At 35.9% G+C, this 72,089-nt stretch overlaps 1 protein-coding gene across 1 annotated transcript; it reads right to left on the bottom strand.

The window, feature by feature from the left end:
• Nucleotides 1-15,875: 15,875 nt before the first annotated feature.
• On the bottom strand, nucleotides 15,876-64,149 carry SMC2 (structural maintenance of chromosomes 2). Its single transcript, XM_090274516.1, has 25 exons — nucleotides 64,090-64,149; nucleotides 62,593-62,818; nucleotides 61,797-61,946; nucleotides 59,787-59,909; nucleotides 58,053-58,091; nucleotides 55,392-55,502; nucleotides 55,177-55,221; nucleotides 53,564-53,797; nucleotides 53,225-53,374; nucleotides 50,713-50,946; nucleotides 49,205-49,364; nucleotides 48,605-48,722; nucleotides 47,862-48,000; nucleotides 47,360-47,479; nucleotides 44,064-44,268; nucleotides 42,002-42,137; nucleotides 39,298-39,422; nucleotides 37,172-37,365; nucleotides 36,079-36,222; nucleotides 32,328-32,522; nucleotides 27,264-27,464; nucleotides 25,106-25,222; nucleotides 21,820-21,980; nucleotides 17,583-17,730; nucleotides 15,876-16,547 (listed from the first exon to the last, which is right to left on the bottom strand). The coding sequence occupies exons 1-25, from the start codon at nucleotides 64,113-64,115 to the stop codon at nucleotides 16,389-16,391; spliced, it is 3,660 nt and encodes a 1,219-aa protein (XP_090130642.1). The 5' UTR covers nucleotides 64,116-64,149; the 3' UTR covers nucleotides 15,876-16,388.
• Between the last annotated feature and the right edge of the window lie 7,940 nt (nucleotides 64,150-72,089).

Here is a 72,089-nt window from a genome sequence, read left to right as displayed (position 1 = left end):
TTAGGGGTCTCTTACTATAGATCCCTCCTCTCTCTGCAATTCCCTCCCCACCGCCACACACACACACTCTCTCTCTCATTAGAACATTCTTTTTTCGCTGATCCTCTGGCCATTAAGCTGAAGTCTTTGTGTGCTGTGCTGTCATTCACTTCCTATAAGAGGAAAATAACCTGAATTGTCCCCACACCCTCCTTGGACCACAAGGACTTCTTTTCTGAGTCCTTCTGGTCAGAAGAAGGACGTGCTCTCCTAGTGCTGAGTTCCTGAGAGGCCGCGACTGCTATCCTTGCTATTCCAGCGCAGCTTCATGACTGGGGCTTGTGGAAGGCTGCATTGCTTTTATTAAACCTGGAATTTCCTCTAAAACTATTCCTCATCCTCTGGCCAGGAACAGATCTTGCAGTTTTTTCTGTCCCTAACTGCAGATTTAGGGTGCCCTGAAACCTATGGTGGGAGTCATGGAAGGAAAACAAAACAGAGATGCGGGGCTGCATTGGTTAATAGTCAGGATTTTATTTCCTTCCTAAATCGGCTTGCTATTGCATTACTTAGTTTTCAGAGTTCTCAGTTAGCGCCTTTATGTATTTTGCCCAGGGTTTTTAGTTTTAGTAAGTGGGAGAGATAGGGTAGAATGCGTTTATTACATTTTACTTGTAATTTGAACCCCAAAATTGATGTTTAATAAATAAATTATTGCAAATCTCACAAAAGAACGTTATTTGTCCTGGTTGGTGTGGCTCAGTGGATTGGGCCTGAGAACCATAGGGTGTCTGGTTCGATTCCCCATCAGGGCACATGCCTGGGTTGTGAGCCAGGTTCCCAGTTTGGGGTGTGCAAGAGGCAGCCGCACATTGATGTTTCTCTCCTTCTTCCCCTCCCTTTCCCTTTCTCTAAAAATAAGTAAATAAGTTGGAGTCATGACATTTAAGATACTTGAAAAAATAAAAAATACTAGGAAACATTCAATAGTACTGAGTTGGCCAAAAAGATCATTTAGTTTTTTTCTGTACACGGCTCTGGTAGTGCTTAGTTGTCTTTAATTTCATTCAAAACAATTTTGTTAGATTGTATTGTGACAGCTGTCATATCAGTATGTGTTTTAAAAAACCTGTCAAAATTGGTGAATTTTTGCGCAGCCATTTTAACATTGAATATGGGAGAAGATATGTGACATTTTTGACATATTATCCTTTATTATTTCAAGAAAGGTAAAAATGCAACTGAAACAAAAATGATTTGTGCTGTGTATGGAGAAAGTGCTGTGACTGATCAAATGTGTCAAAAGTGGTTTATGAAGTTTCTTGGTACTATTAACATTTTGGCCAAATAATTCTTTGCTGTGGGGCTGTCTTTTGCATGGGAAGATGTTAAGCAACAGCCCTTGGCCTCTACCCACTAGAAGCCAATAATGGGAGACAGCCGACATACTCAAAGTATCCAAATCAATAAAGTTACTGAATACAAAAAAATGTGTCTTTTATTTTACAGAAAAAAACTTTTGGATGTTTTGGCCAACCCAATATTTCTTATTGGAACATGTCTACTTAGTTGGTTGGTTTTGAATGATCCTATAGTTTCTTTTTTTTTTTTTCCCATGCATTAAACGATTTCACCACTCTTTGACAGAATAAGAACTTGAAGCGTTTTGTTTCACAAATGGCTCACTTAGCCCATTTATGAGTAAACGTGTTTGACATGTCTACTGAAAAGAGTAAAGATCTCTTAATTTTCCTGCATTATTTTTCTTCCTAAGTGAAATGACTCCTTAAATGTTAAAGATTTTAGTCATTTTTGAGAATTGCTTTGTAGCAAAAATGGTTTAAAATCTATATATCACAATAAATTATAAAATAGTACTTACATGCCCTATTCACAACTTAAAAATTTTCAATGTATTATAACAAGCAAGAACATTGACCTAATACATTCTGTTGATGATGCACTAAATTGTCTTCATAATAAAAAGGAACAATTTAACCTAAAATTGCCATGCCTCCTATGAATTTCTACTTTTTCAAATTCCCAACTATTTTAGTCTTGATAAAGAAATTTACATAAAAAAAAAAAACCTTTCTCTGCCTTGTACTAGCAATCATTGTAAGCAAGTTATTTCATCTGTTGGTTCTGCAGCTCCTCTGCTATAAAATTGGAATATACCCACCATTTTACATTTCTGTTGCCAGGATTAATGGAAGATAAGGTGTCTAAAATTGACAGGCATAGCAATTTGTAGTTTTTAATGGTTATAATGTGTTATTGTTTCTCCATACCACCACCATAATGTGTCATTATCAAAGTCACTCACTGTCAATAGATGACATTTGTGCTTCACTCTCTCGTGCCCCATTTCCTAGGACTGCATTTGTTTGTTATTTACCGTTCCTGTTCTGCTTTCCTAGGAATGAAGCTATGCAAATGCAGGTTCAAGTTACATCCTCAAAAGTACCTCCCTTCCCAATACTCCCCTCCTAACACTTCCTATGCGGGCGTTCTGGGGCCAACACAGACCCCGGCCACTTGGGTAGGTGTAGTACTCTAATCTATACGCTTATGAGTTGTGCACTTTTCTTTACAATATTATATTTAAAATGATATAAGTAAAAAATATAAACAAACACAAAACAAGACAGCTAGGTCAAAAAGAACCCTGGATTTGGAAAAAGTGGTTATGTATCATACAGGCAACCAAATTTGGGAGGAGAAAGTCTACATGGTTGAGGACTGATAAGAGCTGCTCAGAGTGGTTGGATAAATTGTTCATTGGAGTCAGGGGATGTAAGTGTAAAAAGAAGGCAAACAGCTGGAGAAGTCCTCGTCAGTGATAAATCTTGGCTTTTAGTTAAAACCAGTAATGATTTTTATAAAATGCTACCCAGTACTTGACGATGAGGCGCTTCCATATTGCCCTTGCCACTAACTCCAGGTGCTCCACGGTGTCCGGGTTTCTCCTGCCGTGTCCATAACTGCCTACTTCGCTCCTCCAGGTGGCAGGCTGAGGACTGTTGCACCACAGACCCATCTCCAGAATCATCTTGTTCCAGGGTCAGTTTTCCTGTGCTCTATCCCACTTCCTGTGCCCTCCTGAACACTGGTCTTATGTTGCCCATGATTAGGTCTAAATCAGCAGCCTTTTACGGCCATGTCAAATATTTTGGCACGTAATGTCAATGTGTTCTGCTCTCTCATGTTGAGGCAGGCCGTACAATATGCTCACCAATGTTATTTAAGGTTCGTCTTGACCTGACTTCCTGGGGTGAGAAAATTCAGAGCCTGCAAAGTTGCTAATAATTTTCATGGATCAGGAAAGCTCATTTAAGTGATAAATCTAGAGAACAAGAGTAAAAATGGTCTCTATACAAGTTATGTAATGACAAGACAACGCACTAAATAACCCTACTCTACATAAACTGTGCTGCTCTGGATAGTTTTCTTTCTTTTTCTTTCAGGGCATTCTGAGGTTACTCAAGCCATATTTCTCAACTATTGTGAAGTTTGTTTGTTCATTTGTTTGTAGACTTATCTTTCATTCACACAAACAGTAATGCAGAGCTTGAGCAAAGACAAAGTGACACAATGTTATAGAGGTTGCATGTTGAATTCATTTTGCTTGAAAATCAGAAATTAGTTATGGTGTCCTGTTTTCCTCTTCAAAACAAAATGGACTCTGTAAGCACCAAATTCTTGTGACCACCAGTTCTACTCTTTAAATAATGATAGTATTTGATTATTCAATATTAGGTTCTAAAAAATGGTGAGAACTGTGTGAAGCACTGTAATTACTTCTTTATTCTAAACCCATACCAAAGAAAATTCGCTAATTGTCATTAAGGTGCTAGGAAAACATAGATGAAAATACTGTCCTCGAACTGAAGTAACTGATGGTCTAATTTGGGATACACAGATAAAAATTACAGTTGAAAATCATAAGGGCTATCATAGAAGAATGTTCAAAAGCCTAGGCACATGAAGAAATGCACGACACAAAGTCATGCTTAAGTTGGGCTTGAAAGAGGGTGAGCTCATCAGGAAGAGGAGTTGCTGGGTAGGTGGTGGGGAGAGGCAGAAACGAGCCTGTATTCACGCTATGTCTGGAGTAAAGTACGGGGAGTGAAGGGGGGGTGTGATGGAGACTGAGCCTGGAAGTATGGGCTACCGTTAAATGAACTATTCTTATTTATTTAGTTTGTGGACAATAGAGAATAAATAGAGTTTTAAAAGAATGACATGATCAGATCTGTATTTCAGGATACTGGAAGTAGTGTGAGCAATGGAAAGAGACAAAAGACAGACAGTTAACAAGGCATAGCAAAAACCCATGTAATAAAATTTACTCTAACAGATTTTCAGTATTGGAAAGGTCTTATCAAAGGCAGAATTATATGTGTGCAATTAAATTTATAAATGCTTTGAAAGTTATTCATTTAACAAGCACTTATTAGATACCTATCACATAACAGGTATTGAAAAACAAATATATAAATATGTGTGCAATGATTTCATTATGGTGATTTTCACTGCAAAGTTACTTAAAGCTAAAAAATCTGGAAATAATAAAAAGACAATTTTCATATTGAAAATATTAATTTTTCTATTTTATATATACATTATACATATATGATTTGTATATATGCTATTTCTCTTTTAAAACGCTTTTCATACATTATTTTTCCTTTTACAAATCATTATGATTTCCATAAACATCATTCAAATGTTAATGCATTCCATTGTATTTATAGCCTATATGTATACATATAACACATGTATATGAAATGTTCTATGTAACATATATGTAATGACTGGTGAAGTGTAGTTTAAATTATTTGTATAAATTTATAAGTATATATTTTCAAGAAATATATTTTAAATTATAGGTATAATTTAAAATTATGAAGTAAAACATTTAAATATATGCAAATTGTTTATACATTAAAAAATAATGTAAAAATTGTATATTCCAAACGTACTCTTCCAAACTTTTGATTTTCCTTTAAAGAAAGAAAAAAAAATTGAGTCAAATTGCTTGTTAAAATATTGTCTTGGACTATTGTGCTAGAAACTAAGTCTGGATCTGGGAGTGAGCTAGGATCAAGGCTTTGGGGAAAAAAAGTTTTGCATAAATATTGGCAAGGAACATACAAGAGCACACCAGTGATTAAAGAACAAAAGGAGGCCAGGATCAGGTTTCTCAGTAAGGCTTGCCAGAAGGTTCAGGAAGGAAGAATGATGGAAGCGGAGCACCTGAAGCATGGGTACAAAATGGCAGGTGCCTTAAAGCGACTTGTTGATTCTGATACTTTGTGACCTGGGCTTGCTCTAAAGGTTAAGCTCCTAGACCTAACTTTAGTCCCACCTTGGGTTCTTTCTGTTGTTGTGTCTGAGTTTAGAGAAAAAAGGAGGTACCAAAAAATGTGGTAGATTTTCGTAGTGTGCCTGCAGTTGAAAAATTAATGGATTGACAATATTCACACCATGATTTTGAGCTTGAATATATCAAAATTCCAATTTAGTTACAGATAGTGCTTTTTTAACAAAAAGCAAATTGGAAGTCTCCTTTTCTATCAATTTTGCCTAGAATTCAGGAACATCTTTTACCTGCTTTTGCAGTATTTTCCTCCCCATTCAGGAACACTTTGTTTCTGGTTATTGCTCTTCTTATAATTGTGCTAAATTTTCAAGATTGGGTGATGGGTCCACATTCACATTTTAATAATTTTTGTTGCATTGGTTTTCTGCTGTTTGATCGTTTTCACTTTATATTTTAGGAGTGAGTTTCAATTTTATTTTCCTGATTTCTGCTATGATTTTCTAGCATCTGTTATTCATTCAAGTCAGATTTAAGAGGACAGTTTTTCTCAATCCAGTCCTAAACTCTTTTTTTAAAAAAAGGTGCCCTGGCTGCTGTGGCTCAGTGGATTGAGCGTCGGTCTGTGAGCCGAGTGTTACTGGTTCGATTCCCAGTCAGGGCACATGACTAGGTTGCATGTCAGGTCCCCAGTTGGGGACGCGAGTGAGAGGCGACCACACAGTGATGTTTCTCTCCCTTTCTTTCTCCTTTACCCTCTCTCTAAAAATAAAGTAAATAAACAAATAAATAAATAAGTTTTTAAAAAAGCTATAGTTGACATAATACTGTATTAGTTTCAAGTGTACAACATAATTTGATATTTGTATGTATGAAATTAACAAAATAGGTCTAATTAATATCCATTACCATAGTTACAGCGTTTTTCCTGATGAAAACTTTTAATATTTCTCAACAATTTGCAAATATGTAATACAGTATTAACTATAGTCACCGTACTGTACATTACATCCTCGTGACTTATTTATAACTGCAAGTTTGTACCTTTGACCCCATTCACTCAACCCCCATCCCTCATCTCTGGCACCCACTAATCTGTTTTCTATGAGCTCAGGGTTCTGTTTACCTATTTTAGATTGCACATATAAGATAATAAAGTATATGTTTTTCTCTATTTCATTAGTATGATGCTCTCAGCAACCTCCCATGTTGTCACAAATAGCAAGATTTTCTTTAACAGCTGAAAAATATTCTATTGGATATATACACCACATTTTCTTGATCCAGTTGTTTATTGGTGGACACTGAGGTTGTTTTCCTACCTTGATCGTTGTAAATAATGCTGCATTGAACATGGGGGTGCATATAAGTGTTTTCATTTTCTTCAGATAAGTACTCAGAAGTGGAACTGCTGGATCAAGTGGTATTAATAGTCCCATTTTTAATTTTTTGAGGAACATCCAAACTATGTTTTCCATAGTGGCTGCACCAATTTCAATCCCAACAACAGTGTACAAGGTTCCCTTTTCTACACATCTTCCAACTTTATGGATTGGTTCCATTTACCTACCTATCTATCCCAAGCATATAGAAATATTTTCAGTGCCCCAACATTCAGTGTTCTTTCATGTTTTCTTCATGCTCTTTGCATGCTCTTCCCTCCTCTCTGGAATGGCATTGCCTTTTGCTTCCAGTAAAGGTTCATGCCCTTCCTACTCTTAAGTAGAAGTAATGAGAGCGTTCATGCATTTAGCTGTTTTACAAATAAACCATTTGTGGTTTGGTTACAGGAAGCATAATGAATGTCCTGCAAAAACATCTGCAATTAATAGGTTACATTATATTTGACATTCTTTTAGGACTTTAGAAATTAAAAATTAGCCCTGTCCAGGTAGCTCAGTTGGCTGGAACATTGTCCCAATACACCAAGTTTGTAGGTTCAAACTCCTTGGAGAAGTGTCTATTCAGGTCCTGGTGTTGTCATGAGTTCTTTATATATTTTGGAGATCAAACCCTTGTCTGAGGTATCATTAGCAAAAATGTTTTCCCATATGGTTGGATCCCTTTTCATTTTGCTGATGTTTTCTTTAGCTGTGCAGGTTTTTAATCTGATGTAGTCTCATTTATTTATTTTTCCCTTTATCTCCCTTGCCCTATGAGATATATCGGCAAAAATATTGCTGTGTGGGATATCTGAAATTTTCCTGCCTGTTTTCCTCTAGGACTTATGTGGTGTCAGGACGTTTAAATCTTTTATCCATCTTGAGTTTATTTTGGTGTATGGTGTAAGTTGGTGGTCTAGTTTCAATTTTTTGCATGTACCTGTCTAGATCTCCCAACGCCATTTATTGAAGAGGTTATTTTTACTCCATTGTATGCCCTGCCCCTTTTGTCAACTATTAATTGACCATAGAGACCTGGGTTTATTTCTGGGCTCTATTTTGTTCCATTGATCTGTATTTTTGTTCTTATGCCAGTACCAAACTGTTCTGATTACTCTAGCCTTATAATGTAGTTTGATGTCAGGTATTGTGATTACCCCTACTTTGCTCTTCTTTCTCAAGATTGATGAGGCTATTTGGGGTCGTTTTTTGTTCCATATAAATTTTTGAAATATTTTCCCTAGATCTGTGAAATATGCCAACGGATTGGGCTGAATCTATAGATTGCTTTGGGTAGTATGGGCATTTTAATGATATTAATTCTTCCAATCCATGAACATGGTATATGCTTCCATTTATTTGTATCTTCCTTAGTTTCTGTCTTCAGTGTTCTGTAGTCCTCCAAGTACAGGTCTTTTACCCCCTTGGTTAAGTTTATTCCTAGGTACAAGAGGTGTTATTAATATATACACGGTGTGTTCCTAGTAGCTGAAGACCAAAGGACATTATACCCTGCTGTACAAAGTTTGAGAGCGGTGTGCAGTGAGGAATGAGGCTGCCAGTGAGTCATTACATGGTTCACATGAACATGCTCTGCATCACATGTCATAGTCTCACTTCAATTTATTCCATCTGCTATTGGCATAATTAGATAAATGTTAAGGGAAGTATGTATTCTGTGGTTGGTTGTTCTTGTTTTGTATTTTCTATTTTATAGTTTTATGAGTGTAAGGCAAAAGGAGTTCATTTCAAAGATTATGTTCATACATATTAAATTGTGTGGAAAGCATATTGTGTGGAAAACATTTCTTTAGTCTTTATTTTATTAGATAATGTTTTGGAAATAACTGAAGTTGAAAGATTGGTGACCTTGGAATTAGACTATTCAAATTCTGATTCTGTTGCACCTTAACTGAGGAAGTAAATTCTATTCTCTGAGCCTATGTTTTCTCATCTATGGGAATGATAATAGCAACTTTGTTGTTAAAATCAGGAAACAGATAAAACTGTGCAGGCAATGTATGCTTTGTTTTCTTCCTTTCTTTTCTCTCTTTATCTTCAGTCCACATTTTGCCATCTATTCTTCTCACTAGAACCCACCAGGGAACAGCAAGGGCCACAGATTAGCAGCACAGCGCATCTTTGGTCCATTTAGCCCTGACGGAAAATATGTGAGAGGAAGTGGAAGACATGGTTTACAGTGCTGGAATTATTTATAAAAGCAAATTACTCATGCTCTTTCTGGTAACCAGAGTGTGCTTAACACCCGCTTCCCCATACTGAGCTGAAACAATCTTAGGATAAAAAAAAATTCAGATCTGTTTTATCTTCAAATGGACATCTCCCTTGAATTTTTAGCCCCAAGAAATTAGCAATAAAGCCAACTTGTATACCTAAATTACTAAGGGATTTAAATTTTTGTTTTTTCTCCAGTTGTAGCTTACTTTAATTTTATTTTGTATTGGTTTTAGGTGTATGGTAAAGCATAGTGGTTAGACCGGTGGTCCCCAACCTTTTGGGCGCCAGGGACCAGTCTCCTCGGACGGGGCTGGGGGAATAGTTCCAGGATGATTCAATCGCATTACATTGAAGGTCACCTCCTGCTGTGCGGCCCAGTTCCTAACAGGCCTGGACCGTAGTACCCACAGGCACCATGCATAGTCATCTCAATACTCTTGACAATATTTCCTTTGTTGTACTTTACGTCCTGCCATTATTTTGTAACTGCCAGTTTATATTTCTTAATCCCTTCACCTCTTTCATGCAGTCCCCCAACTCTTTTCCCCTCTGGCCATCACCAGTCCACTCTGTGTCTATGAGTCTGTTTCAAATTTGTTCCCTTATTTTGTTCTTTTGATTCCACATATAAGTGAAATTATATGGTATTTGTCTTAGTTCATTGAGCATTAAGACCCTCTAGGTCCATGCATTCTGTCTTAAATGCTAAGATATCACTTTTTTATGGCCAAATATTTTGTTGTATATATGTACTTCTTTTTTATCTACTTATATGTTGGTGGGCACTTGGGTTTTCTCCATGTCTTGGCTATTGTAAATAATGCTGCAATGAACAAAGGGGTGCATATATATTTTTCAAATTAGTGTTTTGGGTTTCTTCAGATACATTCCCATAAGTGGGATCGCTGGGTCATGGGGCAATTCCATTTCTATTTTTTTTAAAGAACCTCCATAGTATTTTCCATAGTAGTTGCACTAATCTGCATTCCCAACAGTGCATAATGGTTCCCTTTTCTCCACATCCTCTTTAATATTTGTTTATTGATTTATTGATGATTGCCATTTTGACAGGTGTGAAGTGATGTCTCATTGTGGTTTTAATTTTAATTTCTTTGCTAATTAGTGACATAGAGCATCAACGGAAAAAAGAAAACCTAGAAATAAATTTAACCAAGTAAATAAAACACCTGTACTCAGAAAATTATAAGATACTAAATAAAGAAATTGAAGATACAAATAAGTGGAAGCATATACCATGTTCAGGGATAGAAAGAATTAACATCATTGAAACATCCATACTACCCAAAGCGATTTATAGATTCAACATGATTCCTATCAAAATACCAACGGCTCAGAACTAGAACAAATAATCCAAAAATTTTATGGAACCACAAAATAACACAGATAGTCTCAGCAATCTTGAGAAAGAACAAAGTTGAAAGAAAACACACTACCTGGTATCAAACTAGATAGGGCTGTATATCAAAACAGCATGGTACTGGCATAAAAAGACAAAGATCAATAGAACAATTGAGAGCCCCCAAATAAACCCACATTTATGTCAATTAATATTTGACAAAGGAGGAAAGAACATACAATTGGTAAAATTTTGTCTTTGATTAAAGTCAAAAGATGTGAAATAAAAACCTTTCATCTTTGGAACACAAGTTTAGACAATTTAATTTTCATGCCAACAAAAATAAAATAGGAAGTATTAAAATATACAATAGGACTGATACTTAATTTTTTGGAGGAAAACTCTCCAGCATGGAATCATTGCTCTTAAAATTTTACTGACTTTATTATAAGCATGGCTATGTGACAAAATCCTAACAGTAACTTTTCAGAGTAAATAGGGTCAAACAATGTCCTAGTCAGTTTGCTAATCCATATAGCATGATACATGAGCTAATATGGTCTGTTCTACCTTTTTTATAATTTTGCTTATTAAGCAAATAATCTTTGCGATCAAGGCACTTAACAGGCTATGAGCTCTAAAAAGATGCACTCGGCAGTTTATAGCCTATTAGAAACAAAACACATGTTCGTTACTACCATTGTGGAATACTTGGTGCCTTATGAAAGGTGGGAACAGAGGATCCGGGGGTGGTAACCTTTTCACCTCGAGTGCAGAGACAAAGAAGAAAGCTGTGCTCAGGAGTGGCCACTGGTGAAGACGGGGTGGAATATAAGCTTCCCAACTCCACAAGGTGGGCAGACAGAGGGGCTTTGAGTGCCAAACTGTTTAAACAGCTAGGAATGTGCACTAGGACCAACAATATACAGAATGGAGCAAGACTGAGCTTCAAGTTTAAGAGCTTTAGAAAATGCTTAATGACCTTCAAGTAACAAAGCTCATCTTATAAACCACACAAAGGATATGTAAAGCCTCAACCCGATGAAGACACCTCTTGTCCTTAACTAGAGGCAAGAAAAGGGACAGCTTATGCCTACCATTCCGTCATACATTTAGGGATTAGTCACTATACCATCTCACTAGCTCAGTATATCCCCAAACTGCATCCTTTTTCTCTACAGTGTGTTTCAACCTCTCTCCTTGCTCTGGTGCATGCATGATTAGGGTCTATGCACAGCACACCCTGAATGGAATCTCAGCTCCAGGAACAAACCTAGGAGTGCACTTTACTCATAATTAGTATTATAATGGCTAAGAATGTGGGCTCTTCAGCTAGACAGTCCAAGTTTAAATCACACCCAACCCCTATCTTCCATGGACACTTACTAGCTGTGTAAATGGGCAAATTATTCTAGTTTCCCATCTAGAATTAAGAGTGGAACCTCGGTTTGCGAACTTAATCTGTTCCACGAAACTGTTTGAGAAATGATTTGTTCAAAAACCAAATCTCCTTTGTTGCCTGAGACACATGACTTCTCATACAGGGATTAGCACGAAAGGGTTGTTGGGTAGACTTGAGACCCAAAGTTTTGTTAGATAACCAAGACATTTTTTCTGTGATGAATCAAATTGTTTAAGAACCAAGACGTTCAAGAACTGAGACTTGACTAGATTAATGTAATATTCTTCCTCGGTGCTACAAAATGAGAATAGTTTCTTAAAAGTGAGTTCCAATGTGGAATTTGAAACCATATTAATTAAGTTCTCATACCCTGTTAACATTAAAATCCATTGGTCTTGACTGTACTTACAATGGCTATTTTACCCATGCAGGATTCTGTAACGGCTATTTTACCCATGCAGGATTCTGTAACATTTCAGATGCGACACTGGAAAATACCATTCACCGAGTCAGGCAGATCTTCAAGATGCTAACACATTTCATAATACAGTAGTTAACAACCCTATTAGTTAATATTACCTGTTATTAGAAAAGTCTTTAGGTATTGAGATGTCAAGTTCAAAATAATGAATACAAGTTCCCCAAAATTCTAATTTTCATTTTAAAGCTACAATTTTATTCTTTGCAACAAATATGTCAGGTTCTTATGACAGGCTCACTTTATTCATTTCTGAGAAATGACTACCAATACCACAGACTTAATAACCATATTTGTCTTAGTCTTATGTTCAAGTAAAAATGATACTCCATGGAAAAAAAAGCAGTTACTTCAGACCCCAACTGAAATAACTGCATTTCTGCAAAATACCCATCTGGTTTTGGTATGCAGATGTACTTTATACAGAATTTCCATTTTATCATTCCAATTATTAAAGACATATGCGCAGCAGGTGGACACAAAAATAATTTTTACAGCTTCATTAAAGACACTCAAGTGAAAGTGCCTTAACAAAAAATTCAGATGCATGGCAGCTGAAACTGCAGGCCGTGCTACTGTAGTGCAGTGTATTGCTTTGATTTGTATACGCGCGAAGGGCCAGTGTTTATCTATGTAAACACCTAGCTGTCAGTACCATCTGTTGAAAACAACTTGAAAATGGCTTAGCTTTTGTAGATGTTGTTTGAGTCAATTTGCTAATAATTTCGTGATTTCTGTTTGAGGATTACAGTCCTCTCATTTTCTTATTTTGTAATGTCTGTCAAGTTTTAGTATTAGAACAACACTGGCTTCATAAAACATGTTGGGAGTACTTCCTGCTAATCTATTTTCTGAAAGACTTTGTGTTAAGACTGATGTTATTTCTTCCTTGACTGGTGACATGTGGAAGTGAAACCATATAAAACTGGAGTTTTCTTTGTGGGAGGATGTTTAATAACAATCTCAGCTGCATTAATTGATGTGAGGCTATTCAGGTTTTACATATCCTTGTCAGTTTTGGTGAGTTTTATTTTTCTAATAGTTTTTCCATGTTGTCTAAGTTGTTGAATTTATTGGCATAAAAGAGCCATAATTTTGTATTGTTTTTACTTTAGGTAAGAATCCATAGCGACAACTCTTATTTTGTTCCTATACTAGTGATTTATAATTTCTCTGGTTTACTTGATTGGCTTAATTAGAAATATTCCAATTTTGTTGCTCTTCTGCAAATGAGATGTTGGTTTCATTGATTTTTCTCCATTGTTTTTCTGTCTTACATCTGGTGATTTCTATCCTTTATTTTTTCCATATATTTAATTTGGATTTACTTTGTTCTTATTTATTTAGCCTATAGCTTACAGTAGTAGAACCTTAGACCATTGAATCTATATCTTTGTTTTCTAATAGAAGCACTTAAACCTATCATTTTCTAACAATTAAAATTAAAATGATACAGAGTATGATCCCTGACCATAACAGGATTAAACTAAAAATCAGTTAAAAATAGAAAACATTTCCCAATTCATTTCATAAAGGTAGTATTACCCTGAAACCAAACGAAAGCTGTAGCAAAAAAAGAAAAAACCTACAGGCCAATGATCCTCATGAAAACACATATAAAAGTCATGACCAAATTAGCAAATAGAACCCACCAATACACAAAAATTATGTAACATAAGCAAGTAGGGTTTATTCAAGGGACTCAAGGCTGGTTTAATATTCAAAAATTAAGCAATGTAACTCATAATACTAAGGCTAAAGAACTTACATGATCAAATTAATGTAGAAAGAGTATTTGATAAAATTCAATACTCATCCATGATAAAACCATGATCAAACCAGGAATAGAAGGGAACTTCTGTAAGTTGATAAAGAACATCTACTAAAAGCCTATATACCTAACATTATATTTCATGGTGACACATTGAATGCTTTAATTTGGGGAAAAAGGCAAATATGCCAGTTCTCATTATTTATACAAGGTAAGAAAAGGAAATAAAGGCATATAGGTAAAATAAAATAAAACTGCCCTGACTGAAGATGACTTGATTGTGGGAATGCTAGCCTGTGAGATTACCATATTGGAAGAATTCTTAAATCTGTGCGTTTGCATCTGTTAGTATACTTGAAATGCTGGGGAAACAAAAACAATTACAAAAACAAAGAAAACATACCCACAAGGTATCTTCTCTTCATATGTTTGAGGTTCTTTTTCCATGTTGTGCACACTGCTCATTTTGTATCTCTTAATTATGTACAATACAAATTTTCAAGCTGTCAGAGAGGTAGCATATCACAGGTTCTGGAGACCAGATGCCAACATTTGTATCTTGGCTCTGTCACTAAACTGTATTATCACTGTGGGCAAGTTTCTAAACTTCTCTGCTCAATTTCCTCAATTATATAGTGCCAACAACAGTACTCACTCCACTGGGTCATTAATGGAGTAAATGTGAAAATATGTGCACATGAGATTAGTGTTTGATGTAAAGAAAGCTCAATAAATGTTAGTCATATTATTGCAGACGTGTGGAATAAATTATTCCACCCCACTGTTTTCCCTGTAATCAAAGAATAATAACAATATTACTCACAGAACTTTAATGTTTGAGAATTCTCATCAAAGAACAAATTATATAGAAGACAAAAATTATGAAAGCAGACATAGAAAATATGAAGCAAAGAAAATTAGTAAACATGGCAAAATAGTCACCCCACAAGTTATACAATGGTAGTTAAAACAGCAATGAAGTACCATTTTATAATTAGCACAGCTGTTAATTTTAATACTTATAATTGACTAAGTTGTGGTCAACAAGTATGCTATATTGGTGACAGTGTAAACTGATATAGGTGTCTTTGCAAACAATTTACAATGCATTTGAAAGAAAGAACTTCTTAGGCCTGTTCTGTGTGATGTTGGGCTTCCTGTAACTCAGCACTTACGGCTTTGTCTCCCTAGCCTCCCACAGTAATTCCAGTGCAGTCCTTTCCAATGTAGCCAATAATATCAGTTTCCTGGGGGTTATCTGGCATCCTCACATATGTATGAGGATGAAAAGTAAGAAACATTAAACCCAGGGCCAAGAAGGATGAGCATATCTTAGGGAAAGGATAACACAAAAAACTGAAACCAAAGTACGAAGAAGGGGTGTGGGATCAAACGAACATACCCAAGATGAGACTGGCGCATGTCGGAGCTTTCACGATTCAGAGTTTGGAGACAGTGGTGATTTACCTACAGACGCTAACAACTGTTCCTAGGGTGTTTGTTTATACAGTCTTCTGAGGTCTTAAAGAAACATCATCCCTTTGAACCAGAAAGCCAGACACAAAGAAACACAATAATCATCAAATTTTGAGTCCTACTGGTAGAACATATGGATTTAATTTACTTACATACATATCAGACTAAAGAAAAAATATGTTGTCTCCTACATTCTCATTCACTGGTAGATTGTTACTGACTGGATTATGAAAACGCTGACAAAGTCTCTGAAAATACGGGGAAACATCAGATAAGCCTGCACCAGAGAGCAGCATGCAACCCACCTTCTCTTAAGCGTCTACTGAAATAGTTTGTTTTTTAAATGTATAAATGCACAGATCAACTACTAAACATATAGAAACATGATATTCAAACATCATAAAATGGGAAATAGATCTTGAAAGATTCTGTCATTTGAGGCTAAATCAGGGATCTAACATTGTGTCCTCAGAGAACTAACCACAAATTGCTCAGAACATGTGTTAATACCTTTCTGTGTTCCCTTTGTTGGTCCAGTTACTTCCTTTATAAATCTTCCTTACCTGAATGACTTTATTAGCAATAGAAGACACATTAATATTATCTTAGGAATTAAACTGAAAGCTGATTATCAGTTATATTTATCCTATAATCTAATTTCACCTGTTTCTTTGTATTTTTGCTTTTACAAAAAATTTCCCACTAACAAGGTATCTGAGGCTTATCCCTAATATAATGTATAAAAGACTTGTGTAAGAGAAATAACTAATGACATGCATAAAATCACAATCACAGTAATTGGGCCACAGTTACACTAAGTTTAAAAAGAGGAATCATGTTCATTTAAAAGTGATAGAGAAATATGGATTAAGTAACAAAATAACATTAAATCTTTTAAATATATCCCAAGTTCTTAAAAAATTTGCGTAAAAAACAGGTCAAGGTGAAGGAGTAAATTCAAACTTTCCACTTCCACATGGGATCATTTGGGTCCTTTAGCCTTGGATTTGGTTTCCTTCGGGACCTTCCCATTCTGACACTGAGTAAATCGGGCTACTGTAGAAACACCATCCACGAACTTGGTTTTGAAGAGGACGTTTGCGTTGTTGAACATACCTTCCTTTAGGGACACCACAATGAACTTAAGGGAAAAGGGGAAAAAATAAGCATAAAAATGATTTTTATAATATCCTTGAAGAAGTTTACTTTAAAAAGAGGTGGAGGGGTGGTTAAAGAATTGTTTGGCGATATTTTGATTTTTGTTATTTCTTTAAATGCCTGGTTCCAAGCAAACATACATCCTCAAAGGTAGGCAACAACCAATTATAATACTAGACACCTAAGTTTATTCTAGCTTTCCATATTTGGTTTTAGGAGTCTCTTAATCTTACGTTGAGAGCTTCACTACCCGAGTTTACTATTTCCTGTTGGTTGACTGCTTGTTGCTTTCTTGTATAGCTGGCAACTATTCTAGCTCTAAATGCCCCAATGAAATATTTTCCTCTGTGATAGTTTAATACGAAGGCTGCAAGTTCCTATGGCATTACCATTAGCTCAAACGGAACATTTGTATTTGTGTAATTAAAAGCAGGTACCACTTCACTATTGCTAAAATAAAACTGCCGTAATACATACATAGTCTATGATGACTATGATAAACGAAGCCCCTCAGAGTTGTATAATGCATTATCTATAAACTGTATTTGGCGGTCCCAGTTCAATAAAACAAACTGTTCTTAGCTTAAAGGGGCCTTCTCTTCTTTCTAGCAGGCAGAAATGACGAGTACCCCACCAAGTGCCACATGATGCTCTGACACACAGGTGTATCGCGAAACATTCTTGTTTTGACAGTGTCTCTGGCAGCTAGCTAGAAAAGTAATTACATTTAACCCTAAATTACATCCAAATTATGAAAATATTAGGTTCTCCTCACACTACAGTCACCAATTGTAATGTCTGACTTTTTCTATAAAAGGAGACCAAACCCTCTTTCATTCTAAACCAATTTGAATACTAATATATATTTAAAGAAATACACAATGCTTTAGTACTCCTCAATCTTAAATATCTTATTAATAATGACCAGTATAAAGAACAGTTTTAGAAAGAAAATATTATTACTAATACTGAGACATTTTTAAAATTAAAAAATAAAAATATTTTTTCTGGTTCTTACCTGAGAATGTGTGAAATGAGTACGCAGCATCTGTCCAATATTCTGGGTATGAGAAAGATCCAAGGCTGCGTCCACCTCATCCAGAATATAAATTGGAGCAGGTTTGAAGAGGAGCATGGACAGTATTAATGACAAAGCCACTAAAGACCTAAGAAAAGAAGGTCAGAAGAAAGCCGTCAAAACTTGGTTTTACCACTTCTTACCAAAACACTGAAGCAAACGTGCTGTCCTGTTATTATTATGAAAAGTACAGATTTAGCTAGGAGATAGTCATAGAAAAAGAAATCTGAAGTTTCAAACTTCAACACTTGGGGGAGGGATATGATTGCGGGAGAGGGGGTGGGCTGGGTGGGGGAGAGAAATTGGGGGAAAAGGGAACAACTGTAATTGAAAAACCAAAATAAAAACAAACAAACAAAAAAAACAAAAAAAACTTCAACACTTGTACTAAAATGTCTTATTTTTGCCTTTCATCTTTCCTTTTCAACGAGTTTTTGAGTAGACAGGTTTCTCTTCTTCTCTCTAAATAATTGGGATAATCGGGATATTATATTTGGCATCTGTCCTTAAAAAAATTCCTGTTAATAGTTAAAAAAACATATTCCTGTTAATAGTTTCTTTCCTTCTGCAACTGTGTTAGATGCTAGTGTCTTGGTAACAGTATGACTGGTTGAGGTGGCTTCCTTCAAACTTCTACTATGTATCCATTGTTGTGAACACACTATCCATTTTTTTTTATTGGCACCATTACAGGAGTCCCTCTCTATATCGCGAGATTTTTAGAAAATATTATATTTAATTATTTATTGCATATTTTTCACTACATCGTAGGATTTTGCAGTACCGTATACATTATGTTGTTAAAGTTATGTAGGTTTAAGAGTGTAGAATAAATGTAAGGTTCCTACTTTGCAGGAGGGTGGGGTGGGTGATGTGTGTGTGTGTGTGTCTAGAACGTAATACCCACGATAAGTGAGGGAATACTGTACTCTATATATTTCTCACTGCCAAGTTTAAGCAATCCTTTTGTGATGGTTAATTCTGTGTCAATTTGATTAAATCATAGGGTGCCCGATGTCTGGCTAAACATTATTACTGGATGTGTCTGTGAGGGTACATTACATATAGATGAATGCAGCAGTTCCACTGTAACTCCGTGAGGCAGTGTGCCCACCCCAATGTAGTGGACAGTCTGCTGAGGGCCTGAAGAGTTTTTCCCTTCCTGTCTGCTTACTTGAGGTGGGACATGAATATTTTGTTCTCAGTGCTCCTGGTTCTCAGGTCTTCACCATCAGTCTGCATTATACCACTTGCTTTCCTGGGTCTTGAGTTTGTACAGAGAAAATTCTGGGGCTTCTTAGCCTCCACAATAAAATAAGCCAATTCCTTGTAATAAATCTCTTCATATATACGTATATAAAAACTCCTATAGGTTCTTTGTCTCTGGAGAACCCTAATATACCTTATTTAAAATTTGTTATGCCCACTCTTAGATCTACAACTCATTTAAAGTTCTCTTCTTAGCTAACCATTTCCCTTAACTGGTTCTGGTATAAAGAATAATTTTTATAACATTATTTTTAAAACATATTTTATAAGAAAGCCTCATTTAACACAAAATACTTATTCAACATTGGGATAAAAACTGTGAACATTTGTAATACATTCTGTAACACCCGCATGCAGCACTAGAATGAACTGTCACCCCAGTGCTTACTGCACTCCAATAGGGTATTTATTAAGAAACATATAAGTGGGGAAAAACAAAAACCTGCCATAAGTAGAGGGAGTCTAGGAAGGCAAAACCAAAATGTCTAGCAAAGGAAATGAACAAAATGATACAATAAAAAAATAACTGAAACTGAAATTTGCCTATTTTAGGCACACAGAATTTAAGAGTCTAATAAGTAAGACTACACATTTTAGTTAGAACATTTGATTAAAATAGTAGGCAACAAAGGAAATAAGGATAATCAACTAGAAAACTAGATAAAATACATAGCTGAGGCCACTCAAGCAACCTAAAATTATTTCTCATTGGCTTTCTCTGTGCCAAATATTTAAGGCTGTCAAGCTTTACACTTCCCATTCAAGAGTTAAACTACTTTGCTGGGTAATAGTATAACTACAATTAATTTTATATCATCTTAATTATGGAAGTGATTTTTAGGTCCAGTGACAAAATCAACATAAGTTTTCTATTTTCCTCAAAACATTTTCTAGGGTTTTGGCAAAACCAGTTCTTTAGATACTGGGATCTAACCTGAGGAATTCAATTTTGGTTGACAGGAAGCAGAAACTCAAAATATTAAGAAATTTTATCAATAATGAAAAATACAGAGTGGATCAACATTACCGATATTGTACTCATAAAAAATGACAGATTTCATAAAGGAAGCTAATATGTTCATAGAAAATACTAAGACCTAAGAGAAGAGTAACATGATGGCATTATGGAGCACGTGAGGACATTTCAAGGACTACGGACTGTACATCTTGTGGGGGAAAATTAATAACCATCTCAATTATGTAAATATTCACGAATTTCTCTTTGGAGATTTTACTTGTTTGGTTCTCTGCAGGTAGGGAGTTAGGCCACATGACCTTCTAAGTTTCTCTTGGTAAGTGGATTGTCTAAATCACTGAGTAAAGGCTGAAACTTCCCTGAACTCCAGAATATGCTATTTCCAACACTCTTCATTCATTCTTTTGTGTAGGTTTCACATTCTATCTGGTGTTCTTTAGCTGAGCACTTCCTTAACCTGTAGGGTTCCACTGGGATTATGTTCTTATAGCTTTTGTTGTTCTGAAAAAATATTTCTAGTGCCTTAAATCTGAAGACTATTTCTATTAGACACAGAATTCTGTTATTCCAGACTGCTGGCTTGCATAGTTTTTAGAGAAGGCTTAAAGTCATTCGCACCTTTGCTCCTTGGTGCTGTAATATGCCTTCTTACCTCTGGCTGCTTTAAAGATTCTTCTTCTAATCACTGGCATATAAAACCACAGCAACTGTACAATATATGACATGCCTTGCTATATTATTATATGTGGTGGTGCTGTTTATCCTACCTGAGGTTAACAGAAATCAAGTCTGTAGGATTATAAAACTCATGAAACCTGGAAAATTTGGGACCATTATTTCAAGTACTGTTCTGTTTTGCCACTTTCCTCCTTTTGGAATTCTAATTACTTGTACGTTAAATGGCTTAATATTATCTCACAGGTCACCAAAGCTCTATTTGTTTTTAGTGTTTTGTGTTTCTCAGTTCAGCTTGAATAGATTCTACGGCCATTTCCAAATTCACTCATGTGTCTTTCACATTGCCTAATCTGTTGTTAATCTCATGCAATGAACATTTCCTTTCACATATTTTTTATCTCCAGAAGTTCCACTTGATACATTTTTTTAAAAGTTCCCATTTCTCTAATCACATTGTTTTTCTTATAATTCTTGGAAATAGTTCGTGTAACTCTTTCACCTTCCTTATATGCTAATTTCATCACCTGTCATTTCTAGGTCTGTTTGCATTGAGTGATTTTTCTATAGTGTATGAGTCACATTTTCTTGATTTCTCTCTAGTAATTTTTATTAGATGGTGGACATGTTATTATGTTTTCAGAGACTCAGTTTTGTTTTCTCTCTTTAAATTAGAGTGCTGGGCTTTGTTCCGAGAAACAATTAAGTTACATGCAGATTAACTACATTCTTCAAGGCCTACAATTAACTTTGCTAAGGTCCATCTGTAGTAGCCTTCACTTCAGGAATTATACAAACCTAACTCTATGGTGTAGTTCACAGCGGTCTCCTAAATGCTAATGTCTGTTTCCTGAACTTAGACTGCTGGGCTTTGTGTGGACTTCCTGTCCTCCATATGCATTCTAGAAATCGCTCCTAGGAAGAAAGCAGGGTAAACATGGGGCTTCCAGAACTTGTGTTTCCTTTCTCTCAGGTATATACTCCTGGGCTACTCATTTTCCAGTGTATGAAAATAGTTATTTTTCATACATTTTATCTAGTTTTCCAGTTAATTATCCTTACATTTCCTTTGTTGCCTACTATTTTAATCAAATGTTCTAACTAAAATGTGTAGTCTTACATATTAGGCTCCTTAAATTCTATATGCAGAGAAAGCTAAGCAATACAAAACTGGCATAAAATTGATAGACAATGAGATGATGCTTTATAATAAAATAAGAGGAAGTAGGAATTATAATATAGCTAAGGATTACTCACCTCTGACCACCACTAAGTTCAGTTAGGTTTTCTTTCCAAGTATTTCCTAAGGCAACCTTGAACTCCAGACCATCCAATACTGTTTGCCCCTCTGGTGGTGCAAGCATAGCACTGGCACCAGGCAAAAGAGTAGAAAAAATAGATCCAAAGTCCTTGTTCACCTAGGTAGAAAAATGGTATTAAAATATCATAGGTTTTCTAAAATATCAAATTGTGACATGTGTATATGTAACCCAGCAGTGCATTTGTTTGTTACTCTCAACTCAGGGCTTGGCAAATTACAGCCCATGTGACAAACCTGACAATTCCCATTTCTTTATGTATTTTCTATGGCTGCATGCATTAAAACAATAGTCTAGTAGTTGCAACAAGACTATTTGGCTCGCAGACTGTACTTCCCCCTGCCCCCCAAAATTATCTATCCCTTTACAGAAATAATTTATTGTGCCCTGGTCTAACTTCCAAAGTGAACTAGAGGCTATACCTAAACTCTACCCTGAAGTTTTGTGGCCATAATGCAGGAATCCTCAAAGACACACGACTGTACGATACAGAAGACTGAGCTTGTGTGTAGAGAAGCAAAAACAAAACAAAAACTCTTTTGCCACAAAATGTTCTCTTACAAAACTTGTTTTCTGTTTTGGCATGGTTAAGTGGTATGGTTGAGATGGGCCTGTTGTTATCAACTAACCTTAAAAAGCTTAGAACGATCAAGTGGCTCTAGGAGAAAAAGACGCATGAAATCAAACCACCGGGTCTGTTCAAGATGCTGAGTTGTTTTTTTTATGCTGCTTCTCATTGCCAAAGAAGTAGAGGCATCAAGGAATAGGAACAGAATTGGACCTCAAGAAAAAAAGGCTAAAGAAGCTGTTTGGCCTGTCTTGATCAAGCAACAGATTACAGAGATTTAGGGCCAATAGTGGAGCTTGTAATGGGGAAAGTCTTGTGCATATATACCTATTAATTTGAGAATTTGGCCATCTGTTCTCAAAAGACATGACTAATAACCTTATATTTCAGCAGATAAATTTGAGAGTGTATATACACACATACCACACATCCACCCACATGGCTCTTTGACAGCCCTGTTCTCTAGGGAGAATCTCCAAATTCAAGTACAAAATTCAAGGCAAATAAACTTTTTATGAGTACTTCTAGTAAAAAGAAAATTTTCTAGACAGAATCAGTTTTACTAAACACAGATTTACTAAGGAATACATATTTTCAGAGCACTGTACACATGCTAAGTAATACCTCACAGGGGATGTAGGTTCTAGTTTCACCTGGGATAGATTTCAGAGGTAGACAAGGTTCAGCTAAATAGGAGACAACAACAGTCTCTTTTGAGAGAGCTGGAAGATAGCATATTATTTATAAACACTCTAGAACCTTTTTTTCTAATTTTTTGGCCAGGCAAAAGTGAGGCAGTTCAGAACTAAGAGAGTGGAATACCACTAAACCCTAAACATGGCCATGGACCCGATATATAAATTCCTCCAAAGGAGAAAAGAGAAACTAACTCATCAGTTCATGGATAGAGAAAAATACAGCCTTGTCCTAGATAGAAAATAAATCATGGGTAGGTATAGAGATAAAATGCAATCAAAACTTAAAAATTCAATGAGGCTAAGAAGGAAACAAAAACACACCCAGTGCCTAAAGTACTCTGGCTCTGTGAATCAAGTGTGCTTACAGCCAGAAGGAAGTATATAATACTGGTAACAATACCTACCTCATTAGGTTACTGTGAGGATTAGATGAAAAAATTAATATGAGAATAGTGCACGACATTAAGCACTCGATAAATTTACTTGCTTTCTGAGAACCTTGGAAATAGGGAAAAAGCAGTATAAAGGATAAATTTACACTAGCACTTAATCCAGGAACCATGGGGGAAACAAGAAGACAAAAGCTCTCAGATCCAGCGTTAAATCCACATGATGCTCAAGAACAGGGCCAATAATTTGCATGCATTTTAAAAAAGACGGACAAATGTGACATGGGGAACCCTGAAAATGAGTTGTGGAGCAGGAAAAACAATGTGACTGAAGGGGGTTAATGGAGCTGCCACAACTGAAAATAAAGTTCCTATAGAATTAAGAGAAAAGGAGGCAAGGTGCCCAGTTAAATTCAAGAGGCGCAGGACTGTTAAAGTACCAAAGAGCACAAAACTATGTTCAGAATTTAATGAAAAGAGTTTTTTTTTGCTATGGTATATAAAGGAAACCTTCCACAAAAAGAGGTTAAGGAATTCATCTAAAGGAGACAAATACATAGAGCCAGGAAAGGAGAAAGAATGGTAACGAACCTTGAAATCTTCCAAAGCTGTCATAAAACAAAACAAAAACGGTAACTGGGATTTCTGATTTAAATATAAGAGTCCAGTAAAAAAGAATACCAACCTTGTGTATTGCCCAATTCTTAAACAACAAACGGGTGACAGCAGTCAGCAGTAAAAGGCAGTTTTAACTTTGGTACTAATTTAAGAAAAAAGAATCTCAGTTTTTGATTTCAGGCTATTTCATCTTAGTAAACTTTGGTTTCTTCATGTATAAATAGGAATAATAACTATCAAAGTTATAAAATTGTTTTAAAATAATTCATGTAAATTAATTAACAAAGGAACTGTTTACTATGTGTTAACTAATATACTTATTAATCCAATGTGTAAAAAAATGTTTTGTTAAAAACCTACAGGATGCATGACATTTATGAATTCTGAAATGCAAGTAAGAATTTGAAAGTGGTGAAGAATATGCCAAGGTTGCCATAGAAACATTCTTAGAACTAGTATTTGACCTGTGAGTCTGGGCAAGAGAAACCATGGAGATTAGACCTGAAGGGGTCCTTGGGAGAGCTTTCCCAACGATCAGAGATTCCCAAATGTGAAAATACTGTAATACTGCTTCCAGTCTCAAGCAGAGTGGACAGCATCTAAGGTTTCTTCCAAATGTAGGAGCCTATGATCTAATGGAAAGGAGAGAGGACAAATAGTTTTTCCTTTAAAAATAATAAAGAACTGGCAAGCAGGGTAAGAGTAAAAAATGGAGAAATCTAAAAAGTAGGAATTGAATATAACTTAGGAACCAGAAAAGAGACAGAGGAGGACGGTGTGACACAAACTTAACTTTGCAAATCGGCAGCAGTCAAGTCGGCAGGGACAAAATGCATGAGGCCCCTTCAAACATAAATCTGTCCTTTCCAATTCATCTCATATAAACCTACTGCCAATATTCTTCATCTTTGCCTCACACAGAATAAATGATATCAGTATTGGTTCAAATACCTTTTGCCAAGCAATATTTAGGGCTTGGTTTTTCTTCTGATCAAGATCTTCTATAGTTGCAAGTATTTTGGATTTGTCATTTTCCACAATTCTCTTCTTCTTCATCAAGTCATTATACTAAAAGATAAATAGCATATTTAATTGGAAAAACATAAAATTGTTTCTATATCCTAGAATTCAGTCAGGAATAAAAAGCAGTCATTATTTTATATACATTATGTGTACTCTTATTTACCAAAAAGATATAATGTATCGACAGCTACAATCTACACCAATCATGAGGGAAGTAAATATATCATCAATATGTAAAATTCAGTTATTATAATTGAGAATTCATAGGACAAACTCCTAATATATTTTGACTCCACTAATATTCCTTTATCTTCCTAGCATCCAGGACACAATGAAAAATGTGTCATATGTAAACTCAAAAGTAGCCCTGCATGCTTTCTTAAGGTTAGTCTTAGCAGTGACACAGACTTTCAATCTGTCATCACAATGTACAAATACCACATAATCTGGCCTTTATTTCTCTCTCTGAGTTTTGGCATCGTACCCCTCTCCATGCGGGAGCCATTTGGTCTTTTCTCAGTTCCTTGAACATAATAGGAAAACTCACTGTGGCTTCAGGGCCCTCATATTGTTCTCTCTTCCTGAACATTCTTCCTCTGTATCTGACCTAACTTAGTGTCTCAAGTTTCAGCTCAAACATCACATCTTCAGTGACCCTTCCTAATTAACAGAAATTTTCTGGAGGGGAAAAATTGAGGGAGGCTGCAGAGGATAATTAGGGTTAGGGTTAGCAGAACTTCCTAAAAATCCCCTTAACTCATTTTTCCTTAAAGCATCACATTTCAAGGCCTTGAATTCTCCCTTAAACACTCCAGCCAGTCCTGCTGGCTTCCTCGCTGTCTCCCTTCTTGATGGCCGAGCTCCTAAAACCTGCTCTCCACGTTTGTATCTTATTCCTTGCATCAGTCCATAGAGTAGTTCCTTAAGTGGACAGACACAAAATACAACAGAAAAACAAAACAAAAGGCCAACTGTTTTTCAGTATTAGAGCTTTCCTCTTTGGTGAGATGGAAGTTGGTGAATTCTTTCTTTAAAAGAAAAATTTGAACCAGTTATGATTATCTAATAAAAGCAAATAAGTAAAAGTGAACAAGTTTCCTGATGTCCTGCAGCTCAAATCTGGGCCAATGACTTACTTCCCCAAACATCCTATATATTACAAAGCTTTAATGGAGAAATGAAAACCAGCAGGAACATTTTATGGAGGTCACAACACATACATTGTTAGCCTGCTTGGTATCTAACATAATATAGATTCTTTGTGGATACTTATGTAACAGTTTTTTTTAATAACCCATTACAGCAAAATTTCTTAAAAGTAATTGAGCCCATCATAAGTATCACTTTTATAAGAGCTCTCATTAATTCTATTATGTAAATTCAAACAGGATTTTGCAGAATTAAAAGAAGGTACAGGACATAATATAAAATTACTCAGATGGCTAATTTTTTATGGGGCTGTCAAGGATAGGAATTGCTTTCCCTACTGGATTTTTCTAATGACGTGGCAGACTAAACATTTTGTTAGGGTAGTGGAGATGGATAACCTTATCAAGTAACTGAGAGCATTAAAAAAAGATGCTGCTGGACTTATAGAACAATAAAATAGTGCTTATGTATATAACAACCTTAATCATTACTTATATAACGGTTTCAGTATGTACTAGAGTTAAAAAGAAGACGGTAGCTGTGCAGTGATAGGAGAGCAGGCAGATACCTTATTTTTCATAGCCTTCCACGGTAAGTGAAACAAATGACAGCAATGTGAGGCGTTACCATGGTCAGAAAGTACTGTTTTTATTTATACCAAGAACAGGATAAGAGTAGAACATATTTATGACAAAGGGCAAAGCCAGCAGAAGTCATTCAAGGTACAACAGAACATATGAACAACTAACTGGTGATGCAAAAAGAAATTGAAAAAAAAAAAAAAAAAAGAGCTGAAAAGAGAGAAAAGGAAAACAGGAAGAAAGCAAGTGCCAAGGACATCAAGCAAAAGGCTGACCCTAATAACTGTCTCAGAGGTTACACAGAGCTGTCAATGCTACGCACGTTCCACACGGCCAGTCACAGGAGAATGGCTTACCCGCTCTTCTGCTTCTGTCAGCACATTCATAGCTCTCATGTTGACATTTCTTCCTAGTTTCTCCTTCATCTCTTGCAACTTCTGAAGTCTCTGACCAGCTTCTTTTGGGTTGTTAGTTTTGAAGTCATAGGCGCTATTGGGTAGCCCAAAGAGGTGTTTCTCTGCATTAATCCAGTTATAATCCTTCAACATTTTGGATACCTAAGCCACATATGGTAACAGAAGGATCACTGCTTATAAATCTACATTTAAAAACAAGTTTCTTAAATATTTACTAATTTTAAATAAAACACTTTAGAGAAAAACCCGATAATGACTCATTTGAAAAAAAGGATATTTTTACCTGGAGGATAGGCTTAAGAAACAAAAGATTAAATAGAAAAATATCTTCCTATTACTTAAGCATTAGAAGAAAGCCAGCTCAGAGAAAATTTTTTACAATGTATATGTAACACATTTCCATTAGAATGAAATATCAGACAAGGCTTCTTCAGATTTTATCAATTTCCATCATTACTTTTTTCAAAAAACAAGTGTAAGTTAACTTCCGGCCAAGATGCAGGCATGAACAGACTCTCTGCGTCTCCCTCCACAACTAAGAAAGAATATAACTACCTCAAAACTAGAAACAACCGAAGTTCCGTAAAATCAAACTGCATGAAGTCCAACAAACAAAGATATAAGGAAGAAATACTCATCCAGACAGGTAGGAGAGGCAGAGAGGACTCGATGTGGCAGTAGCAGCAGTGACGGTGGCGGCAGAAGCAGGCTGGCGGAAAGCGCAGTTGCATGTTTTAAAAAGTCAGGAGGGACCTCTGGGGAGCAGTCCCAGCTTCTGACAAGACTGCACAGCTCACGGTCCCAGCACCGGGGAAAATCAAGCCTCTTTGCTTCTGACTGTGCAAACCAGTGGGGGTTGGGGTGGAGGCAGAAACTGCTGGTCTCTCAACAGAGTCCACCTGTTTAAAGGGCCCCCACGGACCTAGAACATCTATAGACCCACCCACTCTGGGAACGATAGCCAGGGAAGCAGCTAGAGGGGCGCCAGTCCCATACAGATGTGGGAAAAGTGCCTGGAAAAGGGGCGAGTGCTGGTCAAGTGGCATTGTTCCCTCTCAGACTCCTCCCCCACATACAGTGCCACAACGTGGTGAAATAGGTCGCCCTGTACTGACAAATCCCTAAGGCTTTGCCCCTTACAACGTAACAGGTGCGACAGCTCTACCTAAGACACAGAGGCAAACAAGTACAGGAGCCTGTCAAAATGAGGAGACAGAGAAGTATGGCCCAAAAGAGGGAAGGGATCAAGGTTCCAGTGGGAGAACTAAGTAACAAGGAGATAGTCAACCTAACAGACCAGATGCAGAGTTCCAAACACTGGTGATAAAGATGCTCACAGGTTTGACAGATACACCTGAGTACGGCAAACGCATAAGGGAAGCGAAGGCTATGCTAAGTGAAATGAAGGAAAATCCACACAAAACCAATGGTGAAGGGAAGAAAACCGGGGTTCAAATCAATGATTTAGAACATAAGGAAGGAAAAAACAGTCAACTAGTACAGAATGAGGAAACAAGAATTGAAAAAAATGAGGAGAGGCTTAGGAACTTCTGGGACAACTTTAAATGTGCCAATATCCAAATCGTGGGGGTGCCAGAAGGAGAAAAGGAAGAGCAAGAAATTGAAAACTCATGGTAAAAAAATAATGAAGGAAAACTCCCCAAATTTTGTGAAAGAAATAAACATACGAGTCCAAGAAGCATGAAGAGTCCCAGGTGAGCTGGATTCAGAGGGGACCACACCAAGACACATCATAATTAAAATGCCAAAGGTGAAAAATAAAAGGAGAAGCAGCCAGAGAGAAGTGGAGAGTTGCCTACGAAGAGGTGTCTATAAGACTATCAGCTGATTTCTCAAAAGACACTTTGCAGGCAAGAAGGGACTGGCAAGCAGTATTCAAGGTGATGAAAAGCAAGGACCTACAACCAAGATTACTCTATCCAGCAAAGCTATCATTTAGAATGGAAGGGCAGATGAAGTGCTTCCCAGACAAGGTAAAGCTAAGAGTTGATCATCACCAAGCCATTATTATATGAAATGTCAAAGGGACTTACTTAAGATCAAAACTATGAACACTAAAATGACAACAAACTCACAACTATCAACTGAATCTAAAAAATAAAAACAAAATCCAACTAAGCAAACCAGAATAGGAACAGAATCATAGGTATGGAGATCATTTGGAGGGTTATTAGCTGGGAGGAGGAAGGGGGAGAAATGGGGAAATGGTGCAGGGATTAAGAAGCATAATTGGTTGGTACAAAATAGACAGGGGGATGTTAAGAATAACACAGGAAAGGGTGAAGCCAAAGAACTTAACATGCATGACCCATGGACATGAACTCAGGGGGGTGGGATTGCTGGAGGGAGGAGGGTACTGGACAGAGGGGAGCAAAGTGGGAAAAAAAACTTGAACTACTGTGACAACATAATCAATAATATATACTTAAAAAAAAAAACCAACAAGTGTAAGCTAAATTCTTATAGGAATATTTAAGTCATAGATTTGGTAAAACCATGGAAGCATATTCCTTGACTAATACAATATTCCCTCACTTATCGCGGGTATTATGTTCCAGAACTCCCCCTCCCCCCCCGCGAAGTAGGAACCTTACATTTATTCTACACTCAAACCTATACATAACTTTAACAACATACGTATACAGTACCACAAAATCCTGTGATATAGCAAAAAATCTGCGACAAATAATTTAGTATTTTAAGAAGTCCCGCAATAGTGAGGCCACAATAAGTGAACCATGATATAGGAAGGGACTACTGTATCTAATAAATCTTCTAATTTTTCTTAGAATTATAATCTAAGTAAAAAACTGTCCTAAACGTTTATTCCATCCCCCCATCGCTCTCTTTTGACCTGATTACCATAAAATACTTCTTCATAGAACCAATTTAAAAATTTAAGTTTCAGTGCTTAAGGAAGGTTTATTCCACTAGAATTGCTCAAGGTTGGTTCTGACTGGTAGAATCTAACACTTGTCAATGTGTTAATCCTTATTAACTTCCTGGCTATGGTCTCGCCCCTAGGCTCCAAAGTGAAACAATCACTTCTAGTCTTGTCTCCCCTGCTGATACTTAAACTCTACGAAGGCATTCTGTGTACACACTGCTCATCTGTGTATCTTTAGTGCCTGGCATAGTATCTGAAACTAGTTGGTATGTAATAAATATTCGATGAACAATGTATTTTACAGAATTCTTGACTTTTTAGCAGTTCCACTTCCATGTCCCTTTACCCCCTTAACCCTTCGAGTGCCATGCGTAATTGCTAAAATTCGTGTGAGAAATGCAAGGCTATTTTGCTGAGAAATGCTGATTTTATGAAAAATGTCTACAAAAACATTATTATTCAAAATAATTTGCTGAAAATTTCATGACTTATAGTAAATACACTCTTTTTTTGTAAGCACTGTTCTTTGATGCCATTTAGCAAAAAATTTATTGCATTAAAATTATTATAACAATTATTTTAGAAAAATAAATTCTTTCCTTCAATATGGCTTTTGAAGTATAATAAATGGCATAATATAAAACCTATGGTTATAATTTGAAGAAGCACATAGCAACATGGATAACAAGCAAGAAGTATGCCAAATACTGCATAAAATTTTAGAAAAAGAAAACTTCATAATGTACAAAAAAAATGAACACAAATGGCATTCACATTAGAGACATATATCTAGATATCAATAGTGAAAAAGTTTATAAACAAAATGCTAACGCTATACCATGAAGCAATGAAAATGTCCATTAGCAAAACCTTCCTTATCATGCACATTGCAGTTTCAACGATTATTGTAAAGGTAAATTAAAAGGACCGTTTAAAATGTAAGTAAAAATTATATATGTCAGTATTTGAACAAGCGTAAAAATTCAAAATTTTTATCAACATGAGAAAAAGTTATATCAATGTATAACCTGAGGTACAAAAAAAGAGAGCAAAACATAAAATACAAATTATTCCATTGTTATTGACATTTATAGCCATTGAAAAAGAGTTGCTGGGAGCAATGCTGGCACTTTGGAAAAATTTGTCAGCGTCACTCCCAGCAATGTTGGCACTCAAAGGGTTAACTGTAAATAAAATCCCTTAGCAATCACCAATATTATCATCAATTACCAAATAGGCTAATGGGTAATAAATACTAATAAAATAGTATGGTGCGACCATAAAAATTTTTTTAAACCAAGTAATGAACCTAAACATGGCTCTTTAAAGGGGTGAGGAGACTGTTTTGTATGCTGTGATCTTTTTGAAATTAAACCTATTGTGCTTTTATGATGCTAAAAGATTTAAAAGGCACCAAACTGTTACATACCCTTAAGAAAACGTACCAGGTAAATTATTAAGACTACATGGTGCAGCCTCTTAACCAAGCAATGTATTTCTCCAAAAGCAGTATTTTATTTAAAATACTTAGGACACTGTGATACACAAGAGGAAGACATTTTGACACATAAAACGAAGAAACTTTAAGAGTGACCAAAAAGACTTGGGAGATAATCTCAAAAAGGTAACTGCTTGGTCAAACATTAGATTTCAGATGAGGGTATAAAAATTATACAAATCCTTAAAAGTACATCCAGAAGCATACTAAGTTTAGAAGTAGTCTGTACATATTTCTGTGAGTCTTTAAGTTCAACATGAAATATGGTCAAGAATATATATTACTACTAATACATTAATAACAGTTCATGAGCATTGGGGAGAAAAAAGGCATTTCATGGGAGACCACTAAATATGTGGTAAAAACATCTTGCAGACGGAAATAAATACCTGAAATTAAATGTAAGAAGAACACATTTGTGCCATTTGGTGAAAATGAGCATTGCTGAGAAGCAGTTAACATAGCTGTAAAGCTTCAAAATTATGTTACAAAGTAGTCCTGCCATTTATGCTTAGTTCTTCATCCAGTAGTTTAACGGACTATTTCAGTAACCCAGAAGCAAAAATTTGCTTAAGGGAAAAAATGAATGCAAACATACCTTTGCAGCAGCATCTTCAGCTTCCCTTTTATGTTTGCTGATGTTGTGGTCCAGTTCCTTAATTTTAAGCTGAGAGTCATTGTTTTGTTCCTTGTGCTTCGCCACTTCTACATATTTAGCTTTAATTACATTGTCTTGGGCTGTTATCACTTCTTTTTGCTTGGTCATCTCTTCTTGAGCTTTATTTAATGACTCCTGAAACAAATAATTAGGAGATAATATATAGCAAGGTAATATGGAGATATTTTTAGTTTACTAAAATATCATCTACAGACTTCTGGGTAAGATGGCAATGTGATTATAGGCAAATGGTCACCTAACCCTCTATATTTTACAACCCCATTAAAATGACTAATAAATTTCATACGTAGACGAAAATGGGGATTTCCACTAGAAAAAAAAAAAGATGGGATGCAGTGATCATGCTGGAGGCAACCAAGTTTTTGCTAAATATATTGTACTTAGGATTAATTGGGGCTAGGAAAGGCTACTGGAATCTGACCTGTGAGGTCTCTCAGAAGCGGCATTTCTGGGTAGTTAATAAGATAATCTGAGACTCCCAAATAATATTGATCAGGAGGGGCCAAGAACAGGGATGGAAGGTAGGCTGGGATTTGTCCCTTTTCCCTTCTTTGGATGTTAAGCCACATAAACTGGACAAGTGGCAATGGAAGGGTATAGTGTTTGGTTCTAACACAGGAGTCAAAACAGAGAAGTGGAAGAGAAACTTTTTTGAATAGATCTGTGGCACAAAGAAAAACTTCCTGGTCTTCCTTCTATCCCTCTATCTCCCAGGGTGAAACTACTCAATGTCCAAAGTGGACATCACCACTGGAATTTAGTCTCCCACCAATGCTTTATCCTAGATCTTAAAAGAACTCACACAAATGCCTAACAATAAACAAACAAACAAAAACTAGCTCAACTGTATTTAAGTGATAGAAAACAAAGAAGTAGGACAACCTTAATTTCCTTGTACAGTTTGTGTCATTAGAGGGCTTTTACAGAGGGAGGTTAACATGGCATTCACCTAAAACAGCGATTTTCAGCCAGTGTGTGCTGCAAGAATTTTTAAAAGAAGCAACGTCTGATTATTTAGTCAAGGGCACTGATGTCTTTTCCCTTAGATGACAACAGCCAAAACAACAGCCATCCATTTGTGAATCAATCAAAATTATACCGATTTTTTGGTCAGATCTGCAAAAATTGTATTTTTGGTGTGCTGCAGAGTTTAGTAATTAGTTTATGTTTGCCATGAGATGAAAAAGGTCGAAAATCACTGATCTAAAAGATCCAAAGATTATTTAAGGGTTGAAAAGCAAGAAAAGTGAGAAATACAGAAACAGGCTTATTAAACTAATGCTACATCTGACAAAAACATGTTTAAGATTCTCTTATGCATTGATGTTCAAGATTGCATTGCAAGTATGATTGTTTTCATCTTAAAAAAAAAAACCTTTTGTTAAGTATTTTCTTATAATGGTAGGAGAATGCTTAAGGTGGAGCAGAAACAAAATTTTAGTTTAATTTGCGTGAAGCCAATTAGTAGGCACTTTCTTTTCTTAATTCCCTAGAACGTCCTTAGCAATTCTTACCAGCAAAGGGAAACAATTTAGAATGTAGAGCCTGAAAGAACAACCTTTAAAAACTTAAGTGATCCATTTCATAGTTTTCCATAAAGAGAAATGGATGCCCTCTTTATAGAAAGAGGTATATGTTTTGATTTTATCTTTATTTAGATGGAGTGGCTTACTTTGACAGTTCTCTTAAGAAACACTAAAAAAAAAAATTCTACATCATGATGTTCATGAAAGACAGTAGAAAATATGAAGGAAAGAGATTAAAAGTATGAGATTAAAAGAGAACTCAGAAGGAAACTAAAAATATTTTTTAAAACTAAAATTTACTTTGGAGACATAACTGTAGAAAACTTATATCAGCAACATAAATCACAAAGCTGAGAAGCATTTCTATCCCTTATCTTAAAAGAAAAAATAATAGTTTAAAAAATATTTTTGCTATATTTGGTAAATAAATTCGTTAAGAACAAAAACACTTGAGTTTAACCAGAAAGAGAATCAAGAGGAAAGACCTACTTTTCAAAACACCGATGATACAATGATTAAAACCAACATTTCAAGGGGAAATGTAAAAGATGTAGAAGTAGATGACACACGCAAGGCAAAAACACTCTTTGCTACAATGTATATAAATGAACCGAAGTCTGCTCCCATGAAAATCAACCACATATTACTTACAAAAATTGTATGGATAGCAACATGACAGAAAACTTCATTTCTGAAGGTATCACATAGTGAAAATACATACACAGTCCAGCACGGTTACTATAGTTACTAATGCTCTAATGCATGTTCCAATATTGCTAAGTGAATAATCTTAAAAGTTCTCATCACAAAAAAAAAAAAAAAGAATTGTACCTATGTATAGTGACAGATATTAACCACTTACTGTGGTTATAATTTTGCATAGTACATAAAAATATGAAATCATTACATTATACAGCTGAAACTAATATATGTCAATTACAACTTAATTTTTAAAAAGGAGTAGAAATAACATGAAACAAAACAGAATTCGAAGTCAAAAGTCACAGAAAGGAACAAGAGGGTATTCAATAGTAAGGAGAAACAGTCTCTCACGTTAATCTGTAGGTAACATAATATCTTCAACATCTGAAACCCCCTTGACCCCAAATCCACACTTCACTGCCTGTTTCTGACACCACATTTCCCCCTTGCCAGCTACAATATTAAGCCTCATTAGTAAGGATGCTGTAGGAACACTGCAGAAGGCAGAGGGTTTATTTCCTGGTTCTGGTGTGCGTTTCTCAAGGACGAGCTTGTCATGTGCAAGGGCTCGCAGCAGCTTGCATGACTTCCCCTGACATCCCCAGTGAGGGGTCTTCTCAGCATACATGCTCACAAGCTCGGCACCTCCCCATGGCCAGTCTCCCCTGGCATCAAAGAAAACTATGTCCCCTCAAGTGCCACCCATACGGCACTTCCCTACAGACAGCTTCCCCTGGCACACCAACCCTCACCACCAGTGGGCCACATATGTCTTCTCCACTAGATCTGGTTCTCAGCCTTGCAGGCAGAATGGGGCTCTTTTCCAGATGTCTCTTCCACGGGTGCACTGCTTCAGCCCTACAGGTAATGGCTATTCCTTGTAGCTGCTGTTCCTATTTTCAGATTCTCTCTATACCTTAGTGATCAATTCCACATCATTTCAAATTCCTATTATAGTTAATAATTTTTTATTTAAAATGTGCCCAAACTACTGTGTAGCCCTGGGCCAGTGGCTCAGTTGGTTGGGGCATCCTCCCATACACCAGAAGGTTGAGTTTGATTCCCAGTCAGCGCACACATCTAGGTTGCACGTTCAGTCCCCGGCTGGAGCATGTATGGGAAGCGACCAATTGATGTTTCTCTCTCGTATCAATGTCTCTCTCTCTCCCCCTCTCCCTATCTAAAATCAGTTAAGAAAATCCTTAAGTGAAGATTAAAAAAAAATTAGTGTATAATTTTTGTCATCTGAATAGACCTGGACTAAAATAATTAATATTATTTCAGGACTCTTTCTGGAGGGGTAGTCATTATTTTTGTCTTTCTTAATGAGAAGAGTGAAGGGAATGAGACTTCTCAAAGTCAAACATCTTCAAGCCAAGGTTTCAATGTTGAACATAAAACAGATTAAAGCGAAACAATTTCTTCAGTATGGTAAGTCTTACCTTACTTTTAGCCACCTCAGTGGCCATTACTTCAATCTGACCTTCATAGGACTTGATAGCTTCATTTACAGCTTCAAGCTGTTGTTCATAGGATGCATGTTCTCTCTTGAGTTCTTCCAGCTCCAGAGTGATAGCTTCAACCTCCTATAAAAAACACAGTATCTGAGCACGCAACAGATTATTAACTACTAACAAATAAATACATATCAATAAAATCAGCAAGAATCTCATGCAAGGAGACCCACAACTTAGTTACTCAACTTCCAAAAACACAGGTAAAGCTATTAGCAAAGAAGGGAGGGAAAGGGAATTATTTACTTTCCCATACTTAAGAAAATAAAAAGACAAACATATGTACAATGTTTATGAGTTCAAAAAATCTTGCATAAACTATTTCCTTTATCCTTTCATTCCCATGGGAAAAACAATAAAGAATTCTACATAACAAGTAAATTAAGTTTCTAAACAATTACTGAATGTCAAAAATAAGTTTCTCAATTTTCTTCTTTAATAGTTATTAGTTCGTTAGAAAATAATTTGTGCAGTTATTTAATTACAAAACCATAAGATGGATTACAAAAACAATTTGAAGAAGAGTAAAATTGTATGGAATAGTGATTCACAGCATAGCCACTGCAGACAGGAAACCGAGGTTAAATGTCCAGTTTTGGTACTATCAAAAAGATATAATCAGATATCACCAGTCTACAACTGAATGTGTTCATAAATATAACATGCTTTGCCTTACACTATTCTTTCACGGTAAACATTCACATAAATGACCAAGAAAAGAAATATCAACACTGAATCTCTGTCTGATACGACATAAGTTTTGGTCCACTCTAGAATGAAGCATTTACCAAAAGGCAACTTTGCTCTTTCTCTAAAATTAGCAAGCCAATGCAATTCACACACTTATATGACACTCAACTACAGTTTTCAGAGAAAACTATATTTTAATATGACTTATAAGATACAGTCTTAGATTCAGTCATGATCTATACAGATAAATAAGGTCAACCAATGGTGCTATACCACCTTTAGCTCTATGTTGATGTTAAAAGATTGGTTCTGTTTCAGGAGAGGTTATTACCTGTTGTTTTTCTTTCATTTTCTTGCTGGAAGCATCTGCTTTTGTTTTGGCACAATCAAGTTTTTTCTGAGCATCCTTCAGCTCTTTCTCTCTTTCAGCTTCTGCATTTTTCATTTTATTTTCCAGTACTTCATATTTTTCTTCTGCTCTTTTTTGAATTTCCTTGGTGTTTTTTAAGGTCTCCTCACTTTCCTCTGTTAATAAAGCAGAGGAACAGTAAAGCAGAAAATATAGCTAAATGTGGTGCTCCAATTATTAACAGTTATAGATAATGGCTTACAGATTCAACTTTTCATAGAAGAAATGGTCTGGAAAGTGAGAGGCTGGAGTTTAAAAAAAAGCACAAAAAACTGTTCCAACCTTATTCTAAAAATGGTGTGTTAAAACACAGATCCTGCGTTAAGAGCCATATTTGAATTATCTGAAGATCTATGATGAAATTATTTTCTGTCATATGACAGTGACTTATAAACTTTACATACAACTTATCTACTTTAACAAGATTTTGAAACAACTTATTAAAAAGATCACAGACCATCTTTTTAATATACCTGTATAGTTCCTAAAACCAGAACTGAGAGAAAGCTTATAATTAATGTCATAAGCAAGCTTACTTTGTGTTCTTCATTCATTTATTTTGATTCAAGGAACTTATTACAGAGAAATATTGTAAGAAATATCTAGGATGAAGCATAGTAAAAATATTGTCTCTAAATTTAGAAAGAAAAAACAAAAAGGTAAGACAGAATAAGTATGTTACTGTCACAAATAACACACTCTAATAGAACCCAGGTACAAATATAACCTTGGATACCATGATTACACAATTTCTTACACTATTCACTGTAGAATATTATTGTTAGAAATCAATAGCTAAACCAAAGAAAACCCTTGAAACAAATGAAAAATGGAAATACAACCCACCAAAATGTATAGAATGGGCAAAAGCAGTTCTAAGAGAGAAGTTCATGGTGATAAATGCCAGCATCAAGAAACAAACAAAAATCTCAGGGGGAGAGGGGTGCTGGGTGGAGGGGAGCAAAGGGGAAAAAAAATTGGGACTATTTTAACAATATAATCAATAAAATATACTTAAAAAAAAAACACTCAAATAAATGGCCTCACTTTACACCTCAAGGAACTAGTGAAGAACAAGACCAAAGTTTGTATAAGGAAAAACATAACAAAGATCAGAATGGAAATAAATTAAACAGAAACTAAAAATACAACAGAAAATATTGATAACACTAAGAACTGCTTCTTTGAAAAGATAAATAAAATCAACAAACTATTAGTTAGACTCTCACACATACAGAAAAGATAGAGGATTCAAAATTAATAAAATCAGAAAAAGAGGTTACAACCAATACCATAGAAATACAAAATATCGGACTACTATAAACAATCATATGCCAACAAATTGGATAACCTATACAACATATGAAAATTAAAACATGAGTAAATATATAATCTAAATGGACAAATTACTAGTAAGGAGGCTGAATCAGTAATTAAGACCTCTCAATAAACAAAGAATAAAAGTCCAGTACCAATCACTCAAAAGAGGATTAATACCAGTCCTTCTCAAACTCTTCCAAAAAATAGAAGAGAAGGAAACTCTTCCAAATTCATTTTATGAAGCCAGCACTACCTGACACCAAAACCAGACAAGAATGCCACAAGAAAATTACAGGCCAATGTCCCTGATGAACATAAATGCAAAAATCCTCAACAAAAGATAAGCCAAACAAATTCAACAATACATTACAAGGACCATTCTCCATGATCGACTGGGATTTATCCCTGGGATGCAAGAATGGTTCGACATCTGCAAATCAATGTGATAGAACCAGATTAACAAAATGAAGGATAAGAATGATATCATCTCAATGGTACAGAAAAAATATTAGGATAAAATTCAACATCCAGCAATCGGGGAAATGTAAATTAAAATGCTAATGAACTACCTCTTCACAACAGACTGGAGAATTTTAAAAGTGTACTACTGCTAGAAAAGGGCAGAATATGGCAATATATAATTAAATAAATATATAATAAAGATAAGGTCTAAATACCTAAAGTAAGGTTACCAGAAACAGATTAAGCACAGAAGTTCTTTATCTTACCAATGGTTTTTTGAAGAGCATCTAATTCTTCTTGTTGCTTGTGATATGAGCTTTGCTGGAGCTTGGTTTGTAATAAATCTGCCTCCTCAGTTTTCATTTCCCACTGCTGTTTTAGTTTGCGATACCTTAGAAAAACAGAAGTTTGAACACAATTTTTCTGACGTTTGAGACATGATTCAAATTACAGGCTTTTTACCTAAAATAAACTCACATACTAAATATACACAATATCAGATGCCACTGGTTACAAGAATACCTTTGAGGCATCAATTAAATTCAAATCTGATTTGGTCATTGAAGGTTAACAATTCGAAATGACCAAGACCTGTAATAACTATTTACAGAAACACTTATGTTTAGAAAACATCTTTGAGTAAAACAGGCTTCCTTAAAAGTAATTCCTCCTCCTACTCTTAACTGAAAGTGAGAACTCTGCAACAGCTCCCCACCTAAAACCAGATTTATGTAACAATTCTACAAAATTTCAAAAACTTGGTTATCTATTAATTTCCATTTTCAAATGTTAAAAAATGTTCCTTACATTTTCTAATGAGACTGACAGTTTAAAAATGTGCATTTGCAATGCACTTTCCTTGCAAACCCTGTATGTAATTCTACTCGTTTTTGAGGAGGTATTAGCTAATTCAGCTACAGTAAAATTTCAAGTCATAAGAAATTCACAAATTATCTTGTCACTAGAAATTTGAGAAAAAAAGTATAAAACAAATACTCCCTTGCGTATCTTGCCCGAAACTGCTTGATATCAATTAAAACCATAATTTTAAGTAATCATGTTTTAATTCTTAAAAAAATAGTTGTAGAAATTTGGGGCGGGGGTGGGGGAGGAACTATGTTCCTGATATGCATGGTCTATGAAAGAATGGCTTTAGTTGACCTATTCATTCTCATATTGTTCAAAATGCATTTCCTTTCCTTGCTGTCAGTGCCACAATTAGTCTACGAGACAATTCTGCAAAATAAATGATCCAATGCTGCTGAACAAAGATGACTTCTAAGCCAAATGTGACCACAAACTCAATGCCTTGCCAGAGCTTCCACAAATCTCGCAAAAATTTTGTTGCATTTTTCTCACAGAAAAAGTTCAGTCACTTAAAGTTCAATCACTTTATGGTTAATTTATGTTACTAAGGGTAAAATGTAGGCTTTACATGTACCGTGTTTCCCCGAAAAAAAGACAGTATCTTATATTAATTTTTGCTCCTAAAGATGCGCTGGTCTTATTTTCAGGGGATGTCTTATTTTTCCATGAACAAAAATTCACATTTATTGTTGAACAAAAAATCAACATTTATTAATATACTGTAGTCATGTCATCACATACACCAGCATAACCAGCCACACTCTGAAGTCCATTAAGAATCTGGGGGGAGCTGTAGCAATGACTGGCACTAGGTCTTATTTTCAGGGGAGGCCTTATATTTCTAAGCTTGAATAAAAACTGCACTAGGTCTTGTTTTGGGGGGATGTCTTATTTTTGGGGAAACAGGGTATGTGATATTTGAAAGTGGGCATTTTAATACAATTTATATCTTCAAATAACTACAATGACTATTTCTTCAATATATAGTGTCCTAAAATTCTTGGTACCATTCTAAGCTTTAATAATGTTAAAAGATGAATGCTAAAAATGAACCAAAATATTTCAAGGTTTATTTAATTTTTAAAAAATCCTTATTTCGGTATTGTGAATTCTGAGGGACTGGAAAAAATTACAATTAACCTCCAAATAATGTACTTTATAAGTTTGTGGCATTTATACTCCTGAAGCCTTTAAAGCAAATAAGGACTCTTCTCCAAGATAACCACATGTGAAGTCCACTCACATCATTCAGTATTTATTCAAGAGCCATCTTCTCAGCGAGGCTTTCCCTGGACACCCAGCCTGAAATTTCAGCACCTGTTTCCCCTGGGTAGCTGAAATCTCCTTTTGTCTTACTTTTTCCTTCTTAGAACTTAGCATTATCTAACATGTGTTTTACCAATTTAATTTTTATTGTTTGCTTCTCCAACTATATAAAAGGACAATATAAAGTAAGAAATTTATCTGTTCGATTCATCCCTGTATTCCAGCTCCCCTAAGAGTATCTGGCACATAAGAGGCACTACATAGTGAATAATGTGACAAAAAGAGGTTACATTCAACAGCATGGTCCCACCAACAGAATACTGAAAATTACACATACCTACACCTACAACCACAGAAGAAACACTATTAGGGCATGCTTCACACTTTAATTTTAGCAGTAACTTTCTGACATGAACTTGTTTACCTCCTCCATAGGCAACCTAGTGATCTTCAGTAGCTATAGGACAGCTATAGTGCTGCTCAAGTTAGTGCAGGTCCCTGATCAATGCTGTACTGTGTCACATCAGTTCAAATAAAGAGGACCTGTGGGTTTCCCCACCAATCCCAGCAGAGGACATCTCAAAGGGAAAGAGGAATATTTGGCTGTTTTTTCCCCTCCCTTTTCTTTAATTAGCTTTCCCTCATTTCTTATAACAAAGACATTATTTTCATTAGAAAAAGTAACTGATAAACAAGTTATCAACTCACAATATATTCAACTAAAACCAGGAATATTATTTAAAGTTTCTCTAAATAAAACTCCCCTTTCTACTACACTAATCTTTGATCAAAATATATATACATATATATATGTGTATATCTTAACAGAAGTCTTACTTTTCAGCAATGTTTTTAAGACCTGCTAATTCCTCTTCTAGAGCCTGTAGCTCATTCTCCTTGATTCTCAGTTTATCTTGAACATCTTTGAGCTCTTGGAACTTGGTTAAAGTAGAAGCTGCCTGGGATCGAGCACCTAACAGAAGCAAATTGAAAGAAGCCTTGGACAGTAAGTTATCATATATTTAGAAAACAATAAAAAGTTTTCTAAGGGAATTATACTTAAAATGATTCCACAGCCAACCTTCTACAGTGAGCTTATGAAGCTACAAAATTCACTTCATCATTTAACTCTTAGAATATACATACTTGGTATATACATCTAAGTAGATGGGGTGGGTTATTTATTCAGAATACTCATTGCCCCTGCCTATAAGGCCCATTCCTCCCACCATTCTCCTCCCCACTAACATCAGGCTCAGACATGTAATTTTCTCTAGTTAACAAGATGGGAAACGTGCCTCTTCTAAAAGTAAGTCTTAAGAGACAGCACCTATTTCACCATATTTCCCGCTTTGCCCATTTCTTTCAGTCTGGTCCCAGAATGAGATTAGCATGGAACAGAAACAACTAACTTATAGTTAAAGTAGTATAATTATGGAAAAAAGAAAAAAAAACAACTTGTAAACCACTGAGATTTGGGGGCTGTTTGTTACCACATCGTAACCTTGTCTGAGCTCTGATACAGCACAGAAAATTAGTTTCACTTTATAAGCAACTGTATTTGTCTGGCAGCAGCAGGCTGAGATGTTATATTGGCAAGAAAACTGTAGGTTTGATAGAACACAAAGGTCAATTACCAATGTTATTATGAGTACTTTGTTAATATGATATGGGGTTACACATCTGCCATCCCTTAAGTAGGAACTTCAAGAAGGTACATATCAATGAAATCTAGTTTCTTTTGTTTTAGATATTCAAAAATACTTCGTCTGTCTTCCAATTATAATTACTAGTCATCTTATTGTATACCAGGGAACTGGATACTTGACCATGGAATTTATTTTGTTGACTCTTGTTTTCTTGGCCTAGAGAGAAATTAAGTGAACTGATATTGTAAGAGGTATTATACAACCTCTTAGTTTGGTTAAAAGCATAAACTCTGTAATTAGACTATCTAAATTCAAATTCCGAATTTTGCCACTTGCCAGTAAATTATTTAATTACTCTGTACTTTACTTTCTATAACTGTATACTGGAGATGATAGTAATATGCCTACCTTATAGTTGCTATGAGGACTAAATGAGTTAATTATCTAAAGTCTTCAGAATCAAGTTTTATAGAATGATAAAAATGTTCTGTGTCTGCATTTTCCAGTTAACAATTAACCATTTATGGTTACTGAGCCCTTAAAATGTGACTTGTACAACTGAGAAAATTATTTTTCACTTTAATTAATTTTGATTATTTAACTAAATGTAAAGAGCCGTAAGTGGCTAACAGTTACTGTTTTGGGCAGCACACACTTATAACATTGACTGCGACAAAACAAGTATTATTCAGTGTTTGTTATTATACGATTATCTGACACAGATCTGGAATCTGAGCGTGGGCAAATATTAGGAGAAGAAGAATATCATCATTATCTAAGAATTCCTTTCTTAAAGCATTTAAAAAGTATGGTCTCAAGGACAGATTTACTTTTTGTTTAACTTCTGACAGGAACAGTAGAATATACACAAATTAGAAGTTAACATGTTTCCTAAAGGAGAAATAGCTAGTTAAGCTAAAAGGGTACCGAATAAAAAGACTTGATTTCCCAGTGACTGGAATATCATAATAGGGCAAAAAGCAAAAGAAAATAAAGAGTAATATACTTATTTGAGATGGATAAAAAAGCTACAGGACTGATTCCTAGACTAGAGTTCCTTGAGGACTATGACATCATATAATCTCTAAATATTAATACCTGTCACATGGTAGGTATTAAAAAAAAAATCCCTAGGTTAGGAATAAAACTCTGGATTAGGTCATTCCAACCCTACTATAATCTGTTCAAGACAATAAAAGCCCCCATGCTATTTACCACTGAGAATTAGGACAGAGTGATATAATACTTACCTCCACTCAATGTCCCGTGAGGATCGAATACCTCACCCCCTAGAGTTACAGTTCTAGTCATGATTCTTTTATCAAAGGCTACTTTTTTTGCATTGTCCATATTGTCACAAACAAATGTTGTTCCGAAGACAAATTCCATTGCTTTCTGAAGTTCTGGTTTGTATTCAACCAGGGAAAGAGCCACATGAACATTGTTAGGGCCAACCTGTGTGAAAACAGATGTGTCATAGTACCTAGTACTCCTTTCCTTTCAAAATCTATTTTATAAAATGGTAAGAACTGCTATAATAGAAAATTAGGTAATACTTACCTAGCACTACAATTTCTTCTGAACTTTCTAAAATGCTATGGAAACCTCAAGAGTTTTAGAAAAAAACAAATTCAAATTTAAACACTGAAAGACCTATTGTGAAGTAAAATGTTTAGCTAAAGAATCAAGCATCATGAAAAGTGTCTATCAAGCAGGCTCCACTACCAAGTTTACACACACACACACACACACACACACACACACACACACACACACAAAGACTACTTGGGCATACTTTCTTATTTAAAGTACAGCAATTGCTGGATTGGCACTATGACATAAAATATTTTGTTTCAATTTTTGGTAATATGATTGTTCCACCAGGGAATACCTTTTCATTGAAATTAAACATGCCAGGGCAGCCATCTGCCAGTTACAGAAATAAAAATAATTGAGAGGAAAAAAAAAATTTAAATCCTTCCATCCTTTATTTTGATCCAATTGTCTCTTTGCAACTTTGGACACAGACAGAGTGCTCTTAAAAAAAATCAAGCCGGAATGATGGATATAAATAAATCACAGGAAACCTGGGACACCCAGCCGATCACCCTAACTATGGTATATAATATTTTGCAGTTGATTATTTTTCAAAATCCCTTTTATTTCCGTGAAAACAGAGCTACAAGATAAATGGCACAACATTATCCCTACTTTTAGTTGGGAAAACCAATGCTTAGAGAAACTAGTGTCTACCCCTGCCTATCTGTTTCGACAAGTTAGCATTCTTTATGAAGCTTAGCAGCAAAAGTCATCAAAATAAAGCAGCTTTATATAGCACATGTCCTGCACTGTACCCTGACAGAGCAGCTACCATTAAATGCATCTGGCTAAGGGATCTAGTTGGAAGTATTTTTACTGTTACTTGAAATCTCAATCTACTTCTAACACTGAGACTTGACCCTAAGGCTGAAATAACTTCCAAAGCCTTCAAAGTAAAAAAGGTACTAATGAAAATTACCACCGTTCAATCACTCGTCTTCTATCTCCTGACAGTGCAGAAATCAACACAACTGTACTTTGAAATAATTTTCATTGAAGGCTTCTCAATTTCAGCAAGTACACTGAATATCTATTTAGTATCTTAATGACAAATGCATTGCTAGCTTTCATAGAACTATCTTTTTAACTCATGCACTTGAAATGATTATTCAAAAATAAACTAATATATGCTGCTGAATGTTTTGTTTGAATTCATGCTTCTATTTAATATTAAACAACCATGACAGCTTTTTAAATTGGTTTCCTTATACTCATCTGTCTTTTTACTCGTAGCCTTATCACTTTACATACGCCTCAGCAGCTGACTGGACAGGTATCTCAGTCACATGTTTTGAATGTCCCTAGATTGAAAGGCAATCGAGAAGAATGCTAACAGAGAATCTTCTCTACAAGAATAATTGATGCCTTCCATTATGGTTCTTGTTGTGGACAATATGGCATGGAAAAAAAAAAAAGAATTTTGGTATTTACAAACTCTGTAATTCTAACTATTCAGAAAATAGAAATTCACTACTTTTAGGCCTAAGACCTGGGTTCTGGGAATTCAGGTCAAGTTTTAGCTAGCCCCCAGTAGATCTACTGCCCCCACAGTAACTGCTGGCACCAGTGACTGCCCATGTCCTTCAAAGACATCTTCATCTGCAGACAGGAATTTAGCAACTTCTCTGTTCTCAGAATTAACTCTCACTCCTAATCAACTCTCCCACTGGACCATCTGCAGGGAGTCCCACCAACTCCTGTTCCCCTTCTCCCCTTAAAACCCCTGCCTTGTTGCTGTTCAGGGCTGACACCTCTTTGGTCTCCGCCCACCTGTTTGCAGCTGGCCAAATATATCTTTTAAACTCACGGCCTGTTTTCCTCTCGTTTCTCCGCTGACTCTGCCGAACCTAACAAATACAATCCAGTGCTGCTTAAGGACAGGGATATGTTCTAAGAAGTATAATGTTAGGTGATTTCATCGTTGTGCAAACATTGTAGAGTGTACTTACACAAACCTAGATGGTATGGTATAGTCTGAGCTACTAGCCTAATGATCTGTAGGGTAGGAAAAATACTTTTCCCTTTACCCTTATGGGTTTTTAGCTGAGGCATCCCTATTAAAAAAAAAATTAACAGGAGAATAAAAACAGAAGTTTAATAACATATATACTTCCTATAGACATAAAACAAATTTAATAACATATATGTCTCCTGTAGACATGAAAGAGACCCAGGAAAACTGAGTAACTCCTCAAAGTGGCTCAAGCCGCCACCATATATACCATCTGCAGTGCAAGACAAAAGAAGATGCTACAGTGAGGAGAGTCAATTATGGGAAGGTTCCTATGCAGATCTAATTCCTTGTCTTCTGCACTGATATAAGGCCAGCTCCTTCTTTCGATGTAGAGGGAGGCACCCTTACAAATGTAAGTAACTTTTACAAAGGGTAATTTCGACTTTGCAGATCTTTTCCCAGGTCTGCACTTTCTTCAAATTAACAAGCCTAAAATAATTCTTATGCCAAATAGACATGTTTGGGATGACATATTGTTTCCCTACAGCTTCAAGGCTACAAACTTGTGCAGCATGTTACTGTATGGCATACTATAGGCAACTGTAACATAATGCTAAGTATTTGTATAATATGCTATGTTATGGCACTGCTAAGGCTAGGACTTCACTAAGCCATAAGAATTTTTTAGCTCCATTATAAACTTATAGCACCAAGGCCTTATATAGAGTCCTTTGTAAACAGAAATGTTTTTATGGGGTGACAGTGTTACTACTGCCTAACAGTCATGTGACCTGACTTAAGGACTAAAGGCATTTCTAATACTACAACTTGGAAATATCACAGGGAATTTTAGTTTTACAATATTTTTATTTTCTTCCCATCTAATTTCACAAACACCAACTCTATATTTTTGTATCTTAAATTTAAAAAGCATGGTAGCAATAAAATTTTGTGGTTCTGCAAAAAGAGATAAAACATATAAGTAAGACTTACAAGATTCTGAGCAATCCTCAGAGTTTCTGGAGCAATACATGTGGCTGAAATTTTATTGAGTGGAATTATGGTGTATCGACGCTTCAATTCCCCCCTTTCAAGTAGCTTTTTTCCAGTAACCTGAGACATTGTGCGTATGAAATAAAAAAATACATATATATTATTAATGATGACAGAAAACATTCAAACAGAAAAGTAAACACTTAGGAATCTATAATCAATTAAATGTTTAGTGCCTATTATCCTAAACAATTCAAAGTCTAAGATTGATAATATGCATTTTGGATTCCTGAGTAAGCATGAGACTTTCTCTGAAATATAGCTAATCAAATAAAATAACAACCAATAATACAGTAAAAACATCATTAACTGAAGAGTTTTACCTTGTAAAGATAAGCAACCTTGAGAGAAGCTTAAAACATCAAGTACTCAAATCTTCTGGCAGCACATGAATTTCAAGCTGAACAGCAATTATAAGTTTACTTTATTAAAATAAATTTACCTCTGTGTCTACTACAACATTGTAAAGTCGTTCCCCAGCCACCAGTTCTAAAGCTGTGGTTACAGAAGCATCTTTCACGCTAATCAAAGAAGCTACAAGTCCTTTCACACAATTTCTGTTCCAGTTCTTCTCTGGATCCCTAAAATGGAAGTTACAAAAATTAATGTTAGATTAAAAAATAAATAAATAGAAAAAGCTGTGTGTAAATTAATTCTCAAGAGCTCTTTCTGACAACATATTAAATTGAAAGCAGAAGACTCATAGTTTCAACAAAGCAAAAAATTTTAAATGTCCCAGATGACTACCCAGCTATTGCTTTTAAATTGATCAACAGCTCTTTTAGTATCAAAAAACTTTGACTTTCTAATCTTTGTAATACATGTGTTACCACAGCATTCCATAAAAAAATCCCATGTAGGAAATCAAACTGTAAAATGTTAATGTAGCTATTTAACATCAATGATAGAAAAACTTTAAAGAACTCTGGACTGAGATTAAATTCCCCTCATTTTGATTTTAAGATTGGTGGCAATAACAGCCTTTAAATTTCACAAGAAAGAATTTCTCTGTCCACATTTGAAATATTTCAATAAACATTTAAGGAAAAAATACCAATTAAGATAAAGCAGTTCACAATAATTTTCATACAAAATGTTAATGTTCACGAAATTTCAATTTTCCTATTGTCTTCCAGCCGAAATAAAAATGTACCTTTGTTAAAATTCAAGATTTAAGACTCCTACCTGTAGGCAAATTGAAGATTGGGAAATCTGGCCAAGAGAGCTTCATATGTTTCTTTCAATCTACTGATATCTCGGGATAGCTGCCTTCGCTTTTCCAGAAGGCTTTCCTCCTTGTTTTCTAAATAATCATAAGTAAATTAAAACCAAGTTTTAAAAATTAAAGTATTGTACTATCTGAAGGAAAATATTAGTAACTTATATTTCCAAAACATTTCCAGAAGCAAAATACAAATTTCTGGTAAGTATTAAGTAAAAACCATGCTTAACATTCAAATTTCTATCAAGTGTCAAGGAGACATTTCCGACAAATAACTTCCATTCCAAAAAACAACACGTGAATTGAATGCTTACTAATATAAAAATGTACAAATGACATTTTTGAGTTTTCGAGTGACACTTCAGACTGATGAAGCAGGAAATTCTGAATAGTGAGTTTTCAAAAATTCAAAGCACTATTTTATAGATATTTTTGTGACTATATTTACAAAATTTCTTATACCAGTACCCAATTTTCCTACTTGCCATTTCTTGTATTTAAGTTTGTTTCTACCAACAATCACAACCTCCTGATGATCTAATAGCATGTTTTTAAAGGCAAACCTTCATAATTTAGTTTTTTCATTTCAGCTTCAAGTTTTTCTTTCAGTTTCTTCACAGCTTCTAAAGCTTCTTGGTCCTTCCTGTAGCCACCATCCATCTTCTTAACTTCAGCTTGTTTAGTCTTTAATTCTTGCTGGGCATGTTTCAACTTCATCTGAGCCTGCAAAGAAAAATGTAACAGACTACCTGAGGCAGATGCTGCTAAATGATTGATTAAATGGTCACAGATTCAGACTGGTTTAAGACAATGAGCCTTAGGAATGTAATTTTCTCGGAGTAAAAACTAATATATGCTTAACATAAATCATCAAATAATTTGCAATTTAAGTCCATATTTTAATATTTAAAAAGTATGTCATTACCGAGTCCAAAATTATATCAAAGAATACTTGTCATTAGCTGGTTAAATTAAAAATACAATAGAAATCCTAAATTTAGTTCTCTTCCTTTCCACTTAGATTGTACTTGTGTATATTTGTGAGTGTTGTCTAACAGTGGAGAAGCTGTATTGAGCAATGAGCAATAACATTACATAAAAAAGGTAAGTTAAACTTGACAGTAATTTAAATGCAAGGAGTCTGATATTTAAATCCTACTTTATGTAATTGAGCACTATTCCTTAAAACCATGAACTAGTATTCTAAGTCTATATGGGTATACATATTCTCCCTCATAAACTGAATAGTAATGGACTTTTCCAAATATAAAATAAGTTTGCAGAAAAAATGAGAGGACTTTAAAGCTCTTCTGCTGTTGAGTTTTTAAAATTTTTTTGTGACCATCATTGATGAATGAAAAAGTGGCAAATATGAAATAGAAAACCTTGAACAGGATTAATACACAAACACACATCTGTGTGTATTTTTAGAACCTAGTCCTCCATTAAAAAAGGACTAAAGTGTGTATATATTTTTTCTTCCTGCCATCAAAATTTTTGTATTCACAGAATTTTAAGTTGCACAACTATCTAAACAAATTTGAAAGCCATTCTAATAGACTGACAAGCCTTTGAAGATTATGAAATCAGAGTAGGAAAACCAAAGAATAGAATGGGGGTAAATGGGAGGTAGACAGTTCCAAAACCAAGGTTTTAAGAACTAGATATAATCAGCACAGAAATGGAGAGGACGCTTTTCTTTTTCTGTTAAAGCTTAGTACTTCAAGTTTATGATGTCAATAAATATAGCAAAAAATAAAAATAAAAATAAATTGACTAACCTCCAATATTTCATACATTGCTGGAAACAGAATAAAGCATTTATTGCACTAACAATTTCAATTAACCTATAAAAAGGTAGTTTAGGTTTTAAACTATCATCAATACTTAGCAATCAACATATTTGAATTTCATTGCATTAGATGCTGTAGAGTGGCAGAATAAAGTAAACAAGTTCCTTGACATTGATTTGATTATTTTTTAACATGTTGTAACAACCGCCAGAGCATAAATGTGAAGCATTGTTTCAAAAAACAAAAAAAGTCATCACATAATACACGTCTACATTTACCTGTTTGGCCTCTGTCTGGGCTTTACTTATGTCATTTTTACAGGCCATCATTTGACCAGCGAGAGTGGCCTCTGCTCCGTCTTCATTGCTAGACAGGCCGGCGGAGACTGCGTTGAAGTGCTGCTGTGCTGCAGCCAAAGCCTCGGCGTCTTTAGCGCTTGCTTCTTGAAAGGTGCTCAGTCCATCTGTTATCTTTTTAACCTCTTTTTCCTTTGCTGCTAAAGTTTTAGAATCCTTTAGGAAGTAAAGGGTTCAGATTGGAAAATATTATATTTTAGGAAAAACATCCATTTTCTTATACACATGTACACTTATCAAATTTCATAGCAATTTGAAGTGAGCATGGTAACAAGAAAAACAATTTAACCATTATTCTAAATACTTTATTCCCATTTTGAAATTCGCCCTCTCTGCTTTTAGGCTAAAAGTACTTCTTGTCGTCCTGGAAATACAGTAGTCCCTTCTCTATATTGCGGTTCACTTATCGTGGCCTCACTGTATCGCGGGATTTTTTGCTATATCGCGGGATTATGCGGTACTGTATATGTATGTTGTTAAAGTTACGTGGGTTTAAGAGTGTAGAATATGTTTAAGAACATAAGTAGTGTTTATGAAAGTGTGGGAAAGGTTAATAAGGGAGTGGGAAAGGTTAATAAGGGACTGGGAATGGTTTATAAGTGTGTGGGAAGGGTTTATAAAGCCTTAAAATATATATAAATACTACAATAAATGTAAGGTTCCTACTTCGCAGATTTTCACCTATCGTGGGGCGGGGATGGGGGTTAGAATGTAATACCCACGATAAATGAGGGAATACTGTACATGAAACTAAAAAATTTTTTGCAGCAAGGGAAACCATCAATAAAATGGAAAGACAACTTACTTAATGAAAGAACATATTAACTAATGATACACTGGATCATATGATAAGGAGTAAATATCTAAAATTTATAAAGAACTCATACAATTCAATACCAAAATCATAAATGATCCAATTACAAAATAGGCATAGGGACATGAACAGACATTTCTCCAAAGAGGACACACAGATGGCCAATAGACATATGAATAATACTCAATGTCACTAATAATCAGAGAAATGTAAATTAAAACTGCAATGAGATATCACCTCATACCTGTTAGAATGGCTATCGTCAATTAATCAACACACAAGTGTTAGCAAGGATGTGGAAGAAAGGGAACCCTTATGCACTGTTGGCAGCACTGTAAATTTGTGCAGCCACTATGAAAAACATTATATAGGGACCTAAAAATATTAAAACTAGAACTATCATATGACCCAGCAACCCACTGCTGTGCATTTATTCAAAGAAATTCAAAACACAAAATTGAAAAGATAAGCACCCCTACGTTCACTGCAGCATTATTTACTTTAGCCAAGATATGGGCAACCTAACTTTCCCTTGATAGACAAATGGATAAAGATGATGCAGTACATATAAACAATGGAGTATTACTCAGCCATAAAAAAGAATGAGATCTTGCCATTTGCTACAACATGAATGGATCTAGAGGGGAGTATGCTAAGTAAAGTAAGTCAGACAAAGACAAATACCATATGGTTTCACTTCTATGTGGGATATAAACAAACAAAAATCAGAAACAGATTCATAGTTGCCAGATGGGATGGGGTTTTGGAACATGTAAAAAAGGTGAAGATTAAGTACAAATGGCAGTTATAAAAATAGTTGCAGGGATGTAAAGCAAAGCATAGAGAATATGCCAATAATACTGTAATAACTGTATTGTGTCAGATGGGCACAAGACTTAGAGTTGAATACTTTGTAAGTTATATAAATCTCTAATCACCATGCTTTACCTAAGACAAATGCAATATTTTGTCAATTTTAATAAAAAAAATTACAAATAGTCCAGTTAAAACAAAAAATGTCCCATTTTTGCTCAACCAGCTCCAGTGGTTTCCTATGTCACTGGATATATAGGTCCATGTCCTTCACAGTGCCTTATAAAACTACATGTGAACCTACATCCCATTACCTTTCTGCATTCCTCTAGTTAGTGCTAACCAACCACACTCATGTCCTTGCTTTTCAAATACCATAGGCCCTGGGGAACTTCTTGTTCTTCTGTGTGGACCATCTTTCCCCACAGCCTCCCAATTTACCTAGGTGATTCTCTGACCCCCTTTGCGTCTCTAAGAAATATTACCCTCTCACTGAGATGTTCAATGGCTATCAAACATAAAAGCCCAAAACTGCAATCTTCTCTCATATACTCCTAATCCTCTCCCCTCCTTTATTTTGTCTACATCACTTATTACTACACAACATGCTATGTATGTCATTTATTTTCTTTATTACCATTTTCACTAGAATGAAGACCCACAGGAATTTTGTCCATGTATGTCATTTTGTCCTTTGCTATATACCCAGCCCAAATAAGTACGCTTAGTCCCTAACAGGCACTCAATAAATATTAACAGAACGGTTACATGTTTACTAGTGAAATTAAATTAAGCTTATTTGCTTACCTCAATCATATTTTTTTCCAGCTCTTTGCGTTTGTTCTCTTCACTTGTCAGATTTTTCTTTTTGAGATCAAAGGCACTTTGAGCTTTAGTATTAACTCGCTGAGCTTCTGCAAAAGCATCTTCTAAAGATCGAAGTATACCTCCAATTTCCTGTAATCAAATGTACCCAATGCAATCAACATACTTAAAATTTGTTCATGTCATCATTTCCTTATATGACTTCAATATAAATTATTTATTTTTAAAAGATTAGATTGACAATGCCCAGTGAATTTTAGTTACTATATATAACTTAGTATTTGTTCACAGTACGTTATACATCTTACATGTATGTCTGACCTTATCTTTTCTTTTTTCCAACTCTTCTATTTCATGATTAAGTACTTTTATTTTTTTATCATTCTCAGATAATTCCTCTTGAAGCTTTAGAATTTTTTCCTGCATTTCTTTTAACTCCTCAGCTGAACGTTCTTTGGTATTTTCAGCCAGCAAAAACTGATAAGCAATATATAAACGACTCAAGTGTTCAATTTCCCTCATTACTTTTTGATACTCCAAATAGGAAGATCTTTCCTAAAAGAGAAATCATCACATAAGCATAATTCAAAATTTGTATTTTTAAAGAAATTTGAAAAGAATAAAACTACAGCGATCTGTATAAAATTTCCCATTACATAATATTTTTTCTTAGACTAAGTGATCATAGATAATAAATTTTAGAAAATTGAAATAACATCAGAACTCTGGCTTTTTTAGATAGCATTACACCAACTCTAGTGACTCCTAGGAGGCTTTCTCCTAATCCATAATCAGGCAGTTGGGATTAACTCATAAATGAAGACACAGGTTCACAAAGACTGGGGTCATAAGAAGTCTATAAATATAACTTACACAACTACCAATGATACACTATTAAATGAATTTTGTAATAGTCTAGTCATCCCGCTTCACTCATGAGAGATTGGTTCGAGGACCCCCTGTGGATACCCAAATCTGCAGATGTTCGAGTACCTTATATAAAATGGCATAGCACAAAGCATACGTATTGCCAAAATGCCTACCCAACATTCATTCATGTAACTATTTACAAGCATTTACTCAAACAATACTAAACCCAATTCCCATAAGGACCCGCTGGGGCACACAAAGTAACAATTAAAATTCCTAATGTCTAGATAAATAAACAAGTTCAGAGTGGTTAAACGACCTCTCCATGTTGTCAGATTCAGAAAGACTTTGGCAAAATCAGATAAGAAAACTAGGTTTAAACTGTGATCTAGTGTTTTCTACTAAATCATGAATACAAAAAGAGGTACATTCAAGATCACAATTTTTCATTTTTTCTAATAATACTTATGGTACTATATGGAGTCAGAAGACAGTTTTGAGAAGTATCAAATTTTAATGAGAATTTAATAAATTCCTAAATGTATAATTTTAAAAATAATGTGCTATAAATGTATTCCTTCCCTGAAACATGGATTATGACAACAGAAGCTACAAAAAGTAGAAAACTTAATTATGTTTTAGTATCTTTCATTTACTCAAATGCCTTGAAAGCAGTAATTGTAGTGATAGCCCCTCGTATTCTGGAAGTTATTCATTCTACCAACAAGCCTTACTAAGACAGCTGTGTCTTAAGAAATGTTGTTCTGTTCAATTTTAATTATCAAAAAAGTTAAAATTAAAAAATCTAGATTTCTCTTCAACAAAGCATTAAAATCTGGCATATCATTATCTGAGATTATCCAAAATCATTATGACTTAAGAGATATAAAGTACATGTCCTCTATGAAAAGAAGACTAAGTACTGGGTACTACCCTCCCTTTATCTCATTCCAGAAAATAATTCCTAAGATGTGGTACACATTTCATCCCTAAGTATATGATCCTGGATACATCACCAGCTGTGAGAGATTCTAGCTGGCTGTCCTCACATGTATAGTATATACCTCTTTTAATTTTTGAATGGTTGGAGTAATTTCTTCTTCAAGTATCTGAAAAATAAAAGAAAAATCAAAATTTTCAGCATGTAAACTTTCATTTAATAATTTAAAAGGAGAAGTAGGATGAAAGACTGGAAAACTGAACCAAGGATAGGGGGGAGGTGGGAATTTCCCTCTGCAGAACAAAGAAACTAAATGAGAAGTAATATAAATTTAATTACCGTCTTAATTTCTTTTAGCTTAGCCTCCTTTTTCTCTATAGTTTTCTGGGCAGCTATTTTTTTGTATTCATACATCCTGGTTCCAGCTGCTTCTTCTATCATGGACAAAATCTAGAAAGACAATTATATTAATGTTTTTAAAAACCTAAGATAATAATCTTATTGGAATTTGAAGCCAGTATTGAAGCCAGTAATTCCTCATTCTCTCTTCCCTCAGATATAAGTCTAAAAAAAGTAAAGGCTAGCATCATTCAGCTTTCATTTTGGAAGTTTTCACTTAAACTTGTCCCAAGTAAGACCAGCCACTCTGTGCCTGCAAGGATGAAGCACGGCATCCCATCTGCATCCCAACTGTGGCATATGCTTCAAGACCTTGGGCAAGTAACTTAATTTCCTCTGTGCCTGTTTTTCCATCCACAGAGTACTGATAATATTTCACAGCATTGTTGAGAATTCAACAAAATAATTTATGTGAAAGGCACTCTGAAAAAAGCAAATATTAATCAATTATAATTGTATAAGAAGGGCAATTTTCCTACCACTCTGTTTTCAGAAACTTCTACTCATGACCAATTCCTATCTCAAGAGAATCACTTTGATTTCTATATATTTGGCAGTTTTCAAATTAGAAGTTTATCAAGATGTTATCTAAAGAAAATAAGCATGCCCAACATTCAAACTAGATAGATATTATTATCAGTCTTCTTTTTAGCTCTTTTCAATAACTAAAGAGCCTATGTTCTCTTCCAAGCACTCAGTCCTTCATACCAACTCTTCTTAAGGGGAACGCAAGAGAAAATTAAGCCATAACACCCTAAGTATTCTATTGTATGTAATAAATTAATTTCACTCAAATCTTCTTCTGTAGGATTTTTCTATAGGGTTGAACTCTGACATGAAATACTGGTTGAGAAAGGCTGCTTTATATGGTCAAAATTTCTTTTAATATTGGCCACATAAAAATCCTAGAAGAAGGCATAGGCAGTAAGCTCCCTGACACCCATCCTAGCAATGATTTTTGGATTTGACAACACAAATGCAACGAAAGCAAAAATTAACAAGTGGGACTACATCAAACAAACAAAACCCAAAAACTTCTGCATGGCAAAAGAAACCATTAACAGGTATATAAAGACAACCTACAGAATAGAAGAAAATATTTTTAAATCATGTATCTGATAAGGGGTTAATATTCAAAAATATAAAGAGCTCAATAGGGAAAAAAATCCAATTCAAAAACAGGTTTAAAATGTGACTACACATTTTTTCCACAAGAGACATATACATGGCCAACAGGTACATGAAAAGGTGCGCAACATAACTAGTCATCAGGAAAATGCAAATCACAACCACAATGAGATATATTCTCACACCTGTTAGGGCAGCTATTACCAGAAGAGGACAAGAAAAAAGAAGTACTAGCAAGGATGTAAAGAAAGGGGAAAACTTGTGTGTCGTTGGTGAGGTTGTAAATTGAGGCTGCAACTATGGAAAAACATAGTTTGGAAATACCTCAAAAAATTAAAAATAGAACTACCATATGATTCAGCAATTCCATTTCTGGGTATTTAGCCAAAAGACAAACACTAAATTGAAATGATATCTGCACCCCTATGTTCAATGCAGCACTATTTATAATAGCCAAGACACAGAAAGAGCGGAAATGTCCACTTCTGCTAAAGAAAATGAGGTATGCAGGCATATCTCACTTTACTGCACTCTGCTTTACTGCACTTCACAGGTTTGTTTTTTACAAATTGAAGGCAAGACCCTTCACTGGCAAAAAAGATTATAATTCGTTTTATTGCAGTGGTATGGAACTTATCCTGCAATATCTCTGAGGTATGCCTGTTTATATATGTGAAGGAATGTAATACAGTCGTTTAAAGAAAAAAAAAAAGGAAATCCTGCTGTCTGTGACAAAGTGGATGGACCTTGAGCTTGAGGGCATAATGCTAAAAAATATAAATCAGACAGAGAAAGACAAATACTGTATAATCTCATATTCTCAAGAAGAAAACAAAACCGAATGCATAAAGAGAACAGATTGGTAGTTGCCAGAGGTGGGGGACTGCAGGAGGGTAAAATAATGAGTTAAAAGGTATAAACTTTCAGCTGTAACATAAATAAACCATGAGGACATAATGTACAGCATGGTGACTATAGTTAATAATACTGTATTTGAAAGTTGCTAAGAGAATATATTTTGGAAGTCCTCATAGCAAGAAAAAAAATTGTGACTGTGGTGATGTTAACTTGACTTATTTGGGCGATCATTTGGGCAATCATACATATAATGAATCTTTATATTGTACATCTGAAACTAATGTGTCAACTACATTTCAATTAATACAATAATTTTTAAAGATCTGCTTAACAATGTCTCATGTCTTTTTTTATACATTTTAGTTTAATCCTTAGAGCAGACCTGAGGTTAGAATTATTGACTCCAATTTATGGATAACAAAACTAAAGCTCAGATAGTTATGTTATAAAATAAAATATTGGGCAGATATTTTTTAAAAAAAACTACTTTCTTTACTAATCATTTGTAAATAAATGTCCCTAAGAATAATGGAAGAAAGTATGTTAAAAATTATCTAGACTACTAAAACAATATCTATTATTACTATTTTTACTGTCAATAAGTAGTTCTCTTACCTCTGGAGGTTTCATATTCAAAACTTTTGTGATTCGGCCCTGAAAATAAAATGGCAAATTTACCATAATGATAACAAATTAAATGCATATATGTTTAGCTGCACCGAAGCTACAATATCCTAATACATCAATCTTTTGGAAGTTCTTTCTTCTACACACATGAAAAGATGTTTCTTTTGAGACTGAAGGTATATTATAATTTTAGAATTTTGCTATTCACTTACATACCAGTGATACAAATTACAGAAGTTATTAAATGATACAAAATTAACTCAAAGTTAATAGTAATGATGTAGTAGTCTCCCAATTCCAAAAGATAGCTATTATCAATAAATTTTAGCATAATTACTGAACATTTCTTGACTTTTCTAAATGACAGCCCTACAAGATAACTTCTAGAAATAGACTGTATACTTCTAGGACTTAAATTGAGTAGTAAAATGTTTTCTTTAAATGCCAGAAAATCATCAAAATCATTCAGTGCCCCCGAAAGACAAATAAACCCTCCTGTCCCCCCACAAAAGATGCTATCTAACTCTCAAAGAATATTGCTTAAGATTTAGTTTTATTTGAAAAGTAAATTTTCTGTTTTGAGGCTGCCATGTAGTAAAAATAATTTTATCTTGGTTCCATCAGGATCCTGCCACTGACCTTGCCATAAGTCTCTCGGAGGATAGCTGGATGGGTCAAGTGAGATAATGTAAGGGCAAGATAACATTAGTTATTTTTTATTTGAAGGAAAGTATTTAAAATTTAATATATGCTGTCTGTCCAGAAAGTATCCAGCCATGTTCTATGAAAAATGGGCATTCATTGACGATACAAGAAGCAAGAAACATTATACATGGGACAATGATGCCTTGGTCCCCTTCAAAGTAGGCACTTCGGGACCTCACAGAGTTCTCCCAATCGTCATCAGATGCCCCGTTGTATTTTCCTGAATCTTAATTGATGGTCTGAAATCTCTTCCCTTTCAAAGGTGATTTTAGTTTTGGGAAAAGCCAGAAGTCACAAGGCACCAAATATGGGCTGTCTGGGGCCTGAGTCCACCTGTGTGATTTGATGTTTCACCAAAAAACTCTGCACGAGACATGATGCATAAGCAAAGCACACTAGCCTTGTCTTGATGAAGCTGCCAATCACCAGTCACCCATAGCTAAGACCTTCTGAATCATCAAAATAGTTCACAAGGAGTAATGTTCAAGCTTAATGCAAAATCTGATGCAGATTCATTGCTCTACGTTTTTAATGTGATGGCTACACAGTGCACATGCTCACTCAACGGCGATAACTGCCTCCACCGACTAATAGTGATGTCATTATACACGCATGCACATTCCAGTCTACTTTCCTTGGCTGCCAGGTTACATTGATGTCATGCAAACCATTCTCGTTATATAAACAACGGTAGGACTTTTTGTGGACAGACCTCATATATCTGAAATATATATTAAATCCAATATTTTAAGAGGATATACTATGACAACATTAAAAATAATTTTTTAAATAGTAAGCATGTATTGTTCTTATAGTAAGTAACAAAATCAGTCAAGGAAAGTTAGTCTAGATGTTCTTCAAAATTCAAATGTATACAGATAACTAACCCCCATTTCTTAACAGATGCCCAAACACCAGCATAATAGTAAATAAAAAAAGTCCTCCTATTGCAATAACTTAAACAATAAAAGCTGTCAAAACCATTAAGAACGATAGAAAAGGATCACAAACAAATACCTGCATGATGAGAAAGTGAGGGTTGTTAACGTTAAGTCCAACAGAACAAAAGAGATCCTGTACTCTGGTATTATTTGCATTTACTCCATTGATTAAATATTTATTTCTGCCACCAATAACCACCTAAAAAGGGAAGTATTTTAAAGATATAAACACATACATCTTCGTTAAGATCATAAATTCCCAAGCATATTATCTTACATTTGTGAGGAAATGTGCCATGGTTAAGAAGAATAGGAGACTCAGGACAACTGACTTCTAATCTGGGGACTTGAACTGGTCATGTAACCACGCACAAGACTTCTAATGTCACTGGACTGGGTCTCTAAGGTCACTTCTAGGTTTTTTTCCAAGTATGTGTAAAACATATCTTCTATCCTTGATCACCGTCTTTCTGCAATTTTTCTGCACTCAGAGGTTAACCCCTTTTCCTCCACCTTTCATTCCCAAAGAAACAGGTCAAATACTAAAAACTAAAGATAAGCAGTTTGATATCAGTCCTTGACAAGAGTCTAAAAGACACTGATAAAGATATGACTTGTGAATACTTGAAAGAAATAGTAGTATGAAACTTCAGCATGGATTCATTAAGAACAAGTTGTATCAGACACCAGCCTACTATACTCTACAATAGCACTTATACTGTCATTTAGTGGATATAACTGTCACTCATATTTTGAAGTCCTTAAAGACAAGATCTGTTTCTCATTCTTTTTTCTACCTGTATTTCCCAGAGCATTCAAGAATGCCCAACATACATCAAGCACTTAATAAATATTGAATAAGTGTTAATTTATTAGGTTGATAGAACATATATTCATATATTTGAACAAAAGAACTAGTATATTCATGAATAATTTGATAAAGTGTTTGTAACAAAATCTTGATGAAGATACAGACACAACGGAGCCCTTGAGAACAGAGAATTTAGGAAGATTAGCAGCAGACTTACTGAAGATTCCTAAGGAGTGCTTATTTGATGGATGCTTAATGACACAGAACAGGATGCTGTCCCAGCCTAGTCAATGCTGTTTTTACCAAAGGCTTTCATTAGAATAGAGAGGGGCAGCTATAACTTACATATACTAAGATGGAGAATAAATGGAAGTTAAAATTTTAAAAAAATGAAACTTTGACAAACTAAAAACATTGACTGTAATAAGAAAAAATATTTTAAGGGACAAATGTAAGGTCCTGCATTAGTTTCAAAAACCTGTTTACGTACAGAAATGGCAGTAACATAGCTAATAGCACACATGGAAAAAAATCAGCGCAATTTTAAGTCAGATATGAATTCATAAGGTATTATTAACTCTCCAATGTCATATTGAGAAAAATAGAAGTAGACTACCTAAAATGAAATTTTCTTTAATCTTGACCTCACTAGAATAATTCTAGTACAAGCAATTTGAGGTGTCATAGAAAAAAAAAAGATAACGAATTGGAGCAAATTTGTATTCATAATGTGATCAAAAAAGGAACTAGAAAACAACTAAATATCAATTTAAAGACCTAGAGAGATAAAGCTTAGAAAACCTTTAGGCTTACAGAACACTTAAATTTGACATATGGAATAAAGTAGATTTGCTCTTGGTGCTCTCAAGAGAAGCAGAATTAATGTGTAAAACTTGAAGACAGCACTCCGGCTCAAATTATAGAAAACCTTTCTAATTAGACCTGTCCAAAACCAGAATGGGTTACTTAAAGGAGAGCAAGATCCCAAGTACTGTTATATGTTCCAGTACAGAGAGGATTCAACTATGGTTCAAGGCTGACGCATGGCTGAGTGCTTACAACGAATAATGACTTTTCAAATCCCTTTCAGTCCTCATGATAAATGGTAAAATTTGCATGATCAGAATTTTAACATAAGGAAGATATTCTTCTTAAAGAATCTAGTCAGTACTCGATGCATAGATTGCTCATAAACTTTGTCCAGCAAAGTCTTATCTCCAAAAAACATAGCAGACTTACAAATACTTCGGTATCCAAATATTTAATACCACTCACCTGCCTTGTTACTGTAATTTCATCATGAACTTCAAATCCTAAAGGACTTTGCTTTTTGTCGGAATTGTCAAAGGTGATTGAGACTGAAGCTTTAGTAATACCAGCCTGCCCATTTTTGTAAACTAAATCTTGTAAATTAGAAGCCCGAACCTAAAATAAAAAAATAAAAAATTATCAGTCACAAAACCCCATACTGCACAACAGGGCACTGCAAGTGGGTCTCCTGCTGGTGGAAAACTGTCCATGTGGTGTTACCCGTCGAACAGCCAGGGACAGGCAGATGCACTCACACAGGCAAGGTAAATGGGCAACAGCCTGAAATGAATGCCTTTTTCCAGAGGGCTTTTACAACCTTGAATCGAACAGTTTTTCACGAATTTCTTAACAAAAGTTCATTCAGATTTAAGGGTATACGGCGTCTAAGAATTTCACTATTCATCCAATCCCATTAGCAGATCCCAAAAAGGCATTAAAACATTTTTTGGGGTGGGGGGGGGGCGGGCGGGGAGGGCACAGAACACAGACTCTGGAATGAGACTGCCTTCAGGTAAGAATGCCGGAGTTTGAGTGTTGCTCCAAATGTCCGAACAGGATGAACCTTATGCAACCCACCTAAGTTTCTATTTTCTTACTTTAAAAATGGAGTCATAATCCCTACCGTTAAAGGACTGCAGTGAGGGATAATACACACAAAGTAAAAATATGCAAATGTTGGCAATAGTTTCTGACTTCAATGAGGATTAAAGTAAGGTTCTCCAAAGTTAAACTCCCATAAGTCAGAAAGTTTACACTTTACCTGCGACAGGTTGGAGATGCCCAGCAAAAAGCAGATGGAGTCCAGAATGTTGGATTTCCCACTGCCATTTAGGCCAGTGATAGCGTTAAAGAGGGGGTCAAAGCCATTGACCTCGGTCCTCTGCGCATAGGACTTGAATCCTTCAAGCACGATTGACTTAATATGCATTTTCACTAACGTGGACAGGTAAACCTTGGCTGGGAACTGACTAGGCCACAAAGCAGTTCTGCACAAAACAGAAATAACACAGAAGTGGAACGTAAACCTGGAATCATACAGAGTGAGTTAAAAAGACTAAAGCGTAAGAATGACAGCTCAATAGAAACAAAACAGCTACTTGCCAAGCAAGCCAAGAGACTTTCTTTGATGTCAAGATATCTTTCTTTGTCCAACTTATAAACATACAAGAGTCAGTCGTTACCTGGAAGTTAATTAAACCATTAATTTAACCTGGAAGTCAACTACTTACTTTTCCAGGCGTTTCTTCTACCGCTACAACACCCCAGCTTACAGACTACTGATTATTTCACAAGCCGTTTCCTTTGCCCATAGAGTCCTCGCCGATACTGACATGACTCCCTCTCCGTCACCACGGCGTCTTTGCCCACCCGTCTCCTTACGGGAGCCTTTCCTGACTTCTCTAATATGAGAGAGCACCTCTATCCGTGCCCCTACACTACTTTCTTTTTCTTTCACTGAACTTAGAGATGGCGCTAAACAGTATTTATGTATTCGTCTATCTTCTCCTACATCCCCCCGAGTCTGCCCAAACAGGGCCGGACTGGAGCGCGTGCGGGGCTGCAGGACGGGGTGGCATAAGTATTTAAATACACGAATCCCATATAGTGTCAGGCCTCCCGTTTTCACTCAGGCTGTTCCCTCGCCCCACCAGGCCTTCATGTCAACACGTCCCCGCCCTAATCCACGGCTGGATAAGAACTAGCCATTTTGCCAAAAACCCTTTCGGGTTAATTTTAACCTAAGGTCCCTCGCTGCTATTAGCCCTCCTCGCCACCCCGCAGCCCCAACCTTCAGCCGGGGCCGCCAGGCTGGGCCCTCGCGTCCACGCTCACGCACCGCCTCACCGCAGCGTCCGGCCGCCCGGGCTTGAGACTCCCCTATACGTTCTTTTCAGTCACAAAAGCAGAAAGCGGGCCAAGCTGGCCCGGCTTCGGGCGCTACAGACCAAACCCCACCATGGTAACTACAACACCCGCTCCCGGCTCAGCATCCCTGCCGGAAATATTTATACCTTTGAATTTCGGCGCGAGTGAAGGACCCCACCACTGCTGCCTAGTTCATTGACTGGTGCCTAGGGAATGCCTGACTTAGGGGGTTCCATTTTTCTCTTCCATCGAACAATTAAACTGATAAGGTGATAGGAAAGAGGATCGCGACAATGCCAGCTCCTGGGATGCGAAGGCTCGGGCCTGCGGACTAAAGGAGCAGATGGCATATGTTGAGGTCGGCGTCCGGCACACCTCGGGCAGCCCTCACCTCGGCCTCGGGGCCTCGCACTTCATTGACTCCGCCCAGACTCTGGCACAGACAGCCCGCGGGCCGCGTCCTGGAGTCTCCGCCTTCTCGCAGGCCTGGCGGTTTCGACGATGCAGCCAGCTGTCCTCTCAGTGCTCCGGCGGCCGGGAGGCTAAGTGCCTCAGTCTCCCCGGGTTGGCTCGGATTCCTGAAAAAAAAAAAAAAAAAAAGGAAGTACGTAGTACTTTGTTGGGGCTGAGCAGGCGCCGTCCTTCCGACGACTCCGGGTCGCGTTCTGGCTCCGCCCCTCGCCGACTTCAAATCCTGGCGGCCTTTTCATCTCGAGTTTCCGGTCCGGACCCGAGGGCTCTACTCTTTACCTGGATCCCGGCGAAGTTGTGTGGGCGGGTAGTGGGTGCTGGACAAATAGATGCTCCCTCCTTACATTGAAAAGCTGTTTAATCGTAAGCAATAGCCGAATTAACATTTCAGATCATTTTTTTTGGAGGGGGGGGATATACTTACAACAGCTACTATTTCTTGAGCTCAGTGTGCTAGCCTGGGTTCCAAGGGCTTTTAAAAATCCTCATAGCTGCCCTTTGAAGTACGTGATACTGTTCTCATTTTACACACGAGTACGGTCACAAAAGTGAACTTATTCCAAGTGGTAAGTGGAGAAGCTGGGGTTTGTTCCAGAGTACTCTTAAATATTCTGTAGTATCTTTTTTCATTCCACAGAATCCAGCGCTGCTAGTAGCAGATCCTGTTAGTAGTGTGTATTGTTCTTTCCTTAAAACAAAAACAAAAACCTGGCCCATTTACTCAGCTGAGCCACGATAAGTTAGGGAGAGCTTGTTTTGAGAGAGCACTGTGGTGCTGGGTCGTAAGATACAGAAAGAAGGTATATTTCAGGCCATATGTTTAGAGTTCGTTTGTTGGCCACGGGATGGTTTTGCAGTATTTGACACCAGCGTTACACTATCAAGAAAGGGCCTATGTTTCGCGATTCTCTACGTAGGAGTGTTAAAATATGTCTTGTGGAGGGTGGGGGGTTGTTTAAGAAAAAAATTGTACGCTTACTCTCATAGCCCACCCATTCCTGTAATGTAAGTCATTACAGGCCTAACATCGATTTAGTTGAGCAGTTATTTTTGTCGACCTTGGTTACTGCATCCCCTACACTCCTTAACTGTTCACTTGTATTGATTCTGTTTAATCTTAGTACATTTATTTTCAATTATGTCCCCGTCATTTCATCATTGTGAATAAAGAATTTCAATTTGCTAAAAAACTATAACGTGAATTTTATTGTGAAATAATTCTTTGGGGTGAAAGTATAAATGTTAAGACATATTATTAGCCTTTGCGCTTATTTAATAGGTTGATAACTAGCTGATACATTTAAGATGTTTGTATGAAGACATACCGGCGATACTCTTTTGCCAGATAAAGACTTCTGGGTAGAATGTACACATCTCACTACTCCCACTGAAAGTATTCATTAAAATGGAAATTACTTATAAAGGGAGATCTATATCAATTTTAGTGCATGCCAGAAACACTTAAGGAACTGTTAGTACAGATGGACTTGAAGAAATCACTAATGGCTGAGTTTTAACTGTCTCCTAAGATCACAGGGAAGTAGAGAAGACCAAGGCACAAAGCCACGGATACTCTCCTCATTTGGAGAGGGAAGGACTGGAACTGAAGGTAGACTGTAGGGTAGATGCAGTGTAAATAGAGTAGTGTTCTAACTTTATCACCAAGGATCAAAAACTTTTGAAAGCTTCAAATCTGGTGGGCCAGAGGAGTCAGTCCTTATGTGCAAGGCAGCAGCACCAGCAAGGGCATCATTAAAGCCATGAAGTGGGACCCAGGAAAAAGATTTGTTCTTCTATTCTTCCAGGTCCTTGGGAGGGACCCTCTTTCCCAGGTGGACTTTCCAAATTTTAGAATCCTAAAGGAGGTCTTTTAAGGACCTGGGTGAATCCTCTTTCTCTGGGAACTTAGAAGAAAAAGTGAAAGGACTTTTCACTTTAGAAATAAGGATAGGTTGATTCAACTTGTTGAGATTAATTTTGGCTTCAAGGGGGTCAACTGATAACGACAGGAAATTCATACTGTAAAATTGCGTTTGGGTAGTAGCACATTTTAAATCCACCAAGTATAACCTGACTGACAAACTTGGAAAGAAATGCAGCCAAGCATAATTGAGAATGAGGTTTAGAAAAGGAGGTGATTGTGTTCATTCAAGTGCAGAATCTGATTAGACCCATTTATTTTCATTTCAATGGTGACATTGTTTTCAGTACCACATATTCCATTGGTTCTTTGTGAAATCCACCCGTTCTTTCCTTATTATTTCTGTTACATCTTTAATCAAGTTAAATATCTTTATCTTCTCTTTCAGGTACTTTATTATTTGCAGCTTTTGAGTTCCACTTACAACATTTGCTGACTCTTAGTGATTTATTTTCTCCTGTGCTGTTCTGGGATGGGGTTGTTTTGTTTATGGGAGTCTTTTATTCCCCAAATTGTAAAAGAGTCCCTTCAGAGCAGTTACGTATTTGCTTCTGCCAGAGTTCTTTGGTTTCTAAAGATGTGGGAGCATTGGTAAATGATTATTTCTGTTTGTGGTTCCTGAATTATGCAGATAATTGTAACTTAAATCAGTTGCAAGCATAAGAATTTTCTGTTTATTGTTTTCTGTTAACTGAGCTTGGTATGTAGTTTACATAACAATAATTATATTTTACTCAGTATATCTATGAGTATTTAATAGAGAGTTCAGTCAACCATGTTGGAGGAAGTCTTATCATTTACTTTTTATAAAAGACATCTGTGATCTTTGTTTTACTCCTGGCAAGCCTTTCTTTCAGATTCTGACAGTCCACATTCAAAGTAGCTCTCTGAAATCTGGTACCAGCTCTTAAGAAAATATTTCTACTCACTAATTGTAAAATCCAGTCTCTTCTTACTTATCTCATATTTGTTCTTTCCGTTTTTCCAGCTCTCCTTGGCTTTTATCACTTCCATGCTGGTTTATAGCCAAAGCTACTCATCTCTCTTCTGCTTTGCCACATCCCTTCCTTTATGGAGATGATTAACTGGCTTCTCTTTCTCAAATGTTTTCTCATTTCATCGTTCTCCCTGTCATCATGGCCCCTTATTACCTTTTATTTCAAATTCATACCAACTCAGTTTTTACTAAACCCCAAAAGACTCTTCATTCAATTTTTTTTTTTCCCACAAGACCTACCTCTTCTGTAATTAGTGTTTCTTTTACCTGTTACATCATTCTGCAGTCCTCTACAGTCACAGTCTTCAAATTCTGGCTTAAATTCCTACTCCAAACAATACTTTTTAGCCATCCGTCTCTGCCCTCTCTAAAGATTGAGTCTACAAAATAATTTGCTTTATATCAGAACTAGGACATCTCTTCACTCTGTGTAAACCCTTAGTGAAAACTGACCACAGAATTAATTCTAACTGCTTTCAGGTGGCATGCCTGGCCTTTCACAGTTTATTCTCAACTGGCTTTCCCAGACTCATCTCCTGCTGTTTCGTTGTTGTTCAGCACTGTGAACCAAGCACCTACTAATGACAAAAAAAAGCTGACTTTGTTAGTGAATAGGTGGGTGAAGGAAGGCGTTCAATAGGCATTTGTAGAATGCCTAACCTATGCTAAGGATTGTGTTAGGTGCTGGGATACAAAGATAAATAAGATACAGGCCTGTTCCCAAGGAGTCAACAGCTGAGTAGAGATGACACATATAAAGACATACCCAGAGGAGGAGGAAAAGAGTGAAAGGTATTAAAAATAGAAGATTGCACAGGCAACGACATAGAACATAAACACAATATATGAGGTAAGAAGTACCAAGATTTAGTGTAGGAGATGCTCAGAAGCAAGACTTCAGAGCATTTTATGTGCCATTTTAAAGAACTTTTTGTCATTGCTGAAATATTGATGTTCTCTTCTCCATCTCTGTGTCTTTGCACGTGCTGAACTTGAAATGATCGTCCCCTCTCCCTGTTTCCCTGCCGTATGTATTTCTTTTTCAAACCCTGAATATGTTCCATTTCTGGAAGAATTATTTGCAACCTATTCTGTAATCCCTTAATCCTTCATCCAGATTTTTCTTCTGACCTCTATTCCTCTGTAACATACCTCAGTATCTAGCACGTAATATACAAAAAATATTTGTTGAATACGAATAAGTTTGAGGGATTCATTTGCTGCTTTCTGATTAAGGTAAAGGCAAAGAATAGATTAAAAAAGAAAAAAGACTTGAAACTGTTAGATATTGAAGTATGTGATGTATTCTACAAACTATTCAATATTATAGGGTTCAGCAAGTTAATGTTAGTGATTATTTTCATTGATCTAACATTGATTTTTTTTTTAACCATCTAGCAACATGTTCTGTTTGTGTAATACCATCAGCGACCATTGTTACGTTCATAAGGCTGAGGACCGCCATGGAATACACAGTCCAGCTCTTGGCTAAGGGCTCTCAGCACTATATACTTCTCCTGTTTTGGTTTTTTGGCTGTAAAAGAGAAACAAGTTTCTACTGTGCTATGGAACAGCTGCAGTTTCAGGTTGAAAGAACATAATTTCAGCACCACTTCCTTAATTGCTTCCCAGGTATGATTACCACCTTTCCTTTGTGTTCCTTTTTACTCACAGACTCCTGTTACTGTATTTATTCATTTGTATGTTTATGTCTTCCCACTATGAACACCCTGATGACAACGGTCTTTCCTTATTAATGTCTGCAATCTAGCATCCAGCCCAGTTCATGACACAGAGTTGTGCTCCATAGATGTTTATTGAACGATGAACAACTACATGAACAGGTAGATTATAAAGGTGGTCTGGTCATTCTTTCTAAATCGGAGAATACTCAGTCTCTGCTGTTTAAATTTTTCAAATAAACATCGGTTGTTTTTTTTAACCCTTATTTAAATTCCTAGGTAATAACCTGCACATTCCATCAAACATTAATATGCATAAAAACTCAGTAATATCACTATCTCTCCTCCCTTTCCCATTCTGCCTTATCCCCAAACATTATCTTGCATAGCCCTCGATTTATTCCCTTTCAGTCTCCATTCTCCCTATATGTACTCCATTCTCCCTAAATCCCACTCCTACCCTTAGGGGGTAGGGGGTCTAGCCCTTTGGTTCCCAGGATAGTGTAATCATTAATACATTTCTAAGAGTTTGAGGGGGTTTTCCTTCAAAATATCAGCATTTGTAAGACATTCACAGTAGAGTTCAGGTGGGGTTTCAGCAATCCAAATCTCGTTCTCTTTAACTTAGTGGGTAATAAAGATCATGTCTCCAAGTCTTTCCTGTCATTTCCAGGTTTCCTCTCGCAATCCTCAACCCATAACCACGTGGGAAAAAGCAAAAAAACAATGCTCATATACTTCTCTGAGGATAAGCAATAATGTATAGACATAGGATGATCTAGATCCACAAAAAGTAAAGAAGTACGTTTTTAAAAGGAAGAGACTCTGTCTACATTAATATCATTAAGCAAAGCTGTTTATTCCCTTGGTGCTACATGGCTAAAAGCTTTCTGTTCCAGAATAGTGCTGTTGCTTTACATTTGTACAAACTTGAGTATCCATTGAGAGAATTAAAAATAAATAAATCAATAACAGGCTTTTGGTACCTGAAGTTTACTCAATTCTTCAAATTTTAGGGAGAAGAACAATACTTGCAACTTTTAAACAAGTTTTCCTCACCATTGCTCTTCAAGGATTCAAAATAATCTTTTATTTCAGATTTAGCCTGGTAATTTTATTTATTATTATGTAATTTTATTACTTAATGTACCGATATATACTTGTACTTTGCCGAGTTCCGCTTTTCCTAAATTACTTCATGTAATTCCATAGTTCTATTATTATCTCAACTTTATAGATGAAGAAGCAGAATCATAGAAGTTGACTTTGATCATAGAGCGGCACTAGGACTAAAGTCCCTCCATTTACTTAACAAATGCTTGAGTCCTTAAAATATCAATAAACGGTACAACAAAAATTTCTGCATTATGCAACTCGTAGTGGATATCAGTTCTTGCTTTATTGATTATAAAGCATAACTTTTTCCTACAATCTTATACTGCTTTAGGAGTACCTATCAGTCTTAATCACTTAAGTAAATTGTCCCTTGATATCACTGAAACCCCAGCTGACCTATTTTACCAGATGCTTGGACATTTTCAGTCAAGCTTGTATTTGTAGTACATGCCCAGGCTTTTAATCAAGATACTAAAACCCGAACCAGTTTAAACACTGTTCATAGAGAATCAATTCTTCGTGGAGAAGCAATGTCCCACTAGTAATAAAGGCTAAAATACAGGTTTGTAAATATTTATTAAAAGCAGATGGGATGTAGCACAGGTAGAAGTGCTGAAGCAAGGGACTAGGAGGAAATGTTATTAGTACTGGTTGGTGACATCTTTTTAATACAAAGAAATGTTGCCAGCAATTCTGTTTGTACAACTAATTGGGAGTAATTCTTATTTTGTATATTTTTATTAGTTAATGGGATCTAGGAGTGTAATAACCTGGTGAGAATTTCTCTGCAAATGGCGATCAAATTAGTCTTACTCATGAAACTCATAAATAAGCTATAATTCAGCATTTTATATCTAGGGAACGTAACACTGGGGTCATGCTGTTTAAGAGGATAAGGGAATTTAACTCTGGGGGATTTATAGCAGATTTATGATGAAGATATATTCTTACTGGAAGCTTAATTGTGATTTAAATTACAGGGCAAGCTGTGCAATAAATTTCTTTTTAGGGGAAAATCTTTGAGGAGACTGGGTTTGCTTGTTTAAAGAAGAAACGGAAAACAAATGAAAGGACAGATTGCATTTTCAGTTTTTCTTTTAGAATTGGAAGCTTTCTTTAAGTCAAATTGCCCCTGAGCTCCTGATGATGTCTGTTGGGGAACTTCTTTGTTTTATTTCTTGGTGTTAGTCTCGCCCTCTGTTCCAGAGCAGTTATTTCACTCGACAGTAACAAGAAGATGTAAGCAGCATATCTGCCAGCAAACTAATATGGAGACTGGAGATAAAGGTTTTCTCAACCTTTCCAGAATTATGACATCTTGTCTTACAAAATATCAGCAAGTTCTGCAGCTGAAAGAGCCCTTGAAGAATTACAGCTGCTTATTTTCCAACTGGGAAATTAAAGCTTCTAGTGATTTTCCTAAATTTACCCTTTATCTCAAGTAAATTAAAAAAGGTCTCATGAGGTAGTAAAATATATGAATAATTTTAATTCAAAGTATAAAAAATTGCTTCCCTATGAAATAAGAATTAAAATAATATAAAATCAGAGCTTGCTTCCGAGGGAGGATTTATACTTGGGAAAGAACAGTTAGCTCTGGCAGCCCACGCTCTTACTCTCTGACACGTCCCTCTCCTTTGGTGAAATCCCTCAGTAAGTAACACGACAACCATCATGCAGGCTCCAGCCATGGATGGGGATGGTGTTGGGGTGGGAATGAGAACAGAAGGCCTGAGGAGGAATTGATTTCTCCCTTTAAGGCTATGAAACAAGACCAGGTCAAGAATGAAACATTTAAACAGTCCTTTAGTAAAGCTTTAGTAACACCAATGGGAGGACAATCCATACAGTATGGTAAAAAGATGGATCTAGCTTACAAGACACTAGCAACAGGATACTCTGGGACTCACAGGCTTTGTGTCATCTGTGTGGGGCTCCAGAGAAACAAATGGTACTAGTGTCCTATTCAAATCCCTCCTCCCCCCCATACACCCCTACCATCCTCCTTCTTAGTTTCTTTAAGCCATACGTTTGAGAAGCAAACCTGTAATCATCCACTTAGCAGAACTTTCGCTCATACGAGGCAAACTTATAACAGGACTGGTGCAAAAGTTCCAAGAAAGTCCACAAGAAGGAAAAAATATCATGGCTGGGATCACCATCAAAGAGATGCTTTCTGGGAGGATTAATAATCCTTGATGATG

The sequence above is a fragment of the Furipterus horrens genome, unplaced genomic scaffold (genome assembly GCF_987537825.1).
Source record: "Furipterus horrens unplaced genomic scaffold, mFurHor1.1.pri manual_scaffold_4, whole genome shotgun sequence".
Taxonomy (NCBI): Eukaryota; Metazoa; Chordata; class Mammalia; order Chiroptera; family Furipteridae; genus Furipterus; species Furipterus horrens.
Note: the sequence above shows the minus strand (reverse complement) of the source record. Positions and strands in the feature narration are given on the sequence as shown.

Bases quoted from the DNA above. Each gene is read 5' to 3' on its own strand.
- SMC2 (XM_090274516.1), bottom strand. From the start codon at position 64,115: ATGAAGTGCGAGGCCCCGAGGCCGAG. The intron at 44,269-47,359 runs GTAAGTCTTACT...GTTTTCACACAG, and splicing joins TGAGGATTGCTCAGAATCTT to GTTGGCCCTAACAATGTTCA. The intron at 37,366-39,297 runs GTAAGATAAAGA...CTTTATTAACAG, and splicing joins TGCTCTTCAAAAAACCATTG to AGGAAAGTGAGGAGACCTTA.